The following is a 72089-nucleotide window of genomic DNA, read 5'->3' on the forward strand; positions in this document are numbered from 1 at the left end:
TCTAAAGCAGGGGGCCTTAATTAAACACCTCAACTGCCTCATTAGCAGACTTTAAAAACCCTGCAGGAGTAACTGTACAGAGCTCTCTCTGATCCAGGAAACCCCTGGACCACGCAAGACAGAGACCACCTGGATTGCTGGAGAGCGCCCTGCTGCTCTTAGACTGTTTTCCCCTCTCCTACCCAGCCTGGTCAAAGCCGGGGTGTTTCCCCCTCTCCTACCTCAGCCTGAACAAAGCCGTGGTGTTTCCCCCTCTCCTACCCCAGCCTGGACAAAGCTGGGGTGTTTCCCCCTCTCCTACCCCAGCCTGGTCAAAGCCAGGGTGTTTCCCCTTTTCCTACCCCAGCCTGGTCAAAGCCGGGGGTGTTCCCCCCTCTCCTACCCCAGCCTGGATGTTTCCCCTTCCCCTACCCCAGTTGGCTAATAAAAGCCTATTTGATTTTCCCCTATAGAGTATGCAGGTTTGATTATTGATTTCCCCCTAAATTTACGTCTCCTCTTTTAAATCCTCTGCACACATCTTCTACAGATGGTGTAAGCAGTGGGATGAGATGTGGCCCTCGGATTTAAAAAGGGCTCCCGGAGACCGTCAAGGAAAATGTTTTTTGTTTCAGTTCCTGCAATAGCTTGAGCAACATGAGTAAAAACAGAAGAAGCACGTGCAAACGTGACCAGAAACAGAGGTACAAATCCAGGCAGAAAACCAAAGTATAAGAACAAGCAGAGAATGAACTCCAAAGACCGATGCTCCAAACAGTGCAAACAAATTTTCTACAATGTCAACAATAAAGATGATAATAAAATAATATAAGCGCTGCTGATCAATATCCTGAATCTTGAAAACATGAACTGGGGAGTAAGACTGTGCACACGAGACTCAACATCAGGACGGGGCCACAATATGGTAAGGAGACAAGTTATCAGTGGCGCCGTGTTCCCGGCACGGAACCATGTAACCGGCCCACCACAGCTAATCTCCGCCACAACCCTCACACATCCCGGCGTCTCATACACAGCCACGCAACCCCGCAAAGAGTAAGTACTCACGATCTTGACTCGTCGAGTTCAATCCTCAAAAACTGCAAATTGGAAGTTAATCAGGTGCGCTATAGAGCGTGCTCCAGCCGGATAATAAGGTAAGAAAGAAAGTGTTGGTTTGGGCGGTTCACAGCTCACCATGGGGGTACAATCAAATGTGTCCAGGGAAAAAAAAGATTGTTTATTCAGTGCATGTAGAAGTGAATCTGCCACAGAGTAACTCTGACGCGTTTCGTCCACCAATAGGAAAAAACCAAAGTATACTGCGCTGGATAAAGCGATAAACGCCACAGTCAGACTGGGGGGACTGCTACAGACAGTGACTCTCACAAGGTACGGATCATGAGAAGAAAGTCTACTCTATGAGGTGTGCGAAAAAGAAAAACACATGGGCTTAAAATGGCCACTCAGCAAAAATAAATAATCTACAGAGATGCCTGCGAGAGTTACGAACTCTGTAAGTGAAGTCTGCCCCCACCTGTATGACTACCAGCTGTGGTTCTAGCATATACAGAGAATATTGATGCAGTAGCGCCTCCCGAGGTCAGTGTTAAGAATACACCTGAAAGCGCCAGAATGGGGGGAATTTGTGTTTTTCTGTAGTGATCCCAGCAAGTCCCTTCAGGCCTCATGACGATATCTCTTATATGCTCCCAGAAATAAGACACACCAGTAAAACACCCCTGGGATGTTGGGGGTGCCTGGACCATGGAGAACATGGAAGAGTTGTACCCCTAAGTCCTGGAATATGAACGTTGGCAGCAAAAGCAGGACCTGCTGAACGCTGAATATTTCTACCTGCTACTACAAATACAAGAAAAGCACGGGATGCAGTGAAACTGCAAAAGAAGGGGACCTCGATATCCCTGATGCGACAGTCTTCCAAAGTGACGAGAAAGAAAACGTGATTCTCAGTTTACCGTGGAACTTACAGACACGTCTGCAGATGACCCTGCAACATCAGAAGGCGGCCAAGATGTACCGAGATGTTCCAAGATGTAGGCAGCCTCGAGCGACTGGCGGATTTATCCCAGGAATGGCAGAATCTCCAGAGGGCCCAAAGCAGAAGTCGTGTCCCCCAAAGAAGTGTCTGTTCGGACAGTGAGAAACACTCAAACAATACCAAGGAAGCGGAGCCGGAACAAATAAGTGATGATCCCTTGACCACCCTGAAGATGCACAATGGCAGACATAACGTGATCTCCTCTGCGAATGGTTGGACCAGGAGATAGAAGATAATGCTGAGCTACAGAGGACTCTGCCCGCAGCGTACCCCGAGTTCGGGACTTTGGAGAAGACAGATCGTCTCTTATGGACTGAGCTGGAAGACCTGAGGACTGATCTAGAGACAACAAACGCTATTATTGCCACCATGGTCAAGAAACAGAACCAAATCTGACGAAGTTATTGCTGACTGTAATCAGAAATATGAGGAAGCTCAGGCAGAGCTGAAAGTATCTCGAAAGACGGCCCTCAGTCTTAGTGTGGAGCTTGAACTCTCTCAGAATTAGTCTCATTCTCTGCAGAGTTTAGGAATCTCTCAAAAAGAGTTTTAAAGTCTCAGTGCAGACCTGGGAATCTCTCAGAAAGCGGTTCACACTCAGCATAGACCTGAATGTCTCTCGTGAGTTGGTTAGCGGTCTCTGCACAGAACTGGAAATCTCTCAAAATAAATTTCACAGTCTCGATACACAACTGGGAGCCCATCTGAAAGAGATTCAGTCTTAGTACAGAGCTGGAAGTTTCTCACAAATAGGTTTTCAGTCTTCTTACAGATCTGGAAGACTGTCAGAAAGAGCTTCACACTCAACACACCGCTAGAAGTCTCGCGCCAGGAGATTAAAGTCTCAGCACAGAGGTATGTAAATGGAAGGATGACTGAGAGAAGGCCCCGAGTGTTTTAGAGACTGTAAAAAGAGAATGGAAACCTGACAGAGGAGGTTTCAAATCTTACTCATCAAGTCAGTGGAGGAAATGAGAAGCTTTACAAAGTAAGAAAGGTGAAGAATCAAATGGAACAAGAAAAGTTGGAAGTGCAGTTAGCACTGAAAGAAGCAGGGGCGCCTTGGGCAGGAAAGAGGCCAATTCCTTTGTTTCCAGTTAGAACTTTATCAGATCAGAGCAGACTCTGAAAGAAAGAAGAGAAGCGTTTTAACAATTCAGAAATACTCTTGAGGACTTGAGTTGGCTACCCCTGCTCTCTGTGTACACAAATCAACCCTCAATCCATTCTCATAGCGCTAAATTATTGCATGTTTATGATCATTCCCCCATTGCTGCATTCTGCCTCAGTGACAAGACGGGAAACAGAAACAAAAGCAGAATATGAAACATTTTACGCAGAGAATATGGTATCTAGTGACGGATCTTTATGGTGACCCCATTAACCTCTCTGGTGCTACTTTGCTTCGCTATATGTTGCTGACCCATCTGGCAGTGAAAAATAAAGAGGCTCAATATGGATTGCAACACCCCATCCCCATGATGTAGTTCATTAAATGATTTATTGTGAGATTGTTATGTTTACCTCCCTACTCTGGGGTCTCTGACTCATGTTGCAAATGTAGGTTGTGTTTCCAAGAATTCTGTCCCTGGAACGTTTTAGAGCTCTAAGGTGAACAAGCTGGAAAAGCTATCTGGATCTAATCAGCGTTCAATCGTTACATATGTACATTCCCCCAGCCTAGCTTTCAAATATGGCAGGCTATTCTGCTTTTTAACATCTATATTTTTAAATGGTATTTCTAGAGGGACCACTAATAAATATAACATACAGTAGTATGGTTTTATAATTGTACGATTTCTGTGGATCGGTCTGCAGCTGTAACGCATGCATTTGGTCACAATTATGACCTAATCACATCTTTTGGATTTAAATATCACCTCTACGATGACGACACACAAATTTACCTCTCGACCCCCGACCTTACAACTGCTATACAGACCAAAGTTTTTGAATGTCTTTGGAATATCATCCAGGATGGCCATTCGCCGACTGAAACTTAACATGGCAAAAACAGAGCTCCTTATACTCCCTCCCAAAACTGGCCCTAATACCTCCTTCCACATTACTGTTGGAACTACGATCATTCACCCAGTAGCACAAGCACTCTGCCTAGGGGTCACACTCGACTCCTCTCACATTCAAAACATATCTAAATCCTGTTGCTTTTTCCTCCGCAATATAACAAATGCAATATGACTTTGTAAGAGTATATAAGTAAACTCACAACAGCCATTGCTGCCTGTAGCCTTTGCTCCTAAGCAGAAATGCTTTTAAGTATAATCTTTAAAGTAGTGTGGAGGTTTAAAAAAGGAAGTTCAAAAAGAAGTGGAAAAAGTGGACTCCATCTACTGCTTCTGATTCCTGCATTTGAACTACGCTGGAAAGGAGGATATCATCCCAGACTGCACATCTCAACACTTAACTATTGCTGTGATGCCGCCTTTACTTTTTATATTTGCTGTAACCTCACTTATTTTCAAATTATGCACTTCCTTCCACCAGCCTCATCATGTCTCAAACTCTATTCATATTTCGCCATCTATAATTCCTTCACCACTTCTCAGTTCACATGAACTCCTCTCTTACCTGCGCCCTCTGTCACCACACAGCTATACCTCCTGCACTAAAACACACCCCTACAAATCATCCTCACACATTCTCTTTCTGTCCATGCTTCTCCTCCTCGCTTCTGGGGATATCTCTCCCAATCCTGGTCCCTGCCTTATTTCTACTTGCTCTCGTCCTCGCCTTCCACATGCAACTTCTACTCCTTCTGGTGTAAACCCCTCCAACCTCATACCCATCCCCTGCCACCCTCCCTCCTCTCCCTTTCTCCTGTGCCCTTTGGAATGCTCGCTCCCTTTCTAACAAGTTCCTCTCTGTGCATGACTTCTTTCTCTCTCACTCTCTGCTCCTATTTGCCATAACTGAGACCTGGCTCACTCAGACCGACTCTGCTCTGGAAGCTGCCCTCTCTTATGGTGGCCTTTCCTTCTCCCACACTCCGCGCCCTGATGGCAGGGGTGGAGGCGTGGGGCTCCTGCTCTCCTCTCTCTGCCGCTACCGAACCGTTCCTATTCCTCGCTCTCTTGCTTTTCCCTCCTTTGAGGTTCACACAGTCCAGATCTTCTCTCCTCTCCTGGTCCATGTGGCGGTCATCTATCGCCCACCTTCCTCTACTCATCCCCCTTCTGCCTTTCTCTCTCACTTTGAATCCTGGCTCTCTTTCTTTCTCTCCTCAGACTCCCCTGTTCTTCTCCTTGGGGACTTCAATTGCCACATTGATGACCCCTCTCTCCCTTGGGCTTCCCGCTTTCTTTCTCTCACCTCTTCTTTTGGCCTTCAACAGTGGACTGAAGCCAGCACCCACAAGGATGGACACTACCTAGACCTGGTTTTCACTAAAAACTTCTCTCCGATTTCTCCATTTCCCCTTTTCCTCTCTCTGACCATCACCTCATCTCATTTTCTCTCTCTCGCTTCTCTCCATCTCGCCCTCGTTTTTGCAGAATCCTGCGCTCTATTAACCTACCAGCTCTTGATTCCACTTTACGCTCCTCCCTCTCCTCTCTCAGTTCTGCTTCAGACCCTGACAACCTGGTCAGGAACTACAACTCTGCCTTATCTTCCTCTCTTGATCTTCATGCCCCGCTTTCTCTCTGCCGTCCTCGCCCTTCTAACCCCAGACCCTGGCTAAACTCCCAAACACGCATGCTGCGTTCCTCTGAACGCCTCTGGAGGAAATCTCATACGCTCGCAGACTTCATTCACTACAAATTTATGCTATCCTGTTTCAACTCTGCCCTCTCTCAGGCTAAACAAACCTACTTTTCATAACTAATCAACACACACAAATCTAACCCATGCCGACTCTTTTCTGTCTTTGACCCTCTACTCAGACCACCCTCAGCTGCCTCCTCTTCTTCCTCCATCTCACCTCAGGACTTTGCTGATTTTTTAAGGAAAAGGTGGAATCCATACGGCAGAACATACCATCTGTTGCCTCCTCCCATCCCACACTGCTTCCCAACTCTCCTCCTGCCTTTCTTGACTCTTTTTCCGCTATCTCGGAGGATGTGTCACTGCTGATCTCCTCTTCTCCCTCTACCACTTGCCCTCTTGATCCTATCCCTTCCCATCTCCTAAAACCTCTTGCTCCTTCTATAATCCCTATGCTCATACAGATCTCTAACGCTTTCCTCTACTCTGGTTCTTTTCCATCCTCCTTCAAGCATGCAACCGTTATACCATTACTCAAAAACAGCAAGCTTGACCCTACCTGTCCTAACTATCGACCTGTCTCCCTCCTGCCTTTTGCCTCCAAACTCCTTGAACGTCTTGTATTCTCTCGATTGCTACACTTTCTCAACACCTATTCTCTCCTAGACCCTCTACAATCTGGCTTCCGCACTGCTCTCTCTACTGAGACAGCCCTCACTAAAATAACTGACGACCTCCATGCTGCCAAAGACAGAGGTCATTACACTCTGCTCATATTACTCGACCTCTCTGCAGCATTCGACACCGTGGACCACCCTCTTCTCCTTCACATGCTCCATACTCTTGGTATTCGGAATAAAGCTTTATCCTGGATCTCCTCTTACCTCTCCCATCGTACTTTCAGTGTCTCTTCTGCTAACACCTCCTCCTCCTCTATTGATCTCTCTGTGGGGGTACCCCAGAGCTCTGTCCTGGGACCCCTTCTCTTCTCTCTTTACACACTCTCTCTAGGTGACCTAATCACATCTTTTGGGTTTAAATATCACCTCTATGCTGATGACACACAAATTTACCTTTCAACCCCTGACCTTACACCTGCTATACAGACCAAAGTTTCTGAATGCCTCTCTGGAATATCATCCTGGATGGCCATCCACCGACAAAATCAACATGGCTAAAACAGAGCTCCTCATACTTCCTCCCAAACCTGGCCCTACTACCTCCTTCCACATTGCTATTGGAAATATGATCATTCACAAAGTAGCCCAAGCACGCTGCCTAGGGGTTACACTTGATTCCTCTCTCTCATTCTCCTCGCATATTCAAAACGTTTCTAAAATTTGTCACTTTCTCCTCCGCAATATCACAAAGATACGCCCTTTCCTCTGTTACTCAACTGCTAAAACTCTGACTCAGGCCCTCATTCTCTCCCGTCTTGATTACTGTAACCTCCTGCTGTCCGGCCTTCCTGCCTCTCACCTGTCTCCCCTACAATCTATCCTAAACGCTGCTGCCAGAATCACTCTACTCTTTCCTAAATCTGTCTCCGCATCTCCCCTCCTGAAATCCCTCTCCTGGCTTCCGATCAAATCCCGTATCTCACACTCAATTCTCCTGCTCACTTTTAAAGCTTTACATTCTTCTGCCATTCCTTACATCTCAGCCCTAATTTCTCGCTATGCACCATCCCGACTCTTGCGTTCTTCTCAAGGATGTCTTCTTTCTATCCCCTTTGTATCTAAAGCCCTCTCCTGCCTTAAACCTTTTTCACTGACTGCCCCACACCTCTGGAATGCCCTTCCCCTCAGTACCCGACTAGCACCCTCTCTATCCACCTTTAAGACCCACCTTAAGACACATCTGCTTAAAGAAGCATATGAATAGCACTGGATAATCATGGACACATGATACATAAAGCTTGGCCCCCTGCAGACGCACTTACTAGAATTCCCTCCTACCGTCTGTACGTTCTCCCTACCTACCAATTAGATTGTAAGCTCCTCGGAGCAGGGACTCCTCTTCCTTAATGTTACTTTTATGTCTAAAGCACTTATTCCCATGATCTGTTATTTATATTATTTGTTATTTATATGTATTACTACTGTGAAGCGCTATGTACATTTATGGCGCTATATAAATAAAGACATACAATACAAGATACGCCCTTTCCTCTGTTACTCAACTGCTAAAACTTTGACTCGGGTCCTCATTCTCTCCCGTCTCGATTACTGCAACCTCCTGCTGTCCGGCCTTCCTGCCTCTCACTTTTCTCACCTACAATCTATCCTAAACGCTGCTGCCAGAATCACTCTACTCTTTCCTAAATCTGTCTCCGCATCTCCCCTCCTGAAATCCCTCTCCTGGCTTCCGATCAAATCCCGTATCTCACACTCAATTCTCCTGCTCACTTTTAAAGCTTTACATTCTTCTGCCCCTCCTTACATCTCAGCCCTAATTTCTCGTTATGCACCATCCCGACTCTTGCGTTCTGCTCAAGGATGTCTTCTCTCTACCCCCTTTGTATCTAAAAGCCCTCTCCCGCCTTAAACCTTTCTCACATTCTGTCCCGCACCTCTGGAATGCCCTTCCCCTCAGTACCCGAATAGCGCCCGCTCTATCCACCTTTAAGATCCACCTTAAGACACACTTGCTTAAAAAAGCATGAGTAAACACCATGGCTAATACTATACACGATACATAAAGCTTTCCCTCTGCAGACGCACTTACCTGAATGCCCTCTTACTGTCTCTGTACGTTCTCCCCACCAATAAGATTGTAAACTCCCCGGAGCAGGGACTCCTCTTCCGAAATGTTACTTTTTTGTCTGAAGCACTTATTCCCATGATCTGTTATTTGTATTTGTTATTTATATGATTGTCACGTGCATTACTAATGTGAAGCGCTATACACACTAATGGCGCAATATAAATAATGACATGCATACATACAATTATCCAAGGCACATTTTATGAGGCTGAGAGTGCAAAAGGTGACTGCCCTGTTGGGGAAACCCGTTGGCACGTGATTTGTATACGTGGCGAGGATTAATACACAGCTATCTAGTTGCCCTCCTTTTCACCTTCTGAAACGGTCCATCAAATGGCTAATCTCTCTCTCAATCCGTCTATATAAATAAACTACTCGTCACAAACGGCACACTGCTGAGCACATGACACTATGTGACAAGGGTTAATACACACGGCTTACTCACCTTTACCTGCGCACAGGTCCCTCAAATATCTCCCCTCACAGTCACAATAACAATCTTTAATCCTCTGCCACCACAGAAATATCAAAAAATATTAATTTGCAGTCTCTGGTCCCAATTTATTAAGAAAACTATACACAACACAAATGTGTTCAAAAATGTAAATTACTCTACAAAGTGTGCAAAAGCTCAGAGCCCAAAGTACTACAGTACTTATTAAAAAGTTTAGTTTTGATATACAGAAAGTACGGTGGTGAGGTTACAGAAAAAGATTATTACGTCTTCACATTCTTCATACTCTTGGTATCAATAATAAGAAAAGTTCTTTCACATCTAAGGCTGTCTCACACTTTAACCTGGTCTGTAACTGTTTCATACGCTCATAATATATATTATCTCTTACTGTGCATGCAATGTCTTGTATATAATGTATACCCTGCTCATTTATGTAACTGTACTTGTAACCATGTATTATTTGTCTTACTCTGTGCCCAGGACATACTTGAAAACGAGAGGTAACTCTCAATGTATTACTTCCTGGTAACACATTTTATAAATAAATAAATAATAATAGAGCTCTAGCCTGGATTTCCTCTGACCTCTTCCATCGTACTTTCAGTGCCAACGCCTCGTCCTGTAAATCGCTCTGAACGTACCGCAGGGGTTGGTCCTGGGACCTCTTCTCTTTTCTCACACTCTAGGTGACCTAATCACATCTCTTGGGTTCAAAGATCATCTCTATGTGGATGACACAGAAATTTACCTTCCAACCCCTGACCTTATACCAGCTGAACAGTCCGAAGTTTCTGAATGTCTCAGCGATATCATCCTGGATGGCCCTCCGCCAACTCAAACGTAACATTTGCAAGACGGAGCTCCTCATACTTCCTTCCAAGCCTGACCCTACCGCCCCCTTGTACATTACTGCTGGCCATACTATCAAACACCCAGTATCACAAGCACGCTGCCTAGGGGTCACATTTGACTCCTCCCTCACATTCTCCTCTCGCACTCACAATGTAACCAACATCTATTGTTTTTACCTCTGTAACATTGCAAAGATACGCCCTTTCCTCTGTCCCTCTACTGCTACAACTCTCGCAGGCCCCCATTCTCTCCCATCTCAATTACTGTAACCTCCTGCTGTCCGGCCTTCCTGCCTCTCACCTGTATCCCCCTACAACCTATACTAAACGCTGCTGCTAGAATCACTCTACTCTTTAGTAAATCTGTCTTTGTCTCCCCTGCTGAAATCCTTCTCCTGGCTTCCTATTAAACTCTGTATCAATTACAAAATTCTCCTGCTCACTTTTACGGCTGTACACTCCTCTGCCCCTCCATAGATCTCAGCATTCATTTCTCACTCTATACCTGCTACACACGTCTCTTGCGTTCCGCTCAGGGATGTCTTTGGTCTACCTTTTTGTATCTAAAAACCTCTCCCGCCTAAAACCGCTCACACTGTCCCACACCTCTGGAAAGCCCTTCCCCCTCAACATCTGTACCCTCTCTCTCCACCTTTAGGACCTTTCTTAAAACACACCTCTTTTGGGCGTTCTCAACCCACCAGTTTTCAACACCACGACAACTTTACAACCGAATTTCAACTTTGCCTTAATATACAAGACTTCATATTATATACTTAGACAAACGCCATCTTCACTGTTGTATCTGTGTACTTAATATTTAAAACTTCTATTTTGCATGAGACAGAGGTATCAGAGATTATACATTTATTTTATTTATTTATAAAATATTTTACCAGGAAGTAATACATTGAGAGTTACCTCTCGTTTTCACACATGTCCTGGGCACAGAGTTAAGCCAAATAATACATGGTTACAAATACAGTTACATAAATGAACAGGGTATACATATATACATTATATACATATATACATTACATACATAGAAAACCCTGGTCTTTGATATCTTATGATTTGAGTAATCGTAAAGGTTACAAATATCTTTTTGTTCTTCTTGTGAATTGCTGTCAGGCCCAGTATTTAATAACTTTACCCAAACCTTTGTGTCGTCATTTTGGCCTCACCCCTGATATTTCACAGATTATCTGAAGGATGCCTTTCAAGGTACATCTAATAAGCACGGTGGTGGAGGAGTGATGATTTGGGCTTGTTTTGCAGCCACAGGACCTGGGAACCTTGCAGTCATTGAGTCGACCATGAACTCCTCCGTATACCAAAGTATTCTAGAGTCAAATGTGAGGGCATCTGTCCGACAGCATGTGAATCCCTGGTCGTCCAGGACACTCCGGTTTTCCATCGCACAGCACGCATGCGCATCACAACCTCAGCACTGATCGGTGGTTGCATAGCAACAGAAGACGCGTTACGGACTGATACCAGTGAGACATTCTCTCGCGCCGCACATGCGCAAGACTTACGCAAGATGGCCGACTTGCGTCATTCAAAATGGCCGCGTGACGGCACTGCAGTGAGAAACTCGCGGGCTTTGTAACTTTTTGATTGCTTTTTTTGATTGGGTACACCTGGGATTGTGGGTATGTCTGTCACTGCCATTGTTCTTCTGCACTCCCCTGAAGATGGTCCCTCTATGGGACCGAAACATTGGATTTATGTGCCACATTCATCAATGCAATTTTTTTTTATCATCTCTGAGTGCTGCCTCTTGATTACCGATAGATAGGATAGATGCCACCCTTCCTCTTTTGAGAGCTTTGTAGCACAACTGGCAAAGGAAATGCTGCGATTGGCAAGTTGAATGACCAAACACAAGCAGTTTAAACATTTGAAACGGAAACACACAAGACGACCAAGTTTGTTTATACCCGAATATCAGATGTTTTCAATTATGTAAAAAGACGAAGACTGTAATGCGTGCAACTCGCATTATATGTGCCGGGTGTGTGGTGTCAGACCTCTGCAGCTCGCAGACCTTTTTGATGCACAGGTGCCACAGAACGAGACATTCATACGTGGGCTGTAATTACTGATCCTTTGTGAATTATGAACAAATATTTTCTTTCTTGGGAAACAAAAACCGTACGCCCAACTGCTCACCGAGATTGTTATAAGACGGGTCTGCAACGTCTCAAGGAAGAAGAGCCATTTTATAAGAAAATGTATTTCTCCACAATATTCCGAGGGAGAGGCAGCAGCTGGAGGTCGGCGACCTGTGGAGAGCCGCACGTAGGAGCTGGAAGAGCCGCATGCGTCTCTGGAGCTGCAGGTTGCCGACCCCCGTTATAAGACTTCTCTCCATACACAGCCAGTCACTCCCAGCTCCTGTTCTGTCTAGAAGTAAAATAGTTACACGAGTTTGGTTTCAAATCTTTACTTTGGAAAATGTTATTTGGATGGGATAACTGCATAACGTAACATTTCTTACCTTCTGTAATGTGTAAAATGTATGGCCCCATCTATTTAATTTGGAGACTATATTCTGTTGAAAAGGCTTTTTATGACTAAAGTCTGTACTCATTTTCCAGAATAATTACATTTCTCATAAATATACTTTTATTTAACAAAGAAATTGGATGTGGAGATCTGAGTCCACCCCTCCGAGATACAGCAGAATTAAAAACATACGCCCTATTCTTTTAAAAGCCATCGGCACTTTACTACGATACTAAAGCTACAAGGCAAAAATGCCGTGCAACACATTCAGTGCCCAATGCAGACGCCCGTTCAATGCCTTCCGTGCGGAAGTGGAGAAGAACAGAAACTTATTTGTATTCCGGACAGATCACAGAAATGTGTAAAAGTCTCATCTGTTTCTCTATTCTGGGCCTTTATACAATACGCAGTGATGCGGTTCCCCTGCACTGGAGAAGTCCCACTCATGGCAACAGAGCTGGACTTGTCTCCAGCACGTGGGAGCAGATGCAGCATATCGCATTGTGCTTTTCCATGATATTGCTCCAGGTCAATACACAAAGAAACAAAAACGAGGTTGTGTTCATGCTTACTAAGCAACAGAAGGGCAGCTTCCAGGCACTGTAGTCTCGGTAGAAGTCTGGAAGTAGACAACATGGATACAAGACAACAAAGCATCAATCTTCTTTAATATATTTATTTATCTTTATGTACAGATGGTTTCATGAGAATTCTCAAACCTTATTAATTAAGGGAGGGTTTGTTTTCAAACTCACACGTGCTTAGTCATTCTGCTATTTGTTAAAAGCTGACCGTCTTTGCTGATTTGGTGACATCAAGTTCCGCATCCAGCCAGCGGTATTTGCGATGACGACGCAGGACCTCGATGGCTTTTTGTTCCACAGCGATTGGAGTAATGCCAAGATCCTCCAACCCAGGAAGATCAGGGAACTTCAGGTCTGTAGTGTGGAACTATACAGAGGTTTTGCATCAGTTCCCTGGGTTAGGTATCAACTCTAGTTCTCAGAAAACTTGTTGGCTGCGTTAACTAGAAGTTTTATTAAATACTTTAAAAAAATGCACACGTAATTAAAATATGTATTCCTCTCCTAATTGTACAAGAATTATCCATCTGTGTTGGTTAACATCCCCTTGGAACTTGCACTTGTTTTCTATATTGCATAAGTGTACTAATATTATTAAAGCTGAAAAGGTGGCCAAGTTATACTAAGCGACAGCGGAGGCCGTGACTTTGTATTGAGCGATATGCACCGAGCCTTTGCTAATTTAAACAAAAATGATATTTAAAGAATACAAATTCTTTTTCTAATATAAAGCAACTGACACCTCACAAATTATGACTGGATACTTTAAAGAAGTAACATCATTATTTGAGTTGCCCTTGTAATGCAAATAACAAACTATAGCCCTGGTAACCTCACAATGTACAATGATTTGGGATTGCAAGAAATGTGAATAATGATGGGTCTTCTAGGTTTAATAACATTGTAGTGTTATTTTTTTAAAACACACACACACATATATATAAAATTATCTCCCTTCACAATATTTGAGGGATAGCAAAATGTTAAAATCAATTGGCACTTACTCGATCCACTTTGTCCCGCGTTATCCAAGGCTCAAAGGGATTCATCTCAAAGAACCGCACAGCTAAACTACAAATTGTGGAAAGACCGCATAAAAGAACATTAGGAAGTTCATGCCAAACAAGTCGTTACATAAGCAAGTAAATACGGAGTTGACACTATTGAAAATATGAACAGGTTGGAAATATAAAATGATCTAAAACAAAAATAATTCTAAAGCACAATTTCCCAAAAAGCACAAGAAATCTGCTTCTAAAATCATGTGTTCTCAAATAAATTGCAGCCATGTTTACATTTTGGCAAAAAGTTTGATGAATCAAAATTTTTTTGTGTATTTTAATATCCCTTACGGAGGATTTAATTTTTTTTTTTTTTTTACAGAACATGGACTAAATTTACTAAGCAGACCTAAGCACCATATCAAAAATGGTTCTCTTTACACCGGGAGAAACTTGAGAACTTTCACCGGTACGTGAGTTTGGAAATTTGGTTGCAACAACTTAAAGTGCCCCCCCCGGTGCAGCAGGAACGGCACCGTATTTACACCAATGCCCATTTGATCCACATAAATGGATTGTAGAGAAAACACCCCACACTTTGCATAATAATACACAGATATCTGCTTAGTCTCCAAAGTGTAAACTGCTAATGCAAACAAAAAAACGTGATATCCCCAAGCACCGCTCTAAAAAAACCAAGCGCAAACACTAGTGTTACACGCCGGTGCAAACCACAAGTAACTTACTGGTAAATGGGACGAGGCAGAGGATATGGAAAGAAAGGCCTATGAGCTACAGCATAGAGGTACTCCACCAAATCATGCAGAAGGTATCTATTCGGCCTAAAGAGAGGAATGAGAGGACAATCAGGCGCCATTTCCAGCACCCACAATCCCTTTTATAACGTCCGGACATGAAACGTGCACTTTTCATGCTGCTTTTCTTAATCTGACACATGTAAATGTTTCAGTAATATATTAATAAATCATTATGTATCAGCACACAGAGCACAATAACAGGCATGTATAGATGATGTAACACGAATAATAACAGGCATGTATAGATGATGTAACACGAATAATAACAGGCATGTATAGATGATGTAACACGAATAATAACAGGCATGTATAGATGATGTAACACGAATAATAACAGGCATGTATAGATGATGTAACACGAATAATAACAGGCATGTATAGATGATGTAACACGAATAATAACAGGCATGTATAGATGATGTAACACGAATAATAACAGGCATGTATAGATGATGTAACACGAATAATAACAGGCATGTATAGATGATGTAACACGAATAATAAAACACTGCAGAGTACTTCTAGCTGTATTGATCCTGGAGAATAGTAGATGCATTGTAAATTGTGATGCCTTCTAATAGACCAACTTCAGAAATGTAGCAACACGTACCGAACGTTTGCAAATGCACAGGTTATCAGGGTGTCAAAACCCCCAAAAATTAAAGGGTGATGCTAACCTTAATGACGAACAGCAAACAAGAAAGATACAAAAAGGTAAGGTATATACAGCACTCCCTCCTGTGCTTCAAACTGCCCACATTATATTATTAATGTAAAGATCATGCAGTTCTCTGAATAATCAGCGATTTATGATCATATTCACAAACCAGCCAAATGCACATACAGATAATAATATAACAGGCGTTACCAGCACAAATAGAAGTATTAAAAACATAATGAGGGATCCCTCAAAAATACAAAGGATGATAATTGATCTTAATTTAGGCAAAGATTCCGGACCAAAAAAATAACTACAAGAGAATCCCAAAGACATGATAGAAGTCTAATATCTACAATGAATCTCATAGCAAAATATGAATGTAACTGTTACCGTGTAATCTACATTAAAACTACTCAAAGATAAGCGACATTAAATAGGCAAAGGACGTTAAGGTTGTTAATTTTATTTTATAATATAAGTTTGACCATTTCCTTGCTGCATTTCTCCTGTTGTCCTCTTAAAGCAGTAATTCCCCCGCCCCCCCCCCCTCCCCGAAGTCCACCGACACCCGCAGTTTGACACAATGTTATTATCTAGCCCCCTGAGCAGGTCCTGTTCTATACATTATGCCCGGGTTGTTCGGACTCATGCACACTGTGGCTAGTGAGTAGAAGCAGAAAGTTTAACTCATTCCCTATTCCATACACAGGGAGACCTCTTACTCTCCGAAATGTTTTATTGGGGGAACAAAACAGAAATAAAAGGGAAAAGTAATGGGGAAATATAACACTAGCGGCTGGGAACATGTAATAGAGTTAGGGAGAGGTAAATAACAAAGCTTCTCACAGGGAAGCAGTGCGAGAACTGCGCAGCAGAGGCGCAAACTCTGGAAAGGAAGGAAATGCCCAAACAGAGCAGGAAATAGGGGGTACGACTGCACCAAGTGGCAAGGGGAGGAAGGGCTGCCCAAGTCAGAGAGGAGGGAAGGGGGGTTGCCAGGGCAACAGAATGAAACCAGGAAGTGAACAAACAGGAGACCGAACACTTACAATAAGGGCAAAACGGATAACACGTACACAACACTAAGCCAACATGTACATGATAGAAGAAAATGCTGCACGGCAACGTATGATCACAAAAGCAGATCTTTCAGTTTTAGATTCACTTACCCAACCAACGTGTATGTTTTGCCGTGTGCGTTTGGGTCCTTGATGGCGCTCAGTATCGCCCTGGCTACATCAACTACCTAAAAGTTTATAAATAATATTACAAAAGTAGACACATTGATTATAGAACTACTTTCCTATATTTAAGGTGGTACTGGTGGAGCTTACATAGATCTTCTTGCTAAATAACTGCTCTTCAAATCTGCAGACGACCAACTGTAAACATGAAAAACATGGCGGCCTCTCGGTTTTCTACCCTCTGATCGATTGTAAATGCTTCCTGTGAGGATAACCTCACGCTGCTATCGAGCAGTGTCTGCCTCTCTCCTCAAAACTCTGCTGATTGTGTTCATTTTTGCCTTGTCCGCACAATTCTACTTTTCTCCTTAAAGTCTCTCCACTCCTCTGCCCCCTCCTTAGATCTCAGCTTCATCTCTCCCTATAACTTCCCAAGACTCAACAAAGTATCCGGACGTTCCTCCTTCTCCTTCCGTGCACCCCAAAACTGGAACAACCTACCAGAGACTCTCATATCCACCACCAGCTTAAGTTCTTTCAAATCTAAGGCTGTCTCACACTTTAATCTGGTCTGTAACTGTTTCATACGCTCATAATATATATTTTCTTTAACTGTGCATGCAATGTCTTGTATATAATGTATACCTTGTTCATTTATGTAACTGTATTTGTAACCATGTATTATTTTGTTTTACTCTGTGCCCAGGACATACTTGAAAACGAGAGGTAACTCTCAATGTATTACTTTCTGGTAAAATATTTTATAAATAAATAAATAAACTTTACTGACCCTCCATAATCTCCTCAGACCAGCCATCTCTAACCTCCAAATCATTACAGCTCTACATCTACAACCCTTCTCATACACTGCACGCCAACTCTGGAACTAGCTCAATGTTCACCAAGCACATTCTCTCGCTAACGTCAAGACCCATGTGAGTTCTCAGCTGTTCAGCAAAGCGTTTAATTCATCCTGGATGACACAACTAACAAGAGTATGCTCTTATACACACTCCAATGCACCCCCAGCGGTCTCCCACAAAAGTTACATTTATGTCTTGATACAGGTCTCATCTGTATTATTATATTCCCTGTACTGTAATGTTTGCAACCATTTTAAAGCGCAGCATACCTGGAGGGCAACTAAAAAATATACACATTATAAATGATCAGAGCATGGGCCTGGCTCTGGCAACCCAAGGACCAAAGGGACATTATGTGTCCCTCAGACTCTGACCTGTTCATTTCATAGTAGTTGCTCAGGCAGCTAAATGCAGTTTTGAAACTGAAACTCACTTGCAAATTAAGCTAGTGGATGTTCGTTCGTCTGTACACCTGCATGCAAGTCCGTATGTATGTATGCATGTATGTATGCATGTATGCAAGTCCATATGTATGTATGTCACTGGTGCGACGAGACTCATTCAGTAAGTAGGTCCAAAAGATTCTAGGTATGTTGAATATTTAATGAAATAACAATTCTTGTATTGTATATAACAGATGACATGTAGAAGTAGATACTTACATACACAGGCTGTTTCACAGTCTTATTACCCCAGGAAATGAGAGGCACTCCTCCAAACCAACGCATGTCTGCAATGAATGCACAGAAATCAGGTTATCCCTAGTAACAATATATCAAAACAATGGAAATATAGGTTCTTTCCCTTGTGGTAATTGCAAAATTTGTGGTTATATGAATAAATCGAATAGGTGTGTATCCAGTCAAACTGGAAAATCTCATGCTACTAGATCATTTATAAACTGCAAATCCATATATATTGTCTACCTCATCACTTGTTGATCATCTATACCTATTAGTTCATTGCATGAAAAACTTATCTTAAGTCACGCATCTGATCAGTTACTGCAGAATATATGGTATTTTGACTTAGTGATAGCTATGTCTATCTACAGGTTTGTGATTGCTTTAATATCCTTTTCTCTTTATTTATCAATGGTTATTTTCTGTATTGTGTTTGTTTTTATGTTCTGACCTTAGTATGAGTAATTTGTGTGTATTCCTATGGATCCGTTTTGTTATATGTAAGTTTGTTCGTTTTTTTTTAGTACCAATAAAGTTGTTGTATAAAAAATGCATTTTTTAACTCCCCTCCGCCTCTACCCGATGGGAGTATCACCGGCGTGCGTTCCAGGTTGGAAGCGGACGCATTGAAGTGATGTCGCCTCAGGTTTGGAGGAGATTGGGTAGTGATGAGGCGATGTCACAGGGATGCGACGCGTCACTGGCACGCATGCGCAGTATGCTCAAACGGGCGATTTTGGCGCGAAATGGGGATAATAAAAGGTAAGGGGGTATGTTTATGTGATACACCTTGATAAAGTCCCCTGGGACGAAACGCGTTGGTGTGTGGGCTGTGTTTCTGTCCCTGTGCACTTATACATTAAACTACCCTCAGTTTTAGCCTGGAGTTGTGCCCTTCATTTTTTCTATAGGACTCTTCCTGTGGATCTCTATACTGGCTGTGCTCCTTTGCTTTCCTCAATATTGCTGTTCACTCTATCAGGATTGCACACGGTGGAACTTTTCTATGGATGGATTCTGAATCTCTATGCACCCCCCGGACAGGTAATGGGCAATAGCCCTCATTTGGTTACCTGTGTCCCTATGTGGGGAAGTGTATATGTTAAGTGGGGTGAGCGGTGGAACCACATTTGCGGTAGTCGTGCTGACTGACCACTAGGTCCCATGTTTATGCCCCCCTTTGACTTTTTATTTCACAAATGTTGGAAGGTTTTATGAAAGTTCCCATCTATCTTTATGCTAAAAAATACAGCTTGTGAGTCTAAACACGTATATGAGCGTCAATCTCTACATCTATACATATTCAGCAATTCTGTAAGCAAATTACAGATCAACGCAAGCCATAAATACATTTACATGTTATGTGCCAGGTCAGTGTTTTTAAACAGGGGCTCCTAGGATCCAGTGGGCATCACTAAAGGGTTCCCCCGGCATCCCTAAAGGGTTCCCCTGGCATCCCTAAAGGGTTCCCCTGGCATCCCTAAAGGGTTCCCTGTAATTTTCAGGTCATTTGCAAATTGTATCAAATACAGAAGAATTAACAATGCATCTGACCTCAGACCCGCTATTAGAGAGGGTTGGGGTTCCTTACAATGCATCTGCTCTCAGACACGGCTATTAGAGAGGGTTGGGGTTCCTTACAATGCATTTGATCTCAGACGCGCTATTAGAGAGGGTTGGGGTTCCTTACAATGCATCTGCTCTCAGACACGGGCTATTAGAGGGCTGGGGTTCCTTACAATACATCTGATCTCAGACACGGGCTATTAGAGAGGGTTGGGGTTCCTTACAATACAGCGCCAGTTGGCTAAAGCCTGAACAGACCCCGCATGGAGAACCAGATGAAACGGAAACAAAATACCATATATTCTGCAGTAACTGATCAGATGGGTGACTTAAGATTAGTTTTTCATGCAATGAACTAATAGGTATAGATGTATATATCCATGGTGGTGAAGAGGGGGTATTGAAGGAAACAGTTGTGTGTGTAGATGCAATGTGCCCCGCCTCCCCTGAACTCTGCTTGTTCATTTCTGAGAAGGTTCATACTTGCAAAATGATTGAAGAATCTGTCCTCTCTTCCATACATTTCCGAGGGCTTCATGATGATGGCCTCCGGGAACTCCTCTCTAACAACCTGCTCTCCAACAGCCTGACATTGAATCAACAGAACAATGAGCGAGTTTAATTAAATCATCCCGAAAAAGGGATCCTAACCAGAAGGATGAAAGACGATACAGAACCCCCCGTTCCGCAGCAAACAAAGTTAACGAAGAAATAAATAAAAGTGCGGTGTAGTGACGGAGATGGTCGGATTGTGCTGTATATGCAAAGCACAAAGCGAGACTAAAATCTGGAGATGTAAAAATAATGGAGGTACCGCTCCCCCCCACCACGGTTCCCGGCCCGCCGACTGCCACGGGCACCACGGCTGCCGCCCCGCCACCACGGCTCCCATGTGGTCCTTAGACTCGCTATTTATTTTAGACTAGTTTCTTGGGCAGCTACGCGCAGTTTTTCAAACTGAAACGCTGTTGTAAGTAACGTAAATCTATATACACAGTACAGAAATTCAGAACTACGAGATTTCACAATTATTTTTAAGTCTCTAAATGTATCTAAAATCACATTACAATAAGCCTGTGACCCTTCTCATCCCAAATGTTTTCCGATCTGGTCCCTTTGGAAAACTGGTAGAATAGGAGAAGATTCCGTGATCTCTCAAACAAATCAAGATTGTACTTAAAAACGTACTTAGCCCAGCGGCTTAAAATACTTCCAACTCTTAATTAAACAGAACTGATTGAGACATGTAAACTCCTGGTTAACCGAACACTAACGGGATGTGCATTTCAGGCACGCTTAATGAAACGTACAACAGAAGTATTTTCCGTGCGCTTTCCCTCTGACGTACACTACCTTTGTTCTCAGGTATTTGGAAGGGCTCTTCATGTTGGCATTTAGATGGGACACATGGATTAATTTCTCCACTCCTGCTTCTCGTGCCAAAGCAGCAATGTCTCTTGGGATATTCACATACACATCTTCAAAACGAGAGTTCCTTATACACAGGAGGAGGAAAAAGATAAGGGGACATTAACAGGATCCCCAAATACTACATCTAAACAAATATACAAGCACAAGAGGGTTTAATAGTATAAACCAAAATGTTCATATTGATTACCAATAATATCTTTTCCTCAGTTCATTTGTTAGTTTTCACCATTTTTATTAATCTTATAGGTTTATGACTAAGACAAGTTTAAATAAAACGATGTTTATTTGCGCAATCTTGGCCCTTGTGAAGTCAGAGCCGTGGGAAAGATGCCGCCGCCGCCGCCTGATAGAGAATTGAACTTTCATGCTGAAAATCAGATGGAAATGGTTGAGGGGAGCGCACGATCCGACGGGAGCAAGGAGAAGTCCCAGAATCAAAAATATAAACTTTGTGTCATAAGACCTAAAATCCAACGCGTTTCGAACGCTTGTGCGTTCTTTATCAAGTTCGAAACGCGTTGGATTTTAGGTCCGACACAATAAAGTTTATATTTTTGATTCTGGGTCCTCTCCTTGCTCCCGTCGTATTGGGCGCTCCTCTCCACCCCCCATGCTATACCACTGGAAGCTGCACATCCAGCCATCCACACCGAGGAATTGTGAGCACTTATTTTGCTACAGGGGAACTTCCTATGAGATCGATCGTGGGGGGGTCATTCCTACCCATTACCTGTCTTCGGGAGGTTCGTTAACCCATTATTGTTAGCTGCATTACTACAACTCGTCATTGTCTTTGGACTATCCCCGGATGTTGGCATTGGCTATTATTGGTTATTATACCTAGAATTTGAGCGCTTCTTCTTCTCTACCTATCCTGAAAATCAGATGGGAAGTACGACAGCGCTCGGGCAACATTTACACGCTCACTGGGCCTTTGTTGCCGATTGTTCAATATATGAGGAAAGGTAAAAGCCAGCAATCCATTGCTTTCTAAAAAAAATACAAAATCTATCCAATGCAGCGCGGGGGGGTGGGGAAGGAGGGGGGGCAGGAAAGCCGAGCAGAGCTGGCAAAAAAATGGGGCTACAATTCAAAAACTAAGTTTAAAAACAACTTTAATGAATCAGCTGACAACATGGGAAATGCAGGCGAGTCACTTCTTTTTTTTTTTTAATACTTAAAAAAAAAAATCAAGAACAGGGGTTGGATACCCCAAACAAAGCCGCACTAAATCTTCTGGATTGGAATATGTCAAAAAGAAGCAATAACGCTGCCGGGGTCAGGCTCGTGCTCTCACAATACTGCCGGGGTCAGGCTCGTGCTCTCACAATACTGCCGGGGTCAGGCTCGTGCTCTCACAATACTGCCGGGGTCAGGCTCGTGCTCTCACAATACGGCCGGGGTCAGGCTCGTGCTCTCACAATACTGCCGGGGTCAGTCTCGTGCTCTCACAATGCTGCCGGGGTCAGTCTCGTGCTCTCACAATACTGCCGGGGTCAGTCTCGTGCTCTCACAATACTGCCGGGGTCAGTCTCGTGCTCTCACAATACTGCCGGGGTCAGTCTCGTGCTCTCACAATACGGCCGGGGTCAGGCTCGTGCTCTCACAATACTGCCGGGGTCAGTCTCGTGCTCTCACAATACTGCCGGGGTCAGGCTCGTGCTCTCACAATACTGCCGGGGTCAGTCTCGTGCTCTCACAATACTGCCGGGGTCAGGCTCGTGCTCTCACAATACGGCCGGGGTCAGGCTCGTGCTCTCACAATACTGCCAGGGTCAGTCTCGTGCTCTTACAATGCTGCCGGGGTCAGTCTCGTGCTCTCACAATACTGCCGGGGTCAGTCTCGTGCTCTCACAATGCTGCCGGGGTCAGTCTCGTGCTCTCACAATACTGCCGGGGTCAGTCTCGTGCTCTCACAATACTGCCGGGGTCAGTCTCGTGCTCTCACAATACTGCCGGGGTCAGCCTCGTGCTCTCACAATACGGCCGGGGTCAGGCTCGTGCTCTCACAATACTGCCGGGGTCAGTCTCGTGCTCTCACAATACTGCCGGGGTCAGGCTCGTGCTCTCACAATACTGCCGGGGTCAGTCTCGTGCTCTCACAATACTGCCGGGGTCAGGCTCGTGCTCTCACAATACTGCCGGGGTCAGTCTCGTGCTCTCACAATACTGCCGGGGTCAGTCTCGTGCTCTCACAATGCTGCCGGGGTCAGTCTCGTGCTCTCACAATACTGCCGGGGTCAGTCTCGTGCTCTCACAATACTGCCGGGGTCAGTCTCGTGCTCTCACAATACTGCCGGGGTCAGTCTCGTGCTCTCACAATACTGCCGGGGTCAGTCTCGTGCTCTCACAATGCTGCCGGGGTCAGTCTCGTGCTCTCACAATACTGCCGGGGTCACGCCTGCACTACTGGATCAATTTTTGTGCCTCAAGAGTCTTCATTGTCAAACCTTATTCTGGATTTGTAAAAATAATAATAATAATTATTATTATTATTATTAATATGTAGGTTTGCTAAGCTTCCCAAGATATTGGGGAGAGGATCAGCCAATCCTTTGTTTGATATATCTTAATGGGGTACATTAGAATGTACAAATATACAGAGGATAACAAGGACATTTTAAAACGTAAGACTGGCGGTATCTCCTGTTTGTGAGGAATCAGACAGCGGTTGAGGAGATTGTTAAACCAGTCCTGGGTTTATATCTCACATGCTCAAGCAAATGAATAATACAAATAACAGTGGTATTGAAGGGGTTAAAATTATATGTCAGCTCTACAAGTCTCAGGGATTGAAAGGGTTAATATAATCTGCTAGCTTTATCCTTCTTATATGAGCTGTTCCAGTACTGAGAGAATTAACTCACTATGCTAGTTGCAATCTTTATTTACTTTTGTTGTTCTCAGTTTATCTTTCATACAATAGCAAGAGCTGTAAAATGTCCCAACAATACAGCTGCACGCTCTTGATAAACATTACCTGTATTTCTCTTTGTAATGTAGAAGTAGAAACTGCCGGCCAAACACAAGCAAGATGTAATGATTTACTAATGCTTTGTCCAAAGACACAGATACATAACCTCTACAGAAACTAGTTATTTCTCACATTGTTAAACATGATATGTTATGTATTAAAATGCCCTTGGTTTTCTGTATAAAAAGTCTGGGCACAACTGAATAAACTTTGAAGTGTGGAAGCAGCAGCCCTGTTGTCTGACTCCTATCTTCCTGAGCTCGTATTTGTCTGTGTTTCGGAGAGTGCTAAACCAGTGCTGTCCAAATCTCCCTAGGTTGAGTGAAGTGATTCCTACCAAAGTGAAAAAGTAACGCTTTCAGGTATGTTATTCTTATATAGCAGCAAGAACAAACCTCCATTCTCAGGACAAAGATAAGCAGGGTCATATTACCTTGGCTTGGTCATGATTCGCACACAAATGTACAGTACATTCTACATCAGACTGCTGCACATCTCTTAATGCGGTAATGTAACAGGATAATGCTAATAAAACAGTGTGACTGCTACACTACGTCTTCGGTTTTATGAAGGACGCCCTATACTTTTAGAACTACTGAAAAGCAAATAAATAATAAAAAAAACAAGCTCAGAAATACACTGTAAAACATTTTTTTAAAAGTTGGAAGATCATAGCATTTGTTTTTAATGAAAGATAAGACATCATGTAATATACGAGTATCCGAACACTTGCCTGGGAAAATCTGGGGCAATCTCCCGGTAATGCTGCAACATTTCTGTGACATTTCTGCAAACAGACTAATGGCCCATCGGATTAACACAGCGGGGGTCCCTGGCAGTCTCACTCAGTTTGAATGGGACTCCAAGGGACCCCCGCTCTGTTAAACCAATGGGCCATTAGTCTGTTTGCAGAAATGTCACAGAAATGTTGCAGCATTATTGGGATATTGCCCCAGGTTTTCCCAGGCAAGTGTTCGAATACTCGTGGCTGCATCAGTAGCTTGCTTGGGGGGAAAAAGTCATTCATTAGATATATGTTATTTAAAACCATTAGTAAATAAATATGCTTGGTTTATCAGCCAATCTACAGCCAGATTTTGAGAAGTGTAAAATAAAGTGTAATTTGTGTATTACTTTACTTATTCCTTGACACCTATGACCACAGTCACACCTATATAGATAGAAGTCATTTGTGTTATCTATATCTAAAAAAATTAAAACGTTGTTTGTTTGCTGAAAACGTTGTTTGTTTGCTGTGCTTATGGGCAATCTGATTGGTCCGTCGGTCTGTCACTCAGCCTCTGGCTAATCAGATTGGTCTGTGGCCTGGCCCCACCCCCGCACGCCTTTCATTGGCCTGCGTGGTTCTATGACCTCACATACCCAACTGCCACACTCTCAACCTGCCGCCGACACAGCCAACACCACCCCATCCCACCACAAAGCCAACACCACCCCTCCCCCCCTCACACCTAATATTGCGCCCGGTCCGTTAACCCTGGCCGTTACCTTCCCCCTAAACGCGCCCTCCCCTCTCGTGGCGCCCCTAACCCTACTTGGCCGCGCGCTGTGGGACATGGGCGCGGGGGTAGCACGGCAGTGGCGGCGCGTCTGACTGTCCCCTGGTGCGGCAGGTGGGGAGACACGGGGAGCCTCTAGCCTTCCCCCGCGTGTGCCTCCTGCCCCATGCCGCCATTCTCGCCCACTCTCCCCCCCCCCCCCCCCCTCACAACCTGAGACGGAGTGGAAGCCGCACTTCCCCCTCGCCGCACAATACCAAGAAAACTCTTGCGTGGCTCTCAAGTACTGTATATGTGTGTGTGTCCCCTTATTATTATTACCCGTGTTACACGTGTAGCAGAGCCCCTACCCGCCTCCGCTGCAGGGAACTACTCAGCTGCTTTGGTCTGTGTGCAGAGCTGATAGGGGAGAGTGGGGCATTCGGGACTACAATTCCCAGAAGCCTAGGTTGGGTCACATGGCCCCGTCTCAGCCAATCAGACGAGAGCAGCCATAACCACGCATGTGACCCAACCGGGGGGCGCGGCCTTGAGCGGTTTGCCCTCATTGGCTGAACCGCTCATGTGTCCGCTGACGTCACTGAAAAATCAATTTTTATTAATTTCCAGCGATAGGCAACCAAGCCGCTCCTACTATAGGCGCACGCGACGGATTTAATACAATTGTTTTGACGCGACGTTGTGTCGTCATCGGGACTATACGCGCGGCCTAAGAAAGTAGTTCATCTGAACTGAGAAGTGGCGAAGGAAGGAGAGACGGAGATATATGAATAGAGCTGGAGATATGAGGCTTGTAGAAAGAAGTGCATCATTTGAAATCATTTTTTTTATTACTATGTAGCAATGACATGTAATTCACATTGTAATTCTATAACTTAGTTTTGTATTACAATTCAATTAACCTATTAAAAGAGAAACCATTGGTGCCCAGTGCATGGAGACGCGCCGGAAATATACGCACCATTTTATATTACCTTCAACACAGTAGGTTTTTATTTTACACGTTTTTGAACACATCGGAATGGATTAACAAAAGAACTACAAAGATATTGAACGAGGAAGACGCCATGAAAGAACTTACTTTGTTTCCCATTCTCTCCCAAGAAGGTTAATAACCACATTCGAGTTCTCGAGTGCCCTTCTTGTGGCATCCTTGTCCTTTGAATTCCATTCCTAAAATCGTAAAAGAAAATACCAAAATAATAAGGAGAATATTGCAGAAATCCCAATGGGGAGATAGTGTTAATTCTTTCAAGGGGAATCACCAATGAATGGCAGATGTTTCATTTGTTAAAATTGTGAACATTTTTTTTTAAAACCACTACAAGCTTGGCTTGCTGCAATTTTGCAATTGCAACTGTATTCTTTGCCTCTAATAAAAGCAGTATGTAAATCTATATTTTGCCATGTTTGCGATTGTCCTTTTATTTATTTATCAAATGTTTTACCAAGAACTTAATACAGTGAGAGTTACCTCTCGTTTTCAAGTATTTCCTGGGCATAGAGTTATGACAAATAATACATGTTTAAGTGAACAGGGTATACAGTATATAAAAGACATAGCATGCACAGTTACAGATAATATGTTATAGGCGTATGTAACAGTTACAGACCAGATTAAAATGCAAGACAGCCTTCATTTGAAACAATTTAGACTGGTGGTGGATGTGAGAGTCTCCGGTAGACTGTTCCAGTTTGGGGATGCACGGTAAGAGGAGGACCGGCCGGATACTTTGCTGAACCTTGGGGCCATGAACAGTCTTTTGGAGTCAGATCTCAGATGATAAGTGCTGCAAGTGGTAGGGGTGAGGAGCCTGTTCAGATAGACTGGTAGCTTGTGATACAAAAAAAGTGATATAAAAAGGCGCTCCTCCAACTTAAATCAGTGATATAAAGTGCATGTGCAAAATATTTATTAAAGTGAATCATTTATGTGATTAAAACAAATAACTAAAGCTGTAACTCCCTGCTCAAACCCTCGGGTAGCTTGCCCAGAAAGTATTTGAAGGCAAGACAGGAAAGGTGAACTTTGCTCCTAGACTCTAGTGTTGACCAATCTAGTTCTTTGAACATTTCGCAGTGATGTGTGTTGTAGTTGCATTGGAGAACAAAACAGTATATTGAATTGTAGAGGGTGTCAAGTTTGCTAAGGTGGGTTTGGGCTGCCGTGCCATATACTATATCTCCATAGTCGCTAATTGGCATTAGCATCTGCTGTGCGTTGTGCTTTCTGACCAGCAGGCGTAGGGAGGATTTGTTCATGTAGAGTACACCTAGTTTGGCATAGGTTTTGGATGTCAGGGTATCAATGTGCTTCACGAATGTTAAGTGGGAGTCAAACCATATGCCCAAGTATTTAAAACTAGTAACAGGGGCTAGGGTGGTGTTAGCGTTGGTTCTGGAGTTGAACACAAACTGAAACGTGCTGAAACGGACACATGAACATTTTAGAGAAGATATTACATCACACAGTATTTGCACTTTATTGCCGAGATGAACTGCCCATTCTCAGCGACTTCTGCCATCAACGGTAACAGCACATTACATTTGTGGGTTTCCATTCTCCAGAGAAGGTACAGACAAAAGTGATTAGTGACATTCCAGAATTCTTCATGCTACTACTTCACAATAAGCGTGCTGTAACTACCAGGAACAAGACATACGAGATACGGGGTTATTCATTTCAGTCTGATAGTGCAGATTGGGGCATTAACTTGTGTGGGAGTTTCAATGTATTGCCCTTAATATCAATAACCCTCAGTATCCACCTAATTCTGCAAAGCAATACAAACATCTACTTTAGCGGGAAACATCTTTATAAAGCACTTACCATGAATATGATCTGCCCCAGATCCCCCATAGGCCGAAGGTACATGAGGTCATACTGATCACAACGGTAGGGCAAGATGACCTGTGACCCAATGCGTCCTAGGATGTTAACAATTGAATAGTTTAAGTACATTTGATCATTTGTTATATTTGCAGTTAACACGTAATTAATTCAATTCTCTCGTTATTTATGCAGCCAAAAAAAAAACACAGTGCCGGACTATCCCCTCTGTATAACACTGCAAGCCAAGAATAAGGACCCCCTGTAATAACAGTGCCAGGACTATCCCCTCTGTATAACACTGCAAGCCAAGAATAAGGACCCCCTGTAATAACAGTGCCAGGACTATCCCCTCTGTATAACACTGCAAGCTCAGAATAAGGACCCCCTGTAATAACAGTGCCAGGACTATCCCCTCTGTATAACACTGCAAGCTCAGAATAAGGACCCCCTGTAATAACAGTGCCAGGACTAACCCCTCTGTATAACACTGCAAGCTCAGAATAAGGACCCCCTGTAATAACAGTGCCGGACTATCCCCTCTGTATAACACTGCAAGCTCAGAATAAGGACTCCCTGTAATAACAGTGCAGGACTATCCCCTCTGTATAACACTGCAAGCTCAGAATAAGGACTCCCTGTAATAACAGTGCCAGGACTATCCCCTCTGTATAACACTGCAAGCTCAGAATAAGGACTCCCTGTAATAACAGTGCCAGGACTATCCCCTCTGTATAACGCTGCAAGCCCAGAATAAGGACTCCCTGTAATAACAGTGCCAGGACTATCCCCTCTGTATAACACTGCAAGCTCAGAATAAGGACCCCCTGTAATAACAGTGCCGGACTATCCCCTCTGTATAACACTGCAAGCTCAGAATAAGGACTCCCTGTAATAACAGTGCAGGACTATCCCCTCTGTATAACACTGCAAGCTCAGAATAAGGACTCCCTGTAATAACAGTGCCAGGACTATCCCCTCTGTATAACACTGCAAGCTCAGAATAAGGACCCCCTGTAATAACAGTGCCAGGACTATCCCCTCTGTATAACACTGCAAGCTCAGAATAAGGACGCCCTGTAATAACAGTGCCAGGACTATCCCCTCTGTATAACGCTGCAAGCTCAGAATAAGGACCCCCTGTAATAACAGTGCCAGGACTATCCCCTCTGTATAACGCTGCAAGCCCAGAATAAGGACTCCCTGTAATAACAGTGCCAGGACTATCCCCTCTGTATAACGCTGCAAGCTCAGAATAAGGACCCCCTGTAATAACAGTGCCAGGACTATCCCCTCTGTATAACGCTGCAAGCTCAGAATAAGGACCTCCTGTAATAACAGTGCCAGGACTATCCCCTCTGTATAACGCTGCAAGACCAGAATAAGGACTCTCTGTAATAACAGTGCCAGGACTATCCCCTCTGTATAACGCTGCAAGCTCAGAATAAGGACCCCCTGTAATAACAGTGCAGGACTATCCCCTCTGTATAACACTGCAAGCTCAGAATAAGGACCCCCTGTAATAACTGTGCCAGGACTATCCCCTCTGTATAACACTGCAAGCTCAGAATAAGGACCCCCTGTAATAACAGTGCAGGACTATCCCCTCTGTATAACGCTGCAAGCCCAGAATAAGGACCCCCTGTAATAACAGTGCCAGGACTATCCCCTCTGTATAACGCTGCAAGCCCAGAATAAGGACTCCCTGTAATAACAGTGCCAGGACTATCCCCTCTGTATAACACTGCAAGCCCAGAATAAGAACCCCCTGTAATAACAGTGCCAGGGGGGAGGCGGTGTGCGTGCGGAAGGGGTTGCGAGGGGGGGGGGGGGTGGTGTGTGTGCAAGGAACATGATTTGCGCCCTCCTCGGTGCGCTCTCTCCTTACCCAGACCGCGACTGGGTGCTCCACTCCCTGCAGCACGTCAGGTGCACCAGCCACCTCCAGCTGCCCTATTCGGTGCACGCGCCTGGGGATAAATGTAGAACCTTCCGGCCCCGCCTCCGTTTTGCGTCGGTGCGCACAGGGCCCGCCTCATCAGACCTCGTCAGGCATCCTCATCTCACCTGTTCCCTGCACTGGATTCTCCAATCGCATTTCCCTCGCTGCGGGTTACTCATTGGCTCCTGCTCTCCTATTTATGCTCAGCTGCCCCACTGGATAATCGGCTGAGCACAACCCTATGTTGCTTAGTATTCACTGCTTCCTTGCCTCGGCAGTCCTGTCTTCTGTTCCTGACCCAGCTTTGTATTGGACTCCACTCTTCTCAACTCCTGACCCCGGCTCCAACCCGACCTCGGCAACATACCATAACTACTCTTACCTCTCCAATCCCGACCTCGGCAACATACCATAACTACTCTTACCTCTCCAATCCCGACCTCGGCAACATACCATAACTACTCTTACCTCTCCAATCCCGACCTCGGCAACATACCATAACTACTCTTACCTCTCCAATCCCGACCTCAGCAACATACCATAACTACTCTTACCTCTCCAATCCCGACCTCGGCAACATACCATAACTACTCTTACCTCTCCAACCCCGACCTCGGCAACATACCATAACTACTCTTACCTCTCCAACCCCGACCTCGGCAACATACCATAACTACTCTTACCTCTCCAACCCCGACCTCGGCAACATACCATAACTACTCTTACCTCTCCAATCCCGACCTCGGCAACATACCATAACTACTCTTACCTCTCCAACCCCGACCTCGGCAACATACCATAACTACTCTTACCTCTCCAACCCCGACCTCGGCAACATACCATAACTACTCTTACCTCTCCAACCCCGACCTCGGCAACATACCATAACTACTCTTACCTCTCCAACCCCGACCTCGGCAACATACCATAACTACTCTTACCTCTCCAACCCCGACCTCGGCAACATACCATAACTACTCTTACCTCTCCAACCCCGACCTCGGCAACATACCATAACTACTCTTACCTCTCCAACCCCGACCTCGGCAACATACCATAACTACTCTTACCTCTCCAATCCCGACCTCGGCAACATACCATAACTACTCTTACCTCTCCAATCCCGACCTCGGCAACATACCATAACTACTCTTACCTCTCCAATCCCGACCTCTGCAACATACCATAACTACTCTTACCTCTCCAATCCAGACCACGGCTAATAGTACCCGCAACGATCCGCTACTCTCCAACCCCGACAAGTATCACTACTACTCAACTCGCCAACCCCGACCTGGCTACCTCCACTAATCTACACCCCAGACGCGTCCACGCGGGTGGTGTTTATATAAACCCCCACCTTGGCCTCGCGGTCACGCCTTGTTTGTAGTGAGCACTCCGTTACAGTATGCAGTGTGTGTGGGGGGGAGGTGGTGTGGCTGTGTGGGGGGAGGTAATGTGTGTGTGTGGGGGGGGGAGGTGGTGTGTGTAGGGGGAGGTAGTGTGTGTGTGTGTGTGGGGGGGTAGTGTGTGTGTGGGGGGGAGGTGGTGTGTGTGTGGGGGGGAGGTGGTGTGTGTGGGGGGGAGGTGGTGTGTGTGGGGGGGAGGTGGTGTGTGTGTGTGTGTGTGTGGGGGGGGGGAGGTAGTGTGTGTGTGTGTGGGGGGGGAGGTAGTGTGTGGGTGGGGGGAGGTGGTGTGTGTGTGTGGGGGAGGTGGCGTGTGTGGGGGGGAGGTAGTGTGTGTGTGGGTGGAGGTGGTGTGTGTGTGGGGGGGAGGTGGTGTGTGGGGGGAGAGGTGGTGTGTGGGGGGAAGGTGGTGTGTGGGGGGCAGGTGGTGTGTGGGGGGCAGGTGGTGTGTGGGGGGGAGGTGGTGTGTGGGGGGAGAGGTGGTGTGTGTGGTGAGGTAGTGTGTATGTGTGTGTGTGGGGAGAGGTAGTGTGTTTGTGTGTGGAGAGGTAGTGTGTATGTGTGTGTGTGGGGAGAGGTAGTGTGTATGTATGTGGAGAGGTAGTGTGTATGTGGAGAGGTTGTGTGTGTGTGTGTGGAGAGGTTGTGTGTGTGTGTGTGGAGAGGTTGTGTGTATGTGTGTGTGTGTGTAGTGTGTGCGGGGGGGGGGGGGGGGGTGGTGTGTATGCAATTTTGACTCCTCTTTCAAACTAAATTACCAAGATGTTCTGTTTGGAAAATTGGCAACTTCTTTGAAAGAAACGTCGCAAAAATCTTTGCGACCGAACGTGGAAACCCTCGCGTGGCTGCGCGTAGCTCTTTACCTAGTCTGTTGACAACATATCGACCCAGAAATCCTGTGGCTCCAAAGACGGTGGCAACGACCCCACTGACTGCAGAGCGCCCGCCTTTCCCATGAGGAATAACGGCATGGTGAGCGCTCCGCTGCTGCAGCACAACGGGGGCACAGGTCACCAGGGAAGTGATCCGAGGACCTACACAAAGCAAAACACAGGCCATGCTGGAGTTTACATTCCACAAGAGCAGATTCTAGGGATTACAAAGAAAAGAAAACTTAAACAATAAAAGTTAAGAGGGAGTCTACGTCAACCCCACCCACTGGAATGTTAACGAGCCATGAGGACACAGAGCTTTTGTTCACAGCTGCACTGCATCTCAGTCACCCACCCCACTGTGCATCTGCTTTGCCCCAAAGGCGCACAGACTTTGGCGCAGCTGAAGGGGAGCCAAAGGGTGTGAACTGTTTGCTGCCGTTCGTTGATGTTGGTTGATGTTAAAGTGATGTTAAAGCTGCTCTATTTCTATCTGAAACTCATAAGCCCTTTTTCCCCTGTACCCAATTTTTCAACTCTATCTGTCCTATGAAATATCTGTGAATTCACTGTATAACCTCTGTCCTTTTAATGTAACCATGTATTTTTTATAACTCTGTGCCCAGGACATACGTGAAAACGAGAGGTATCTCTCAATGTATTACTTCCTGGTAACACATTTTTATAAATAAATAAAAATATAAAGTTTAAAATTATTCTGTTCAAACATTCTGTTCTGAAGAGCCCAAAATATGACAATTTTTAAAACTCCCTTTTCTACCCTATTCACTGATCCAGCTCATAATATTTCCCTATCTCCTAATGTGTAATTTTATGTTTGAATCAAGGGAATTATAGCTATACTTGGATTGTGGTATAAGTTCTCTGCTCTGTAAAGCACTGCAGGCATGGTTGGTACCACACAATAAATATACACACAGACACACAATAAATATACACAGACATACAAGGTGCACAAAAAATATACACAGACATACAATAAATATACACACAGACATACAATAAATATACACACAGACATACAAGGTACACAATAAATATACACACAGACATACAAGGTGCACAATAAATATACACAGACATACAAGGTACACAATAAATATACACACAGACACACAATAAATATACAGACATACAATAAATATACACAGACATACAAGCTGCACAATAAATATACACAGACATACAATAAATATACACAGACATACAATAAATATACACAGACATACAAGCTGCACAATAAATACACACAGACATACAAGGTGCACAAAATCAGAGATAAACAGCTATCTCCTATCAACCAAGATCCATATGTAGATCAAAACGTTTAGGCATCCAAAGCCTCTCACTGAAAGGGTAAACAGTTAATAATTATATGTTTCCCACCTGAAAAGATATTTAGTTTATTTATTTCTATAAATAAAATGTTTTACCAGAAAGTAATAGATTAAGAGTTACCTCTCGTTTTCAAGTATGTCCTGGGCAGAGTTATGACGATACATCGTTACACATATTTACAAACATTTCATGGACAGTTAGGGACAATATATGTTATGGGCGTATTTAACAGACAACTAAGTTCGATAATATTAAAATGTGAGACAGCTGAATCCTTGAAAGAACTTAGACCTGTGGTGGCTGTGAGAGTTGGGAGTACGATAGGGGAGCGCAAAACATAGGGAGATAAGAAATGAGATACGCAAATCAATGTCAATACAAGATCCCTCCGATGTACATCATACAGCTGATGGAAAAGAGTGCACAAATGTATAGCACAGTGGGTGCAACTGAACATATACAGCAGCGGTGCGCAAACTGGGGGGCGCACAATTTTTTTTTACGGGCGGTTGCAGAGGTCCCGCGCTCTCCCCCCAGGCATTTAAATTAATTGCCTGGGGACCGCGCGAGGCCTCTGCAACCTGTACTTACCAAGGTTCAGCAGGCTCCAGGACGCATTACCATGGCAACGGTTGCCACGGTCACTTGAAGTCATACAACCCTGCAGCGTTATTTGACGCCACGCGAGGTAAGGAGGGGGGCGCACCGAGGAGAGCAGGCACGGGGGGCACAGCAAAAAAAGATATCCTTTTAATAGGCTCTCCCATCCCTCATGGTGTGTATACCCCCGAGATAGGGTGAGATGGGAACCCCGTGTGGACGACAAATTGCCAGATGATTTGGTTAAAAACAATATGTAATAAAATGTAAGCACAACAGAGAACTTGCATCTAAGATGGACTTCGTCGGTGTTACTGGCTACTCCGATCTCTGTGCAGCTGTGGCTTCCCTGTTCACCGCGTCCGGTGTGCAGGGCTGGAGGGCAACTGGTAACAGGAGACTATGGAAGCCGCAGAGGTTCAAAATGCTGCACACTATTCGAACTACGCATTTTGCATCTATGGATGCTTCGCCAGGTTTAATTTCTTATCCCCTATGTTTTGCGCTCCCCTATCCTATTCCTACTACGTGTGGATCGAAAATAGGGATATATTTCAACACGACACCTTTCAAATCCACACAACAGAAAAGAACATGGGGACCTTGAGCTCCCAGCAAATCAATTCTTAAGAATAGACACTCGGATACCTCCAGTTTTGAGTCTCGCACTTCGGAAGTTGATGACCACGAGTGCTCAGTGTCTTTTGATCACCCTGAAGGGAATTGGAGATACAGACACAGAATCTGGATATAGGGCTAGACGTTCATTTGGGACACACTGACAGATTTGAGAGATCATTCTCCCAGGCATTAACTTCCACGGAGTCAAAAAACGGAAGAGGAGAAAAGCCAGGAAAAGGTGGGGGGTCAAAGGGAGCCAACAAGAGGAAAACATATTGTATACAATATACAAACCAATGTCATCAATATTTCTCATGGCTCCCTTAATTCACAGCAATTATCCATCTTTAACAAGGGTTCGAACTTTGCCCCCCATAATGATGTTGACTTATTCTAAACAATCATTAATCTTCAGAAATTCACAAGGAAATTAGCATTAAAGAAACGTTTTTCTTCCATTAATGACAAGAAAATAACTGTTTCTAAACTGTATCCTACACCTAGACTGACAGTCAGCAGGAGATGTGGACAGCAACAATGAGCATTTTCCTTTTACAATTCATCAACATCGATTGGCGTTCCAAGATTTATGTGCCCTCTCAGATCTAGAGGCTCTTTTGGACGAACAGGGCAGAGAACAGGATGTCAGACAGAAATCCATCTTTAACCCCATTTCTTACTGTAGACTTAAAAAAGATCCAACCCCTGATTTTTGGACGGAACTTCACGATTCATTGGAGATGGGTAGAATCTTACATGTCTTAAAATCACATAGAATTTGAATTTCTTAGCTGCCCGCATCTCATCATACCTGTGTTTCACCATCTCCCAAAGATCCACAAATTGCTCACTTTCCCACCTGGTCGGCCCATCGTGTCGAGCATTGGATCTTTGTGAGATGGTCTATCATGGTAAGTGGACAATTTTCTTCGGCCCTTAGTGCCATCTTACATTCAAGACACCACGGATCTCCTTGTCTCCATACACGATATCCAATGGAGTAAAGACTATAGGAGGGTCACCATGGACGTCACCTCCTCTATATACTATTATTCTGCACACCCGCGGTTTGACCGCAATACAGCACTTTGTACAATCTTCTACATTTTCTATTTCACTTCACACTTTTATTTTAGACTAGCTGAGAGACCCGGCGTTGCCCGGGATGTAATTTTGGGGGGGCGTACGACAGGGTTAGGCTCCCCCCCCCCCCCTTGACAGCTAGGTGGGTGACTGAGTTGACTGAGTGTGTGGGTGACTGGGTGGGTGTGTGACACTTGACTGAGTGGGTGGGTGGGTGACTTTGGGTCGGTTTGACTTTGGGTCGGTGGGTGTGTGACTTTGGGTCGGTGGGTATGTGACTTTGGGTCGGTGGGTGGGTGACTTTGGGTCGGTTTGACTTTGGGTCGGTGGGTGGGTGACTTTGGGTCGGTGGGTGACTTTGGGTCGGTGGTTGGGTGGGTGAGTTGGGTCGGTGGGTGGGTGAGTGGGAGACTGACTGGGTGGGTGAGTGGGAGACTGACTGGGTGGGTGAGTGGGTGACTGACTGACTGGGTGGGTGGGTGACTGACTGGGTGGGTGAGTGACTGACTGGGTGGGTGAATGGGAGACTGACTGGGTGGGTGGGTGGGTGACTGACTGACTGGGTGGGTGGGTGACTGACTGGGTGGGTGAGTGACTGACTGGGTGGGTGAGTGGGTGACTGACTGGGTGACTGACTGGGTGGGTGACTGACTGGGTGACTGACTGGGTGGGTGACTGACTGGGTGGGTGAGTGGGTGACTGACTGGGTGGGTGAGTGGGTGACTGACTGGGTGGGTGAGTGGGTGACTGACTGGGTGGGTGAGTGGGTGACTGACTGGGTGGGTGAGTGGGTGACTGACTGGGTGGGTGAGTGTGTGACTGACTGGGTGGGTGAGTGGGTGACTGACTGGGTGAGTGGGTGACTGACTGACTGAATGGGTGGGTGACTGGGTGACTGACTGAATGGGTGACTGGGTGGGTGACTGAGTGGGTGGGTGACTGAGTGAGTGGGTGGGTGAGTGGGTGACTGACTTACTGAATGGGTGGGTGACTGGGTGACTGACTGAATGGGTGACTGAGTGGGTGGGTGACTGAGTGGGTGGGTGGGTGACTGGGTGAAAGTGGGTGACTGGGTGGGTGACTGGGTGGGTGTGTGACTGAGTGAGTGGGTGGGTAACTGAGTGAGTGGGTGGGTGACTGAGTGAGTGGGTGGGTGACTGAGTGAGTGGGTGGGTGACTGAGTGGGTGACTAAGTGAGTGGGTGGGTGGGTGACTGAGTGGGTGGGTGACTGAGTGGGTGACTGGGTGGGTGAAAGTGACTGGGTGGGTGTGTGGGTGACTGGGTGACAGTGCGTGGGTGGGAGACGGTGTGTGACTTACCTTGACCCCGTGGCATCTGGCTGGGGCAGGAGGTGAGTTCGGGAAGCTGGGGGGGGGGGGCAAGAGTGGCAGGAGTCCCGCGCCGCGCTTCCCCTCTCCGGTAGCGGCGCACGTGATGGGGAGTCCCGCGCCGCGCTTCCCCTCTCCGGTAGCGTCACACGTGATGGGGAGTCCCGGTGCACCGCGCTTCCCCTCTCCGGTAGCGGCGCACGTGATGGAGAGTCCCGCGCCGCTTCCCCTCTCCGGTAGCAGCGCACGTGAGGGGGAGAGCAGGAGGCCCGGGCCGCTCCGCGAGGGGGAAGGAGCCTGGAGTTTGCTGCTGAGCAGCAGGGCCGCGCTTCCTCCGCGGCGCACGGTGAGGGTGATGGTGCGGCTGGGGATGTTGCGGAGCGTGGGGATTTGGGTGAGGTGGGGAGGGGGGAGAGAGTGAGGGGCACCGGGAGAGGAGGGGCACCGGGAGAGGAGGGGCACCGGGAGAGGAGGGGGGTGTGTGGAAGGTGAGCTGCGGTCCAACTGACGGGGGAGAGTGTGTGTCCCTGTGTGTGTGTGTGTGTGTGTCCCTGTGTGTATGTGTCCCTGTGTGTGTGTGTGTGTGTGTCCCTGTGTGTGTGTCCTTTGGCCGTCACTCCGCCTCAGGCCAATGAGAGGTGTGCGGGGGCGGCCCAAGGGACCAATGAGATTTCCCCTAGGGACACCGGACATCCAGGCAGGCAGGCAGGCAGGCATACAGTGCTTTCACTAATATAGTATAAGATTCTATTAAGTTCTTACTCACAATTATTTTCTTTTTGATTGCCAATACGATCAACAAAACACTGGCCCGGCGATGGGGACATCCTTTGCCCTGTCCTACACCAATTTATTTATGGGTTTCTGGGAACTGACACTAATCAGTTTAGGGAACACATTGTTTTTTTTATAAGCGTTATATTGACGATCTATTTATTTGGAAGGGTGATGGCACCTCACTGCCCATGTTTGACACACAACACAAATGGATTTTAATTTAAAATTAACTTTTGAGCACCATGCCCATCACATGAACTATTTAGATGTCACACTGTATGTAGATATGGAGGCCCATATACAAACAGACATTTATATTAAAATCAAGGAACTCATTCCTCAGTGCACGCAATGGTCATCCAAGATCTCCCACCAAGGGCATCCCCAAGGGAAAGGTCTCCATTTACAGAGATTGTGTTCAGAGGATGACTCCTATTTTGAGCAATCCAAAGATTTAACAGATAGATTTTTATGAAGAGGTTATAAATAAAACTCAAGACATTAAAGAGGCTTATGACCGTGTGAGCCTCACTGATAGGTTCGATCTGTTACCTTACAGGGCACATAGCAGATCAAAATCCATGCGGAGAAATAGGTTGGGAGCAGATACTTTTCAAACCCTTTGTTTATTACACATTTCAATAGACAAACCCAACACATTAATAAACATTGGGATACACTTAAATTGGATAGGGACCTTGGACCACAAATTAACATGGGTCCTACATTCGTCTTCAAAAAGGCCAAGTCGTTCTCCTCCTATCTCCCGGTCTTTTTAATTCTAATATAGATTTTAGGTAGTAATATCATGGCATTATATTTTAGTATTTGTTTAGATATAGTATTAACTATATTGTAGTTATACAATCATCAATTTACTTAGATTGCCTCATCAGCAATTTATAGTTCCTATTTAATTCATTACATGTTTATATATAATTATGTATATTTTTAATCGCTTGTTTATCATTATTGTTATTTTTACGAGATATATTTTTCTTATTGTCACATTATGGATAGGTTTGTCACAATAGTATTCTTTCATGAACAAAATGTCTACTTTCCATGCACATTCAAATCCACATGGTTTTATTACATTGTCACTTTATTGCAAATTGTTTTAATTGTGATGTTACAATACGTTTGTGTTTTATGTATCTATTTCCCCTAAGGCTCCGTCCATGGTATGGACGACCGCGATCAGACTGCCTAAAGGCAGTGACAGCATCTATACGGCGTGTGAGCGCGTGCAAGCGGGAGGGGGCGCGCGTTGCGCAAGAAATCAGTTAAACTGATTTCTTGGCGCGACAGGCCGGTCACGTGAGCGGTTCACCCAATGGGGGCGAACCAGCTCCGTGACGTCACTGGCACGCCCCTGGAGAGCGCGCGTACCATGGCCGGGGAAAGCACCTGCTTTCCCTCAGCCTCCGTCCGCACGGTCGCACTGTCTATGGACGCAGCCTTAGTGGGGTGTTCGGGTTTAGACTTCATTCTTTTCATTGGATACTTTGAATCGCTGAATGAGGCGGACTTCTCGTCTCTGCATTCACCTGTCCACGTGACCGCCGGGAACAGCTACTTAAGGGCTGATTTTACCATTTGTAGGTACTCTTTGATAAAGCACCTACCGGTGCAAAACACAACAGAAGACTTTTTGCCTGGTTTGGCCTGATTATTGCTCATTAAATTTTTCCCGTCCTACATTGTCTCATTTGGGTAGTGCCCCCCCACTTTTTCTTTTCGGCTTGCTAACCTATCTGACAGAAGCACACACACCGAGAAGACAGACTGCAGGAGACTCCAGTATTGCGAGTTCGAAGAACTTTACATTTCTTCTCTTATTAGGAGTTAAAGGGGACAGTGCGGCTTAACCGGTGTTGTTACTTGGGGGATCCACAGGTAGAGGTGGCAGCCGGCGGACTCGCCAGAATAACAGGCTCTCCGACTATCTTCCCCCTCCCTACTCCATACAACGTGGGATATTATCCTCCATTTACCAACACACACAGGCTCGACTCCTAAAGTCTCTACGGATTATACCTTATACTGTACTTCCCAGGGACATCAAGATTAATTTACAGCAGTCACCTGCTCATACATCTAGCTATTTGTACCCTTGAGGGAGTTTTCGTAGCACCAGTTTTCGGGACATTGTCCTATCTACATACTCTATCAAGCGGTCAACTCTTCAGCGGTCTCAAATTTTAATCTTGTCTGTAACCGTTATATACGCACATACCATATTATCTTTAACTGTTCATGCAATGTCTTTAAATAAAATGTATAACCTCTGTTCATTTAATGTAAAGGCATATTGTCATCTTAATTCTGTGCCCAGGACATACTTTAAAACAAGAGGTATCTCAATGTACTACTTCCTGGTAAACCAACAATGGACAGCAGAGCACCCATACCTAACCCCTGTCCCTGTAACAGGTGCCCATATCTAACAGATGTGCCCATATCTAACTCCTTTAGATGATTGCTATACATCACATACATATATTCCCTGAATATAGATAGGGCTGTCTCCCACCAACCTGCCTCTGCCTCTGGATGTATCTCCCCCCGTACCTCTAGCCGTGTCTCTCCACCCCCATGTAAGGCCGTGTCCTCCTCCCACTCCCCATATCTGGCCGTGTCCGCCTCCTCCCCCCCATATCTGGCCGTGTCCACCTCCTCCTCACCCCCATATCTGGCCGTGTCCTCCTTCTCCTCCCCCCCCCATATTTGGCCGTGTCCTCCTCCTCCTCCCCCCATATCTGGCCGTGTCCTCCTCCTCCTCACCCCCATATCTGGCCGTGTCCTCCTCCTCACCCCCATATCTGGCCGTGTCCTCCTCCTCCCCATATCTGGCCGTGTCCTCCTCCTCCCCATATCTGGCCGTGTCCTCCTCCTCCCCATATCTGGCCGTGTCCTCCTCCTCCCCATATCTGGCCGTGTCCTCCTCCTCCCCATATCTGGCCGTGTCCTCCTCCTCCCCATATCTGGCCGTGTCCTCCTCCTCCCCATATCTGGCCGTGTCCTCCGACTCCCCATATCTGGCCGTGTCCTCCGACTCCCCATATCTGGCCGTGTCCTCCGACTCCCCATATCTGGCCGTGTCCTCCTCCTCCCCCCCATATCTGGCCGTGTCCTCCTCCTCCTCCCCATATCTGGCCGTGTCCTCCTCCCCATATCTGGCCGTGTCCTCCTCCTTCTCCTCCCCCCCATATCTGGCCGTGTCCTCCTCCTCCTCCTCCCCATATCTGGCCGTGTCCTCCTCCTCCTCCCCCCCATATCTGACCGTGTCCTCCTCCTCCCCCCCATATCTGGCCGTGTCCTCCCCCCCATATCTGGCCGTGTCCTCCTCCTCCTCCCCATATCTGGCCGTGGCCTCCTCTTCCTCCCCATATCTGGCCGTGTCCTCCCCCCCATATCTGGCCGTGTCCTCCTCCTCCTCCCCATATCTGGCCGTGGCCTCCTCTTCCTCCCCATATCTGTCCGTGTCCTCCTCCTCCCCATATCTGGCCGTGTCCTCCTCCGCCACCCATATCTGGCCGTGTCCTCCTCCGCCCCCCATATCTGGCCGTGTCCTCCTCCTCCCCATATCTGGCCGTGTCCTTCTCCACCCCCCATATCTGGCCGTGTCCTCCTCCGCCCCCCATATCTGGCCGTGTCCTCCTCCGCCCCCCATATCTGGCCGTGTCCTCCTCCGCCCCCCATATCTGGCCGTGTCCTCCTCCTCCCCCCATATCTGGTCGTGTTCTTCTCCTCCCCCCATATCTGGTCGTGTCCTCCTCCCCCCCCACCATATCTGGCCGTGTCCTCCTCCCCCCCCCATATCTGGCCGTGTCCTCCTCCCCCCCCCATATCTGGCCGTGTCCTCCTCCTCCCCCCCCCCATATCTGGCCGTATCCTCCTCCTCCCCCCCATCTCTAGCCATGTCCTCCTCCTCCCCCCATGTCTCTAGCCGTGTCCTCCTCCCCCCCCCCCCCCATGTCTCTAGCCGTGTTCTCCTCCTCCCCATGTCTGGCCGTGTCCTGCCCCCCCATCCTGTCTGGCCGTGTCCTGCCCCCCCCCCCCCCCATCCTGTCTGGCCGTGTTCTGCCTCCCCATCCTGCCTACACCTTGAGAAAGGCAGTATTACTGCCGAAACGTTGGATTCCTTGGCACAATAAATCCCCCTTTTCATTGATGATTAAGGCCGTGTGCCTGATTCTTCTTCTTCACTGGATCTATTTGGGACATCAGGAGCTCCCCAGAACCAGCGCACCGGCGGTTAAGTACCCCACTATCACCTGTTTGTTTGAGTGTGTGCACTACCATCATTCCTTCCCCCCCATGTCTCTAGCCGTGTCCTCCCCCCCCCCCCATGTCTCTAGCCGTGTCCTCCTCCTCCTCCCCCCATGTCTCTAGCCGTTTCCTCCACCCCCCATGTTTCTAGCCGTGTCCTCCTCCCCCCCATGTCTCTAGCCGTGTCCTCCTCCCCCCCGTCTCTAGCCGTGTCCTCCCCCACCCAATGTCTCTAGCCGTGTCCTCCCCCACCCAATGTCTCTAGCCGTGTCCTCCTTCCCCCCCCCATGTTTCGAGCCGTGTCCTCCTCCCCCCCCCATGTTTCGAGCCGTGTCCTCCTCCCCCCCCCATGTCTCTGGCCGTGTCCTCCTCCCCCTCATGTCTCGAGCCGTGTCCTCCTCCTCCTCCTCCTCCCCCCATGTCTATAGCCGTGTCCTCCTCCTCCCCCCCCATGTCTCTGGCCATGTCCTCCTCCCCCCCCCATGTCTCTGGCCGTGTCCTCCTCCCCCCCCCATGTCTCTAGCCGTGTCCTCCTCCCCCCCCCATGTCTCTAGCCGTGTCCTCCTCCCCCCCCCCATGTCTCTGGCCGTGTCCTCTCCCCCCCTCATGTCTCTGGCCGTGTCCTCCTCCTCCCCCCCCATGTCTCTGGCCGTGTCCTCCTCCCCCTCATGTCTCGAGCCGTGTCCTCCTCCTCCTCCTCCTCCCCCCATGTCTATAGCCGTGTCCTCCTCCTCCCCCCCCATGTCTCTGGCCATGTCCTCCTCCCCCCCCCATGTCTCTGGCCGTGTCCTCCTCCCCCCCCATGTCTCTGGCCGTGTCCTCATCCCCCCCCATGTCTCTAGCCGTGTCCTCCTCCCCCCACATGTCTCAAACCGTGTCCCCTCCCCCCAATGTCTCTAGCCGTGTCCTCCTCCCCCCCATGTCTCAAACCGTGTCCTCCCCCCCCATGTCTCTAGCCGTGTCCCCCCCCCATGTTTCTAGCCGTGTCCTCCTCCCCCCATGTCTCTAGCCGTGTCCCCCCCCCCCCCATGTCTCTAGCCGTGTCCTCCTCCCCCCCATGTCTCTAGCCGTGTCCTCCTCCCCCCATGTCTCTAGCCATGCCCTCTTCCCCCCCCCATGTCTCTGGCCGTGTCCTCCCCCCCCCATGTCTCTGGCCGTGTCCTCCTGCCCCCCCCATGTCTTGAGCCGTGTCCTCCCCCCCCCATGTCTCTAGCCGTGTCCTCCTCCCCCCCCATGTCTCTAGCCGTGTCCTCCTCCCCCCCCATGTCTCTAGCCGTGTCCTCCTCCCCCCCCATGTCTCTAGCCGTGTCCTCCTCCCCCCCATGTCTCTAGCCGTGTCCTCCTCCCCCCCATGTCTCTAGCCGTGTCCTCCTCCCCCCCATGTCTCTAGCCGTGTCCTCCTCCCCTCCCATGTCTCTGGCTGTGTCCTCCCCCCCCCCATGTCTCTAGCCGTGTCCTCCTCCCCCCCCCCATGTCTCTAGCCGTGTCCTCCTCCCCCCCCCATGTCTCTAGCCGTGTCCTCCTCCCCCCCCCCCATGTCTCTAGCCGTGTCCTCCTCCCCCCCCCATGTCTGTAGCCGTGTCCTCCTCCCCCCCATGTCTCTAGCCGTGTCCTCCTCCCCCCCCCCATGTCTCTGGCCGTGTCCTCCTCCTCCCCCCCATGTCTCTAGCCATGTCCTCCTTCCCCCCCCATGTCTCTAGCCGTGTCCTCCTCCTCCCCCCCCCCATGTCTCTAGCCTTGTCCTCCTCCTCCCCCCCATGTCTCTAGCCTTTTCCTCCTCCTCCCCCCCCCCCATGTCTCTGGCCGTGTCCTCCTCCTCCCCCCCTCCCCCCCCATGTCTCTGGCCGTGTCCTCCTCCCCCCCCCCCCCCATGTCTCTGGCCGTGTCCTCCTCCTCCCCCCCTCCCCCCCCATGTCTCTGGCCGTGTCCTCCTCCCCCCCCCCCCCCCATGTCTCTGGCCGTGTCCTCCCCCCCCCCCCCCCATGTCTCTAGCCTTGTCCTCCTCCTCCCCCCCCCCCCCCATATCTCAAGCCATGTCCTCCTCCTCCCCCCCTCCCATGTCTCTAGCCATGTCCTCCCCCCCTATGTCGCTAGCCGTGTCCTGTCGCCCCATATCTCTCCCCGGGTGACGGCTCCTTGCAGCCGGCGCTGCAGCAGCTCCCGGCCCTTCAGTCGCCCCTATAACTCACGTGACATTGCTCGGGTCGCCCGGCAGCAGAGGATAACGGCCGCCATCTTTTTCAGGCCGGGCTCCCACAATCCTCTGCGAGCTACGGGTAAGCACACAGCCCAAATATTTGTACACTAAGAACTTTACAGCAACGCGCTGATCTCGCAGGTGCCCTCTGGTGGCCAGAGCGGAGATTACCCAGCAGCGCTTCTCCTGCACCATGTTATCCAAGGAAAGACCCCACAGGATCCAACAGGGAAACAGGGGGCTCTCAGGAGACTGACACGGGATCCCCAGGAGTTTAAAACAGATCAAATAGAACTACATAATGTATATATGTATATAATGTATACCCTGCTCATTTATGTAACAGTATTTGTAACCATGTATTATTTGTCATAGTAACTGTGCCCAGGACATACTTGGAAACGAGCGGTAACTCTCAATGTATTACTCCCTGGTAAAATATTTTATAAATACATATATATACATCTCCCAGGGGGTGGGGGGAGGGGTGTGTGTGTGTGTGTGTTGCACTTTCCCCCACCCCCTGGGAGATGTATATATATATATTTATAAAATGTTTTACCAGGAAGTAATACATTGAGAGTAGCGCACTTTCCCCCACCCCCCGGGCGATGTGTGGCTACGTGTGTGTAGAGTGCAATACCTGCTGGCTCACAGGAGGCCTGAGCCTCCGCTGCTGGGAACCTGGGGTGTATCCTGGATCGATGCTCGGTAGCGCCTCCACCTGTACGGGACTCTATCGTGTAGAATAACCCCGTTACAGGACCCACATACAATAAAACACACACTTAGTGAAAAGATAACAGTTTTACTGCATGAACTTCTATGAACTGTATATATACACACCACCAGGTCAAGCATGACCATATATATATATATATATATATATATATATATATATACACCACCGTCAATGATACAGTCCCACACATAAGGGCCCTCAGGCACCTGACCACCCTGGTGTCCCTGAGTAAGTAGTCCGATCCAAAAGTGTGTAGGTCAGCGCTGCCCACTAGAACTGTTTGTTGGTGCCCGTGAGGAGTTGAGTACCTGCCGGGTGATGTAGAAGATAGGATCCATTGATCCACCGATGTCAGCGATGAGTCCGCCTCCGCGGTGGGTGGTATCCAGCTGGAGGGTCTCACACTGATGATAGTCTCTGATTGTCTGGTTCTGGACCACAGGCACCTTGCGGCATCTCACTGTATCCCTGACCCTGATAGTGCTAAACTGGGCAATGTCCCTGTCTAAAGGCAAGTCCCTATAGCAGCCACAAGCTATGTGGGAGTCGGAGTCTAGCTGGGGCCTAATAGGGGTATCTGGCCTAGTGCAGGTGCCACAGACACATGCACACATAACCTACCCCTTCCTTGTCCCAGCTCCGACTGACGTGGTCTCAGACGCGCCAAGTGTATCAATCTGAGAATGCCGGGAATCCTGGAGCCCTATTGGCTGTCGTAGCTCACATGTCCCGCTGCCCCTGGGCATTCTGGGTCTTGTAGTTCCCTTGCCGATCTAAGTATTGACTGCCGCTGTTGCATTCCTGTGCGCATGAGCGACTGCAGTGCGCATGCGTGGCCGTATCCAACATGGCGGTGCCCTGCAACGGGAGCCGACGACGATCCGATCGCCTCACCTAGCTACCGCTGGCACCTCGCTCCCCTGCAACTCTCCCGGCACCCGCGGGACACATCCGCCACCGCACCGGAGGTAAAAGGGGCTTATGGGGGAACCGGGTTACATATATATAAGTGAAAAGAACAAAGAGTGCAGATTCCTGTGTTATATAAATGCGGACAGTTTAATTAAAAAAACAGGGAGAACCAGTTCCCTATAGAATGAAACAGATGGTGGATACAATAAAAATACAGTGTACATAAATGTATAAGAAGCAATACAATGTGCCAATCAGGAGTTAATACTCCGTGTGCAGGAAAACATGTTAGGCCTCAGGTTGAGGCTAGCAATGCAAGCAGATTGCCAAGGGTGTGCAGTAGGCTAAAAGATTATAGCTATTTAGCATATAAAATATACGACATCCATATATAAACTGTAGAAAGTCTGTATATTGAACAATGGAGATATCCTGAGGAGAGAGGGAAAAAGAACGATCTCACCAATGATGATGGAATGTATTTGATCCAGGATTCACTGTCCCGCCAGCCAGGCCTCTCAGGTGAACAGCAGGACGGCCAAGATGTGCTGAGCCGGGAACAGTGTGATGGTGTGGATTTCTTGATAACACTCAAATACCGAATCGGGATACAAATGGGTAACCGCTAGCACCGCTGGTAAGGATATGAGCCCGATGTAATGAACAGGCAGATAGCCCATGAGCACTGAGCCAAACTCCATGGTTCCCTTCCTCACAAAGTGCACGTCTAAAACGCCACCAGGAAAAACAGCCTGCACGCTCCTCCCAACCTCCAAACAGCCCCAGTGTGACAGAGCGGCCTGTAGGCGAGGGCAGATAGACGCACAGACAGAGGGTTCCGCTTAAGTATAGAGGTTTATTTGCCACCAAACAGCAACAAAAACATTGGGGCTATTGCCCCTATAAGGCAAAACACAAAATAATAAAATCAAGTCCTATTCCCATTAGGAAAACTAACTACACCAGCAGGTCCCAAGCTAACGGCGCTGGCCAACTAACCTGGTTCCCAGGCCAGTAATATAGAAAGTCTTATCTGAATTGCAGCGATTCCTTCACAGGGTCTCAGTGTCACTCCTTCACTCCTTTAGGAACGCCGGTTCTGGGGAGCAATCTTTATCCTGGGTGTGATTCCCAGCTGGACTCCACAGGCCTACTTCCTTTAGTCCTAGGGTCCATAACAGCCAGACTATCTCCCGGCAGGGAGAACTTTCACTTCCAGTCTCTCTGTCTCTGACAGCTTCCTGTCTTTTTACTCCATCAGGAGTTGATTGTCCACACCTCCCTTTTCAGGTGTGCAATCCGACACCCGTGCAGTCTTTAATGCTTGGGAAGGGAGTTAACCTCTTCACTCCCTTACACCCAACCTAAGGGATTCCTCACACAGCTGATCAGTAATCAAAGTAGTGACGTAGCCCTACGTCAGCTGATGCGGTGACTTCATCAGGGGCGTTCAAAAAGAGGTTGCCTTGAATATTTATAGCCCATATGGAAAGTCCTGATAAATGGATCCCAATATACTGTAGCATTGACTGAACTTCAATTATAAATGCAGTATAATATGGCCTATTGAATTAATGATACAACTGACTAATGACCATAATCATCATAAATGATATAAAAATGATAAAGACAAGAAAAACAATGATTAAGACAAGAAAACATATAAATATATAAAAAAGTGTCAATAATGGATAAACATGCCTGCTGATATTCAAACTACTGTATGCCTGCGACCATGGACCAGCATACTAACACATAAAAAATATACTCAATATTAAATTAACCACTTAACCAAATGGAAATATCAACATGGGGTATATTAGATAAAATAATTAGATAAAAATTACCCAATTGTGTATAAAAATATACATATAAATATTAATCTAAATGATACCCTATCCAATCAAAGAAAAATAAGGAATATATAATATTAAAAATGTGTATATATGTGTGTGTGTGTGTGTGTGTGTGTGTGTGTGTGTGTGTGTGTGTGTGTGTGTGTGTATATACAACTCAAGGGGAATGAAAATTGATACAAAGCATACAAAAATGAGAAGCTGGACACTAGACAATGGTACTAGTGTCCAGATTCTCATTGATGCCTCCTGCTATCCATCTATTCAGCTTGAATATCCAAAAGATCGCCCTACGAGAAAGCACTCTAATCCTATCTCCCGACAAAATGGAGGGAGGGATGTGTTCCAAACCCATGACTCTAAGACCAACAGTGGTCTTATTATAGCACAGGAGATGATGTTTAGACAAATAATGATTAGTAACACAGTTTAAAACATTCCTCCTGTGCTCTAAAAATCTAGTGCAAAGGGGTTGTGTTGTGTGACCTACATATTGTAGGCCGCATCCACAAGCAAATAAACCACAAAAGCCATTTGACAGTTGATGAAGCCTTTGACTACAAATGTCTCTCCATTAGAATGGGACACATTTTTTTTGTTTGTATCTAAGAAGGTACAAGTGAGACATCTCCCGCAATAGGGGGCTATTGCACCTGATGGCCTAGAACCAAGGGTTCCTGCAGGTGAAGAACTTTGTCGGAGTCAACATAGTTTTATGGCACTCCACCTTCCTGTAAATAATAGAAGGTTGTTGATCTAAATGATCTCTCAAAACAGGGTCATGTTTCAAAATGCCCCGATGCCTGTTGAATATGGCCTTAACAGATCTATAAGACGGACTAAACTTGGTAGAAAAAGACATTCTATCTTACACAAAGGACTGCCTTTTCTTTAGACCCTTAGCCAAATGTTTCTCTTTGGTGGCACTGAGCAATACCTGTCTATCAAAACATGCAGCTCTCAAAAAAGATTCTTCAATATGAGAACTGTCATAACCTCTCTCAATGAATTTAGCCTTCATAATGTTAGACTGAACAACGAAATCGAGATCAGTGGAGCAGTTGCGCTTCAATCTGCCAAATTGACTAAAAGGAATATTCCTTAGCCAACCTTGGTGATATGAAAACACAAAAAGTGGCGCAAAAAGAGAAAAAACTAAATTAGTAACAAAATATAATTTATATGTCACTTTGGAAAACATATAACACTTACATTAAAAGAGGTAAATCAGATTGATCTAATCATCTGCACACCCACAGAGGGTCGGGCGCTGTACCCAGAGACCCCGCGATCCAAAAAAGTCCTCAGATGTTTAAAGGAAATAGTCCCGCTACAAGGATGGTATTCAGCAACCAGATACAACTTTCAGTAGGCGTTCCTCGTGGTCTACTCTGATGGCAGCTTCCGGATGTCTGTCGTCACGAGCGTCACGTCGCTGCGTGGGTCATAACGATCCTCGGTTTTATCGTCCACCAAAAACTGACGGGAGAGGGCACCGGCATAGACATTTTTTGAACCCGGTAGGAAAGAAATAATATCATTGAAACGGGAAAAGAAACGCGACCACCGGGCTTGTCGAGCCCCTAGGCGACGAGCACCCTTGATGTAGAGTAAGTTCTTGTGGTCGGTCAAGATGGCGATAGGATTCTCTGTGCCTTCTAAAAGATGAATACATTCTTCTAGAACTAACTTGATAGCTAGAAGTTCCCGGTTATCTACGTCATAATTTTGTTCGGCTGGAGAACATTTTTTCGAGAAAAAGGCACACGGATGAAGTTTAGCTTGAGGAGTCCTTCTCTGAGACAGGATAGCTCCGGCCCGACGTCTGATGCATCCACTCGAAGGTGAACGGTAGTTTGGGATCCGGATGTATGAGGATGGGTGCAGAAACGAAGGCGGTTTTCAGATGATCAAAGGCTTGGCTAGCCGCTGAGGACCATGAAGTAGGATCCGCACCTTTCTTCATTAAGGCTGTAATGGGAGCTACCGCAGAAGAGAAATTTTGAATGAACCTGCGGTAGTAACTCGCGAAGCCCAGAAGGCGCTGTACAGCCTTGAGAGTAGTGAGGCGAGGCCAATCCAGGACCGCCTTCACCTTAGCTGGATCCATGGTGAGACAGTGTCAGAAATTATGTATCCGAGAAATGCTGTGGAGGTTTGGTGGAACTGACACTTTTCCAGCTTGGTGAACAAATGGTTTTCACGTAGGCGTAACAGTACCTGTTTGATATGGCCGACATGTTCCAGAGAAGACTTAGAAAAAATCATTATGTCATCCAAATAGACGATAACAAACTGATTGAGCAGGTCCCTGAAGATTTCATTAACGATGTCTTGGAAGATGGCCGGGACATTACAGAGGCCGAAGGGCATGACAAGGTAATCATAATGGCCATCTTGAGTATTGAAAGTCGTTTTCCATTCGTCACCCTGGCGAATTCTTACCAAATTGTAGGCCCCATGCAGGTCCATGTATGGGGTGGAGAGAACTCCAAAAACTGGTGCTGCAAGAAATGACAAGCAGTTTCACTGCAATAATGGAAGTATATCAGCCCTGGACCCGGAGCTGAATCCACTTGATAATAAACATATAAAAGGAGTACACAGTGTGCGAAATGGTCTCAGTACCTCAGGAAGTGGGCCAAAGCATGGTAAGGAGCAAGGATCCAAGCAGAGAACCCCGTCAATGAGCAAAGCTCCGCCACTACCCTCACCACTCCTGGCATCCTACACACAACTGGTAAGCCCCTTAAGGGCGCGGTACACACGGACTTGACACGTCGCTGTCGCCCATCAGATACCATTGATCCCAAGACTCGATCCGGGTGCAGTGTCGGCGTGCTCCAGCCTCAGGAAGTCAGACAGAAAATAGGTAGGTATGGCGGTTCACAGCCGTCCGTAGGGTAAGGATGAAGCGCAAACCATAAATAAAAGAAAAAACTTTTAATGTGCACTAGACATTACAGGATGCCACAAGAACACTCTAACCCTAACTCTCTAGAGAGTGTTCTTGTGGCATCCTGTAATGTCTAGTGCACATTAAAAGTTTTTTTTTATTTATGGTTTGCGCTTCATCCTTACCCTACCTTACTCTGGCTGTGAACCGCCATACTACCTTTTTTCTGCCCATGCAGGTCCAGTTTGGTGAAGGTCATGGCCCCTTGGAGGCGATAGAAGAGTTCCAAAATCAATGGCAAGGGGTAATGTTTTTTGATGGTGATCTTGTTAAGAGCTCTATAATCGATACAGGGCCGTAGAGATGTGTCCTTCTTCTTCACGAAGAAGAAGCCTGCTCCAGCTGGAGAAGAAGATTTCCGAATAAACCCCTTTAGTCCATTTTCTTGAATGTACTCCTTCATGGCTTTAGTCTCTGGAAGGGAAAGTGGATATGAGCTTCCCCAACTGGGTAGCAGGTCCATAGGATAATCGAAGGCACGATGAGGTGGCATAAGCTCCGATCTTGCTTTATCAGAAACATCACGAAAATCAATGTAAACCTCGGGCAAAGTTACCTTCTCTTCTTTAGCAGCAGCAACCCCGTATATACTTTTGACAGGCACCGCACAATTCTTAGAACATGAAGCGCTCCACAGAACAGGTTCCTTGTCAGTCCAATCAATAGATGGGTTGTGAAGTTGAAGGCCACGGGAGGCCAAGAATCATGTCGACCGATGGAGTATGGATGGCATCCAGCTGGATCTCTTCCGTATGGTTGTCACGGAAGAGGTCAGGTTTATCAACACCTTTTTATACTGGTATCATTGATTGAGCAAAGCAAGGAAGTAAAATAAATTGTAATTTATTTCAGTAAAAGGCATACACGCAATGTAACACAATTTACAGGGTTAACACACTTACTGGGAACGGGGCTAACGAATAAACTTGTCCTTTAAACGAAATTCACAACAATGACCTCTGTAAGGGCCCTTTCCAATGACTGGGAGGTACTCACGAAAGTCCTGGAACTGGGGGCTACTCCGACGTAACATTATGACGAGCCCACAAGACGCAGACCAGGCCGAACTGAGGCAAGCAATCTCTACGCTGATACAGCAAAACCAGGCCATGGCCGATCAGATTGTGGCCCTAACACGCCAAATGGCTAAACTTTCGGCTCTGGTACCGGAAGCACCTGTTCCTCTTTCTCCTCCACAGGGTGCAGAACCAGTCAGACCCAGCAGTCAGGACGTGAAGATACCGCCTCCCAAGCCGTACGCCGTCAACCCGCAGGAGTGCAGAGGTTTCCTTAACCAGTGCGAGGTTCAATTTGAAATGGCACCCCTTCAGTACGACACCGGCTGGAAGAAGGTAGCCTACGTGTACAACCTACTGACGGGAAGCGTGCTGGCATGGGCCTCGCCAGTCTGGGAGTTGCGCCCGGACCTGATACAAGACTACCTAGTCTTCAAGGGTGAGTTCCGACAAGTCTTTGATTCCCCTGCACGCCGGGAGATGGCGCCTATTTCCCTCCTCCAGATAGCTCAGGGGCGAAGATCGGTGACACAGTATGCGGTGGAATTTCGCATGCTCACCGCCGAGACGAATTAGGGACAAGAGCCGCTCGTCTCCGTCTTCTGGCAAGGTCTCTTGGAGTTCATCAAGGACGAGCTTGCTCGGCAACCCAGGCCAGACCAATTGAAGGCGCTCATCGACTTGGCCGTACGCATTGATCAACTCATCCAGGTACGACACTCGGAGCGTCAGCATGCCCGGCCACTAACCTTCCAAGCACCCTTCCCCAACTCTCCTCTGGTTCCTAGACCGCCTCCTTCCCAGCAGCTGGCACTGGAGCCTCCCGAGCCAATGCAATTAGGGGTGCAACAGATCCGGAATCCACTACGACAACACCGCTATGCCGGCGGACTCTGTTTCTGTTCAGGATCCCCTGAACATCTGGTCCATGCATGCCCTTTGCGTCCGGGAAATGGGAACACTCAGTGAGTATGGAGGGGCTCTCACTGGGTGTTATCTCTTCTAGTCCCCTCCCCAAGGAGGCACTGCCTAAGAAACTTACGATTCCTATTTCTCTCGCAGGCGCTGAGTTTCGCACATCTACTGCTGCCTTTATCGACTCCGGTGCTGGAGGAAACTTTGTAGACCTCGATTTCGCCAAACAGCACCGGATACCTTTGGTGAAGAAGGCCCAACCTATTGCCTTGGTTGGGATTGACGGACGTTCGCTGTCTCCAGCCTTTATCTCGCTACAGACCGTACCTCTCCTCCTATCTACCTACTCCCACAGCGAGACCCTGGTACTTGACGCCATCCAGGCCCCAGGTATGCCGGTAACCCTCAGCCTACCTTGGTTGCAGAAGAACAACCCTCCAATTGACTGAGTCTCACCTACCTCCATCACCTGGAAACCGAGGTCAGGGAAGTCTCCCAAACTCTTGGCTAACACAATGACTCAGGACTCCATTCTTCCCCCTGTGTACCACCCTTTCCGCAAGGTCTTTAACAAGGTCCGCTCAGAACAATTGCCTCCTCATCGGTCCTACGATTGCCCCATCGATTTGGTCCCAGGATACACCTTGCCCAAGTCCAAGACTTACCCATTGTCGATACCGGAGTCTCAAGCCATGGAAGACTACATAAAGGAGAATCTTGAGAAAGGATTCATACGGCCCTCCAGTTCCCCGGCGGGAGCAGGGTTCTTCTTCGTGAAGAAAAAGGATGGTACTCTGAGGCCATGTATTGATTACCGGGGCTTGAATGGTATCACCATCAAGAACCGCTATCCTCTCCCCTTGATCACGGAACTCTTCGATACTCTGCGTGGGGCTAAGATCTTTTCCAAATTGGATCTCCGTGGGGCTTACAACTAGGTCCGCATCAGGCAGGGCGACGAGTGGAAGACGGCCTTCAACACCCGCTGTGGGCATTATGAGTACCTCGTCACGCCTTTTGTTTTATGTAACGCCACGGCCGTCTTCCAGGACTTTATTAATGACGTATTTCGGGAGGTGCTCAATATCTTTGTTATTGTCTATTTAGATGACATTTTGATCTTCTCCAAAAATCTCCAGGATCACATTCGTCACACCTCGTACGTCCTCTCACGTCTACTCAAACATCACCTGTACGCCAAACTAGAGAAGTGTACCTTCCATCTATGCTCTACTCAATTTCTGGGCTACATTATTTCGGACGAAGGCTTTTTGATGGATCCAGGTAAACTCCAGGCAGTTACAGAATGGCCCAGACCAGAAACTCTCAAGGCTATCCAGCGCTTTTTAGGATTTGTGAACTACTATCGGAAGTTCATTCGCAATTTCTCAACTCTAGTGGCCCCCATCACGGCGTTGACTAGGAAAGGGGCTGACCCTTCTGCCTGGTCCGCCGAAGCTATCTCCACCTTCCAGGTCCATAAAGAGGCATTCGTCACGGCACCGATCCTGCGCCACCCCAACACGGATCTTCGCTTTGTAATAGAAGTTGACGCATCGGACTGCGGTGCAGGGGCTGTACTATCACAGAGGTACTCGCCCCAGGATAAACTTCACCCTTGTGCGTATTTCTCCAAGAAATTCTCCTCCGCCGAGAGGAATTACGACGTCGGCAACAGAGAGTTATTGGCCGTTAAAATGGCACTACAAGAGTGGAGACATCTGTTGGAAGGGTCAAGGGAGCCATTTTCTATCTTAACGGACCACAAAAATTTACTTTATATCGAAGGAGCACGTCGCCTCGGTCCTCGACAAGCTCGCTGGGCACTCTTCTTCTCTCGCTTCAACTATCACCTATCCTAAATCCCGGGAACGAAGAACGTGAAGGCAGATGTGTTGTCTAGACAATACTCCTCGGAAGACAGGCCTGAGGCAACTTTGGAACCTATCCTACCTCCCGAAATAATTTTGCCTACTTCCACCTTCAAATTGCTAGACAAGATCAAGAGGGACCAGCAACAGATCCCTTCAAACACGGCGATCCCCTCTAACAGGCTCTTCGTCTCGCCCAGATTCATTCCAGAGGTCCTAGATTCAGGACACTCTTCTAAACCCGAAGGTCACCCGGGCTTCAGAAGGACGTTAGACTTAATTCGTCGGAACTTTTGGTGGCCCAGTATGTCTAAAGACATTGCGGAATACACTTGCGCTTGTCCTGTATGCGCCCAGAACAAGACACTTCCACAGACCTCAGGGACTTCTCCTCCCATTGCCAGTGCCTGCTCGTCCATGGTCCCATATCTCCATGGATTTCATAGTCGACCTCCCTAGGTCTAGGGGCTTCAACACCATTTTAGTTGTCGTAGACAGGTTTTCGAAGATGGCCCACTTCATCCCCCTCAAGGGACTGCCCTCCTCTCCCGCCCTAGCAGACATTTTCTCCGAGCATATCTTTAGGATCCATGGCATTCTGTCTTCCATTGTCTCTGACAGAGGATCCCAGTTCGTCTCCAAGTTCTGGAGGACCTTCACTAAAAGAATGGGAATTGTCTCTTCCTTCTCCTCTGCATACCACCCCCAGTCCAATGGACAGACGGAGAGAACTAACCAGTCGCTGGAGAAATACCTCAGATGTTTCATCTCCGATTCCCAGGACGATTGGTCCCAACTCCTCCCGTGGGCAGAGTATGCGGTCAATTCGGCCCGAAGTGAATCCACCCGAGAATCTCCATTGTTTTGTGAATTATGGGTTTCATCCTCCCTGCCTACCTATTTCCAATGTTGCTTCTGGGGTACCGGCGGTAGACGAACGGATTTCCACTCTCCAAGACATTTGGTCCAAGGTACAAAAGTCTCTCTACAAGGCCGCCGATACTGCTAGACTTCAGGCCAATCGCCACCGTCGGCCGGCCCCCAACTACAAGCCAGGGGATTTAGTATGGCTCTCGTCAAGAAACATCCGCTTGAGAGTCCCTTCCCCTAAACTGGCTCCTAGGTTTTTGGGACCCTTTCCCGTCGTGGAGCAGATTAACCCAGTGGGGTTTCGCCTTAAACTACCACCCTCCATGAGGATCCCAGACGTTTTTCATGGCTCGCTATTAAAACCCCACATTGCCAATCGTTTCTTTTCTAAACAGACCAGCAAGCCAGATCCAGTCACGGTACTCAATAACAAGGAATACGAGGTACAAGCCTTACTGGACTCTCGCATCTCTAGGAGGCAGCTTCAGTTTTTGGTCCACTGGAGGGGTTTCGGACCTGAGGAGAGGTCTTGGGTTCCGCTCAAAGGCATCCATGCGCCCAGCCTCCTGAAGACTTTTAGGAGGAAATTTCCGGAAAAGCCGTTCTTGGATCGTCCTGAGGCCGATCCTGAAGAGGGGGGTACTGTTAGGAATGTGAGCACACAGCGCCTCAGGCGGAGCTCACGGCTCTCGCCTTACACTGCTCAGACCCTTCCACTACAAGCACGCAAGCCCCCTTCAGCTTCAGCACTTACCCCTCGGCATGGTGGGACGCTCCACGAGGTTCTTCCTCCTCGCTCTGCGCCGCAGCCGTCGGCGCGGAATCGCCGCCCCGCACACACGTGCGCACCCCACGTTGCTTCCTTTCATGCACATGTTGGACTTACAGTGCACACACAAAAGCCCTTGAACTTATCCCCACTCAGGCTCCGCAACACCGCACGGTTACAATCTGGCTCTTGCTGAGTGTCACCTGAGCTCTAAGAACAGCAGCCAATGCAGTGAAGCTCCCTGGGCTCCTCCAGGCACGCCCCCTCTCCTGGTTGGCTGTTCCAGCTTTATATACCCTCTCTGTTCTGTGCTTCCTCGCTCGTCATAGTTTTTGTATGGGTGATTCACAGTGCTTGTTCTTTGATTCCCTCGGTTTTGATGCGGCTTGGCAGACTACCCCTTTTGGCTCTCGACTTCGGATTGTTCCTGTTTACGTACCTTCTGGCTCCCTTCGACCACAGCACTCAGCTCGATCCCTCTATACGTCTCCTACCCCTGATCTCGGCAACGGCAACGACCATTCTTCTGGGAAAACGGTATCGGCAAGTATTCACGCAAAACACCCCATCTGGCCTGGCACCATCTAATACCACAACCCAGAAACGTCCCTCGCTCTGTCGGTGTGTTTATTCATACCTGCCACCTCAGTTCTAGGGACAGGTCTGGTCTGCGGGCTACTCCGGCGTAACACCTCTATACCAGGTTCAGGGTACATGGGCATGTCGCTGGGCACCCCTCCTTATACTAGGGATCCCCTGTATGGTGTAGGTACACCTTAACCCTTTCATACCCTGTTTACCTTGTCTGGATTATGCTGCAGCAGGAATCCTGGCGGTGAGGCGCAAGAACATTTTCAGGGTCAGAGTTTGCCCAGAGTAATGTGCTTGGCTGTATCCGAGAATTTCACTCAATTCCCGGATCCAACTTTTGGGGAATCCTATAACTCCGGAACCCCGATACATAGACACATTCTGTAAAGACTCTCCGGCAAACCCACCCTGAAACTTACAGCCTAGAAATCTCCTGGTCCCAGCACCCCGAGAAAGGCAAAACACACAAAAATCTTTAATGTCGCATAATTTGCACACAGTCACAGTAATGCATTTCTGACATCTAGGTCCAAGAGCTGGCACTCTAGGACCTCAACACACGGATCAGGGGTAACCCAGTGGGCTTAACCTTTATTAGTGAGCCTGGGTACCCCTTCACCGTCACACCTCCCTCCTTAAGATGCAGGCTCTGTTACGACCGCCTCGCCTGGCTGTTTAACTGACCTGACACATCTTGAGGCTGTTGGCTCACTTGGACTGTCCTGGTTTGAAAGTCCGTCGGCATCGCCGTGTTCACTGCCTTTCTTATGCTGAATGGAAAAGTCAAATTCTTGCAAGGCAAGACTCCAGCGAAGGAGCTTGCCATTTTCCCCAGACACCCTTTGTAGCCAACTCAAGGAGTTGTGATCTGTGATCACGGTGAAGGTCCAGCCATACAGATAGAGCTGCAGCTTGCGTAAAGCCCACACAATGGCCATTCTTTTTCAATGCTGGCATAAGCAACTTCCCTGGGCAGTAACTTTCTGCTCAGGTACACCAATGGATGCTCTCCCTCCTCCTCCCACACTTGACTGAGTACAGCACCGATACCGTAATCGGAGGCATCTGTCTGCACCAAAAATGTCTTTGAATAGTCAGGGGCAGCCAGGATAGGTGCGCTGGCCAACGCTGTCCTGAGTGTCTGAAACACTGTTTCACAGGCAGGAGACTAGGCTACCAGGACTGGGAGTCGCTTCTTTGTCAGATCTGTCAAGGGTTTAGCCAAAGCGCTGTACTGTGGGAAAAACTTCCTATAGTACCCAGAGGTGCTTAAAAATGCCATAACCTGCTTCTTAGTCTCAGGGACGGGCCACTGCACTATAGCCTCAACCTTAGCTGGTTCAGGCTTGAGGTGCCCTCAGTCCACCCTGTGCCCTAGGTACAAGACCTCTGCCATACCTACTAAACACTTGGCGGGTTTCAAGGTGAGCCCTGCTTCCCTAATTCTGCCTAGCACCGCTACTACATGTACTGACCCACGACCCGCTAAACACTGCAGTGTCGTCCAGGTATGCCCTTGCGAAACTCTGCATCACTTCCAGTAACCTATTGACCAGACGTTGGAAGGTAGCCGGGGCATTCTTCATCCCTGTAAGGAATCGGGGAACGCGTCCCCCGCGGCGCGCTCCCTCCTTACCTTCCACTGCCCAGCCTCTTGCTGCAAGGACTCTAAGGGCACGCCCCCCGCGGCGTGCATCCTCTGTGCCCCCCTGCTGTGCAACCTCACGCGCACCTTACAGAGCGCGCGTCCACGGAGAGCTATCAGGAATTCCACGGAGCTTGGCTCCGCCCCTCCGCTTGGCTCCACCCCTCTGCTTGTGATGGGCGGCCGCCTCGTGAGGCATGCACACGTGACGCGCGTGCACCACTTCATGTGAGCGTCAACTCTGATCACCCTCACCTGTCTCCTGCCCCGTTTACAGCCTATCCCTGCTTGCGTTGTGCACACACCTCTGCTCCTCCCCTCTGTCCCCTTATGCCATATATGCTCAGCTGGTGCATTCACACGTTGGCTGAGCATAGTTATAGATGACCTTGTGTTCCCACTTCCCTGTGCCCGCCGTGTTCCTGCTTTATTCTGTTGCTGCTTGTCTCCCTGTGTACCGACCTGGCTAGACTTTGGACCATTCTCTGGATTACTGACCCCGGCTTGCCTCTGACCTTCCGTTACTCTCCATCCCTGACCACGGCTAACGGACACCTGACTACTCTTCTGGCTCCGACCCTAGACCACAGCACTCCAGACTTCGACTACCCACCTAGCATCTACCTACGACCTTGGCAAGTGCTATGACTAATCCACTCTCTCCAACTCAGACCCGGCTGCGCTGACTATCCACCCTCCAGGCGTGCGTCCGCTGCTGTGGGTACGCAGTTCTATACTTTCCCACCACAGTACCGGAGTCCCGCCTTGTTCAAGGTGAGCGCAAGCGTTACATTTCCAAATAGCATCACTAGAAATTCATAGAGGCCACTTGGAGTAATGAATGCTGACTTCTCCCTAGCCTCCTGGGTCAGCGGGACCTGCCAATACCCTTCGCTCAGATCCATGGTCGTCAGATACTTTGCCCCGCAAGCTCATCTAACAGCTCATCCATGCAGGCATGGGATAGGCATCTGACACCGTTCCCGCATTGAGCTGCCGGTAGTCCACACAGAACCGCGTGGTCCCGTCCTTCTTAGGCCTTGGCCATGTTTAGCGCTTGCTGGCGGAAGCGTGCTGATGCGCGCTCCCGCTCAGCACTGAGCCCCTACAGTCGCAATTAGAGCGGCTTTAGTAGGGGCTCACCTGCTCTTCCGCGCTCTTGCGGTAGCGCGGGTCTTAGGGGAATTTAAAATTCCCCCGCTTGCCGGCGCGACAGGCCGGTCACGTGAGTGGTTCGCCCAATGAGGGCTTACCAGCTCCGTGACGTCACTGGCCCGCCCCCGGCCAGTGACGCGCCCGCCCCCTGACGGCGTGTGCGGTAAGCAACCGCAAGGCCAGGGAAAGCACCCGCTTTCCCTGCGCCTCAGCGCGCCAGCAGGGAGCATGGCCGAGGCCTTAGGTACTAGGACGACCGGACAAGCCCAAGGTCTCTGGGACGGTAGTTACCCCTAGGGCCAGCATCTCCTCTACTTCCCTCTCTATACTGCCCTTTACCTCTGCTGATACCAGATAGGCATGCTTATGCAGAGGTCTCAGCTCACCAATGAGCACTGGGTGATATGTGTTCTGCCCAGCGTGTCTGTGAACAGAATCCTATACTGTTCTAGCAAAGCCCTCACCTGTACCTTCTGCTGTGCGCGGAGCTGGGACCCTATCTCTACCTGCGCTACAGTGCCCCCCTTCCTAGATTCCCCTAGGAGGTCAGGCAGAGCATTGCTCGCCGGGTCCCCCATCGGTGGGCTACAAATAGCCAGCACTGATGCCACACTCGGTGCAAAATACTCCTTAAGCATATTGATGTGATAGGTTCTATTTCTTCCTGTCTGTCCATCTAACTGTACAACATAGTTGAACTCATTCATCTTTCTGAGAACCGTGTACCGTCCAGACCAGGCAGCCATTAATTTGTTCTGCCGAGTGGGCTTCAGAACAAGCACTTGCTGTCCTGGGATGAATCATCTGCTACTGGCATTCTGGTTATACCAAGCTCTCTGCTTGGTCTGAGCCTCCCTGAGATTAGCCTGTGCCAACCCCATAAGCATTTCTAGCCGGTCTCTGAGATCTACTACATACTGAAGCATCAGTATTAGTAGTCTCCCCTTCCCATCCCTGACGGAATAAGAGGTCCCCGTACCCTGCAACCATATACAGTTGTGTGAAAAAGAAAGTACACCCTCGTTTAATTCCATGGCTTTACATATCAGGACTTAATAACAATCATCTGGTCCTCAGCAGGTCTTAAAATTAGGTAAATACAACCTCAGATGAACAACAACACATGACATATTACACCGTGTCCTGATTTATTTAACAAAAATAAAGCCAAAATGGAGAAGCCATGTGGGAAAAACTTGACAAAGCACCATAGTGGGCGTGAAACATATGGGAGGAGTTAACCTTCAAATCTGGTGAGTTCCCCGACTTCTTTTCATAGCAAGCGGTAGTCTCCACTCGATTATTTTTTGTTTCTGTTGCTGCCTGGATCGGAGGACACCCCCGGTTTCACCATTGTTGCGGGGGGAATGGATTAGTGGTGACACCTTGTGAGTGTGCGGCTCTACACCACTTCATTTGGAAGGGGACGGGGGCAAGGTGAAGCTTCTCAGGGGTCACACAGCCTGGTGGGAATCCAACCTCTCTGTAAGTACCCAGCTTCTTATACCTTGCTTAACCCCTTGGGTTTTCTCCCCTCTCCCCGCATCTATACTTATATTTACCGGACATTGATATTATCAATATAAAAGACTGTTATTTGATTTCACCTCCCTCTTTGCTTCTGGAGCTGATATTCGTTTTTTTGCTCTGTATATAAGAGAAGGCGCAGGTAGAGGTCAGGGCAGTGCTCTTGGGTGCCAAGTAGTGGCCCGCCAACAGTTGGTTTTATATTTTTTGGCTTACTTGTTCTGTAGTGAGTGCTGGATTCCCTGGAGGTTTGAGGAGCCAATCGCTATCACAGACTGGCAGAGTCTTCGTAAAGACGCAGTTTACCGGTGACATGGAGTTTGTTTAATGGGGGTCACACTGTTCCATGATTACACGGTTAAGACAAAATAGTTTGGCTGGCTTAGTTCCTTAGTCCAGGACGTCTGCTAGAGAAGCATGAAACATTCCCAAGCCACAGAGGATATACCCTAGGCTGAACCAAATGAGTACAAATTTACAAAAAGTGCACGTCATAGTAACGCCAGACGCGTTTCACACCCATCTGGGTGCTTCATCAGGATTGTTCTAGAATCAGGGAACCTCCCAAATCATTACGGAAGTTACAGGAAGAAGCTGCTGCTGCTGCTGCTATAAGTGAGTTCATGGCACAGAGCGGTGGCACATTATGTATTCACGTATAGGTAAACACAGGTGTCGGCGCACATCTAGTAATATATACTAAAAAAAACATTTTGTAAGTCTTTATTTTTCAGAGTCAATATTTTTTGTGCAAATTAAATTTAATATAGATCTTACAATTAAACATTCGATACAATGCAAAAATGCTGCACATTCAGAAAATGAGACGGCGTCTCTTCTATTGCAAACATAAGCACTATTTCTGTTATATGACACTGTGTTCCATATTAACCTCAGGTGTATCATGCATTGTAATACACAGACGCACGCACGCACAGACGCACGCACAGACAGACGCACGCACAGACAGACGCACGCACAGACAGACGCACGCACAGACAGACGCACGCACAGACAGACGCACGCACAGACAGACGCACGCACAGACAGACGCACGCACAGACAGACGCACGCACAGACAGACGCACGCACAGACAGACGCACGCACAGACAGACGCACGCACAGACACACGCACACAGACACACGCACACAGACACACACAGACAGACACAGACACACACAGACACACACAGACACACACAGACACACACAGACACACACAGACACACACACACACACACAGACACACACACACAGACACACACAGACACACACACACACACAGACACAGACACACACAGACACAGACACACTATACAGATGCAGCAGCCATTATTCGAACAAATCTTGAAATGGATTTCGAGATCTCACATCACGTGATCGGGACATATCCATGCATAGGAGATACCGGCACCCCATAACGAGGCCTGTATCTCAGGAAGTAGGGCGTCCCCGGACCTGAAATCAACGCGGTTCAGCTCCGGAGACCACCTGCTACATTATTGTAATGTTTAAAATGAAATAAACCCCCCGCGATCACCTGTGAGAGGCGCGCAGTTAGAGTGACTGATTCAGCCCCTTACTGCGCGCTATTACAGAGAGGCATACTGCAGTGTGGGACCCCTGCTGTGTTACTCCGGCGGGCCATTAGTCTGCAGCGGCAAAACTAGTGACTATACCTCAACCTACACGCGGCACAGCGCACAATGTACCCAGGTAAATGTTCAAATAACGGCCGCTGCATCTGTATACACCATCTACAGCGGCAACCAGCATTACTGCTCCCCCTGGTGGAGATATTCTGCAGGAACAATGGAAACGCTGTGATATTATTCAGCGAGATAGAGAGGTAATAAAGAGCTACATCAGGTAATGAAGGTGTTGCCATAAAGTGCCGAATTGTGACGCGGTGATCAGGGATACAAAACAAAACGTGTGCCAACGAATGTGTGTGTGTGTATATTTATTGTACAGCAGTGGGTTAGAAGAACACACACACACACCCCCCTTTGATGGCACAGATTATTTTTAAAAGAGAGAGGAGAGAGCGAAGAGAGAGAGAGAGAGAGAGAGAGAGAGAGAGAGGGTGGGAGAGAGAGAGGGAGGGTGGGAGAGAAAGAGAGGGTGGGAGAGAGAGAGAGAGAGGGTGGGAGAGAGAGAGGGTGTGAGAGAGAGAGGGTGGGAGAGAGAGAGGGTGGGAGAGAGCGAGAGTATGGGATAGAGAGCGAGAGTATGGGATAGAGAGCGAGAGCGGGCGGGAGAGAGAGAGGGTGGGAGAGAGAGAGAGGGTGGGAGAGAGAGACAGAAGGTGGGAGAGAGAGAGAGGGTGGGAGAGAGAGAGAGGGTGGGAGAGAGAGAGGGTGAGAGAGAGAGGGTGGGAGAGAGAGTGAGAGTATGGGAGCGAGAGAGGGAGCGAGAGTATGGGATCGAGAGAGAGAGAGAGGGTGGGAGGGAGAGAGAGGGTGGGAGGGAGAGAGAGGGTGGGAGAGAGAGCGAGAGTATGGGAGCGAGAGGGTGGGATCGAGAGCGAGAGAGGGTGGGAGAGAGAGCGAGAGTATGGGAGCGAGAGTGTGGGATCGAGAGCGAGAGTATGGGAGCGAGAGTATGGGATCGAGAGAGCGAGAGTATGGGAGCGAGAGTATGGGATAGAGAGAGAGAGGGTGGGAGAGAGAGAGATAGAGAGAGTGGGAGAGAGAGGGTGGGAGAGAGAGAGAGGGTGGAAGAGAGAGAGAGGGTGGGAGAGAGAGAGAGGGTGGGAGAGAGAGAGGGTGGGGGAGAGAGAGAGAGGGTGGGAGAGAGAGAGAGAGGGTGGGAGAGAGAGAGAGAGGATGGGAGAGAGAGGATGGGAGAGAGAGGATGGGAGAGAGAGGATGGGAGAGAGAGAGGATGGGAGAGAGAGAGAGAGTGTGGGAGAGAGAGAGTGTGGGAGAGAGAGAGAATAAAGAACTACATCAGGTAATGGTGAATGGTGAGAGGGAGAGTGGGTGGGTGATTGGGAGAGGGTGGGTGATTGGGAGAGGGTGGGTGAATGAAAATAGTTAATTACAAAACAAAAAATATTAAAATAAATTGTTTTGTAATAAATTATTTTCATTGTACTTTAATCCTGGTGAGCGCGCTCCCTATCTTTTCCTGTATTCCAGTATTTTGTGGTTAGCACCCAGACAGGACGCTGTGTGTGTGTGTGTGTGTGTGTGAGTGACAAACTGCAGCATGTATGTCACCCAGGCAAGACAGTGTGTGTGTGTGTGTGTGTGTGTGTGTGTGTGTCATACATGCTGCAGTATGTCTAAATGAAAGCGCTCTATATGGAACTGGTGTTTAACCCATTCTTATTTGAGTCACAATGAAGCGCTAAACTGAACTACTCCATATTTCCCACTGGTCATCCAGTCAGGCTCGGAAGCTGTGAGGTTCTCACCTACACCTGGTTTTAAACCCACCTGTACATCAGCTTTCAGGGTTCTTAAACTACAGAGCGGTGCCGGCTGAAATGTTGTGAGAGCTTGAGAAAAAGGTACAGTGAAGTCCCATTTCCTATCTCCTGTAAGTTTTCTATAGTTTAGATCACCTTTAAATATAACCAAGTCCGATTTCTGCATCTCTGAGTACAAATCAGGAGCAGCCTGAGCCATGTGACAAAACTCGTGTGGTAAAGTCCAAAACAGGTGCTCATGATACACCCAGGATTCCTGCTGGAGATACTCTTGCCAGGTACTTCCGCACTTTGACATGCACTTGTGGTTGGCTCCTCGAAGCTGCCCGATTGTCCAGTTAAAATCTTGTTTTGTTGTGTCGGAAACAAACCAAGGTAAGCACTTCCCATGGAAATGCACTTCCGTGGCCAGCTTTGAGGATAGCAAGGCGTCAGCTAAGACAAAGTCAGTTACAAGTTCAAATCCAGCATTATCCAGGACAATGTCAACTCTGCTCCTTGAATCTTTGCCAGTTCTTCGCAGCGTGCTCGTTGAAAGGACTGTCCAGACAGAGTCCATGTTATCAACTAAGATGAAAGGTTTGAGAGCCTCCAGGGAGCTCAGAATACTGAACCTCTGAGCGTTGTCCTGGCCGGCAGAGATGGAAAGGTCACATTTGTTTGCCCATAAAGAAACCTTTTAGAGAAGAAAAGTGTTATATCCTCTTTTCTGTGCATTGTTAGTGTATTAACCGCACACAGAGTTTTACATCACCTACATTAGTCCTGCGCTACTATTACAGATGTAACCAAAACAAGAAGGACTTGCTCTGCTATCACTAAATTAATTTGGCACCCACACAAACAAATATTGGGGTGTTCGCCTATCTTGGTAGACAAGCAGGAAAAAAACCCCACCTGTAACTAATACTAACCCCAGGCAGCACATATCACCACACAAATACAAACATGGAAATATTATCTATGAATGCTTGGAGATTAATGCTTTCTAATAATGAGCAGCAAAGCGACGCTTCATCCAAACACAAGCTACGCTTTCTTTCCATCCATGCAAATGCTGGATCTTCACGCTACAGAGCCCTGTAACTGGAGGACTTTATAATGCTTGTTAAGAGGTTTCTGCTTTGGACACTATTCAGGTAACATCTTTAGATGCCTCATTCATCTTACGGGACTTACACGGTGTTTGGGAACCGCTGGGTGGTGTTAACCAGGTTCATAAATATGTGTTTTTATATTGACTAAATATATGTTTTTTTTTAATGTACTCATTGGTCTGCAATGTGTGCAGGCCCTACTAAATCCCACACCAAAGACATATGTACTCACAGCCTCCACCTGGCTGTATAGTGCAGTCAGGTGGGATATTGTACATTCTCAAACACCAAAAGAAAAGCATGGAAACTGTAACACGTGTGTGTGTCATCTCCTTACACGTGTGTGTGTCATCTCCTTACACGTGTGTGTGTCATCTCCTTACACGTGTGTGTGTAATCTCCTTACACGTGTGCGTGTCATCTCCTTACACGTGTGCATGTCTGTCATCTCCTTACACGTGTGTGTAATCTCCTTACATGTGTGTGTGTGTCATCTCCTTACACGTTTGTGTCATCTCCTTACACGTGTGTGTCATCTCCTTACACGCGTGTGTGTCATCTCCTTAGGAAACAAGACCTAAAATATGCTAAAAACTTCAATGTGTTTAACTATAGGTTGGATTTTACCCCTCCCTGTGTAAAAGGAAAGGGCAGGTTGTCTTTTTACCCCCTCCCTGTGTAAAAGGAAAGGGCAGGTTGTCTTTTTACCCCCTCCCTGTGTAAAAGGAAAGGGCAGGTTGTCTATTTACCCCTCCCTGTGTAAAAGGAAAGGGCAGGTTGTCTTTTTACCCCTCCCTGTGTAAAAGGAAAGGGCAGGTTGTCTTTTTACCCCTCCCTGTGTAAAAGGAAAGGGCAGGTTGTCTTTTTACCCCTCCTTGTGTAAAAGGAAAGGGCAGGTTGTCTTTTTACCCCTCCCTGTGTAAAAGGAAAGGGCAGGTTGTCTTTTTACCCCTCCCTGTGTAAAAGGAAAGGGCAGGTTGTCTTTTTACCCCTCCCTGTGTAAAAGGAAAGGGCAGGTTGTCTTTTTAACCCTCCCTGTGTAAAAGGAAAGGGCAGGTTGTCTTTTTACCCCTCCCTGTGTAAAAGGAAAGGGCAGGTTGTCTATTTACCCCTCCCTGTGTAAAAGGAAAGGGCAGGTTGTCTTTTTACCCCTCCCTGTGTAAAAGTAAAGGGCAGGTTGTCTTTTTACCCCCCCCCCCCCCGTGTAAAAGGAAAGGGCAGGTTGTCTTTTTACCCCTCCATGTGTAAAAGGAAAGCGCAGGTTGTCTTTTTACCCCTCCCTGTGTAAAAGGAAAGGGCAGGTTGTCTTTTTACCCCCTCCCTGTGTAAAAGGAAAGGGCAGGTTGTCTTTTTACCCCTCCCTGTGTAAAAGGAAAGGGCAGGTTGTCTTTTTACCCCTCCCTGTGTAAAAGGAAAGGGCAGGTTGTCTTTTTACCCCCCCCCCCTGTGTAAAAGGAAAGGGCAGGTTGTCTTTTTACCCCTCCCGGTGTAAAAGGAAAGGGCAGGTTGTCTTTTTACCCCTCCCTGTGTAAAAGGAAAGGGCAGGTTGTCTTTTTACCCCCTCCCTGTGTAAAAGGAAAGGGCAGGTTGTCATTTTACCCCTCCCTGTGTAAAAGGAAAGGGCAGGTTGTCTTTTTACCCCTCCCTGTGTAAAAGGAAAGGGCAGGTTGTCTTTTTACCCCCCCCCCCCCCCCCCCTGTGTAAAAGGAAAGGGCAGGTTGTCTTTTTACCCCTCCATGTGTAAAAGGAAAGGGCAGGTTATCTTTTTACCCCCTCCCTGTGTAAAAGGAAAGGGCAGGTTGTCTTTTTACCCCTCCCCGTGTAAAAGGAAAGGGCAGGTTGTCTTTTTACCCCTCCCTGTGTAAAAGGAAAGGGCAGGTTGTCTTTTTACCCCTCCCTGTGTAAAAGGAAAGGGCAGGTTGTCTTTTTACCCCTCCCTGTGTAAAAGGAAAGGGCAGGTTGTCTTTTTACCCCTCCCTGTGTAAAAGGAAAGGGCAGGTTGTCTTTTTACCCCTCCCTGTGTAAAAGGAAAGGGCAGGTTGTCTTTTTACCCCCTCCCTGTGTAAAAGGAAAGGGCAGGTTGTCTTTTTACCCCTCCCTGTGTAAAAGGAAAGGGCAGGTTGTCTTTTTACCCCTCCCTGTGTAAAAGGAAAGGGCAGGTTGTCTTTTTACCCCTCCCTGTGTATAAGGAAAGGGCAGGTTGTTTTTTTACCCCTCCCTGTGTAAAAGGAAAGGGCAGGTTGTCTTTTTACCCCTCCCTGTGTAAAAGGAAAGGGCAGGTTGTCTTTTTACTCCCTCCCTGTGTAAAAGGAAAGGGCAGGTTGTCTTTTTACTCCCTCCCTGTGTAAAAGGAAAGGGCAGGTTGTCTTTTTACCCCTCCCTGTGTAAAAGGAAAGGGCAGGTTATCTTTTTACCCCCTCCCTGTGTAAAAGGAAAGGGCAGGTTGTCTTTTTACCCCTCCCTGTGTAAAAGGAAAGGGCAGGTTGTCTTTTTACCCCTCCCTGTGTAAAAGGAAAGGCAGGTTATCTTTTTACCCCCTCCCTGTGTAAAAGGAAAGGGCAGGTTGTCTTTTTACCCCTCCCTGTGTAAAAGGAAAGGGCAGGTTGTCTTTTTACCCCTCCCTGTGTAAAAGGAAAGGGCAGGTTGTCTTTTTACCCCCTCCCTGTGTAAAAGGAAAGGGCAGGTTGTCTTTTTACCCCTCCCTGTGTAAAAGGAAAGGGCAGGTTGTCTTTTTACCCCTCCCTGTGTAAAAGGAAAGGGCAGGTTGTCTTTTTACTCCCTCCCTGTGTAAAAGGAAAGGGCAGGTTGTCTTTTTACTCCCTCCCTGTGTAAAAGGAAAGGGCAGGTTGTCTTTTTACCCCTCCCTGTGTAAAAGGAAAGGGCAGGTTATCTTTTTACCCCCTCCCTGTGTAAAAGGAAAGGGCAGGTTGTCTTTTTACTCCCTCCCTGTGTAAAAGGAAAGGGCAGGTTGTCTTTTTACCCCTCCCTGTGTAAAAGGAAAGGGCAGGTTATCTTTTTACCCCCTCCCTGTGTAAAAGGAAAGGGCAGGTTGTCTTTTTACCCCTCCCTGTGTAAAAGGAAAGGGCAGGTTATCTTTTTACCCCCTCCCTGTGTAAAAGGAAAGAGCAGGTTGTCTTTTTACCCCTCCCTGTGTAAAAGGAAAGGGCAGGTTGTCTTTTTACCCCTCCCTGTGTAAAAGGAAAGGGCAGGTTGTCTTTTTACCCCTCCCTGTGTAAAAGGAAAGGGCAGGTTGTCTTTTTACCCCTCCCTGTGTAAAAGGAAAGGGCAGGTTGTCTTTTTACCCCCTCCCTGTGTAAAAGGAAAGGGCAGGTTATCTTTTTACCCCCTCCCTGTGTAAAAGGAAAGGGCAGGTTGTCTTTTACATGATTGCAAATTTCACAAAAACTTGATCATGAAAATGTGGGTTTTGGAAGCAAAGCCTTTTCCTTCACGGTTTTCCCTGATTATTTTCTACGTACAGATTTGTGTTCTCGTTTCTTCCCGTCTGTGTTTTGTCGCACAGATGTGTGTATAAAGTACTTACCTGCAACAGCTTAAAGAGCTCTTCCCGCAGCTGATTGGCACTGAGGCCTGCAATGCTCTTGTTAAGCTCCTGAAGATGTGCACACAGGGCTAGAATGGCTTGCTGGGATTCAAAGAAACTTGCATTCTTGGCTTCCTCGAACACATCAAACTCACAGATAGGAGGGCTAAATAAAAACAAACAGAAGCAAATGCAAACATCAACTTTACATTCATAGAAAACAAAACTCACACTGGTGTCAAGATTTTGTTTTCAATCAGACTTAGTTTATTGCTTCTTTGGGTCTTAAATACAAGCAGTAGTCCCTAGGCAGTAAGCAGCTAAGGCGCCGCTGGGGTGGCAGATCTCAGGGGGCAGTAAGCAGGTAAGGGGCCGCTATGGGGCGGCAGGTCTCAGGGGGCAGTAAGCAGCTAAGGCGCCGCTATGGGGTGGCAGATCTCAGGGGGCAGTAAGCAGCTAAGGCGCCGCTGGGGTGGCAGATCTCAGGGGGCAGTAAGCAGGTAAGGCGCCGCTATGGGGTGGCAGATCTCAGGGGGCAGTAAGCAGGTAAGGCGCCGCTATGGGGCGGCAGGTCTCAGGGGGCAGTAAGCAGGTAAGGCACCGCTATGGGGCGGCAGGTCTCAGGGGGCAGTAAGCAGGTAAGGCGCCGCTATGGGGCGGCAGGTCTCAGGGGGCAGTAAGCAGGTAAGGTGTGGCTATGGGGCGGCAGGTCTCAGGGGGCAGTAAGCAGGTAAGGCGCCGCTATAGGGCGGCAGATCTCAGGGGGCAGTAAGCAGGTAAGGCGCCGCTATGGGGCGGCAGGTCTCAGGGGGCAGTAAGCAGGTAAGGTGTGGCTATGGGGCGGCAGGTCTCAGGGGGCAGTAAGCAGGTAAGGCGCCGCTATGGGGCGGCAGATCTCAGGGGGCAGTAAGCAGGTAAGGCGCCGGTATGGGGCGGCAGGTCTCAGGGGGCAGTAAGCAGGTAAGGTGTGGCTATGGGGCGGCAGGTCTCAGGGGGCAGTAAGCAGGTAAGGTGTGGCTATGGGGCGGCAGATCTCAGGGGGCAGTAAGCAGGTAAGGTGTGGCTATGGGGCGGCAGATCTCAGGGGGCAGTAAGCAGGTAAGGTGTGGCTATGGGGCGGCAGATCTCAGGGGGCAGTAAGCAGGTAAGGTGTGGCTATGGGGCGGCAGGTCTCAGGGGGCAGTAAGCAGGTAAGGTGTGGCTATGGGGCGGCAGGTCTCAGGGGGCAGTAAGCAGATAAGGTGTGGCTATGGGGCGGCAGATCTCAGGGGGCAGTAAGCAGGTAAGGCGCCGCTATGGGGCGGCAGGTCTCAGGGGGCAGTAAGCAGGTAAGGTGTGGCTATGGGGCGGCAGATCTCAGGGGGCAGTAAGCAGGTAAGGTGTGGCTATGGGGCGGCAGATCTCAGGGGGCAGTAAGCAGGTAAGGTGTGGCTATGGGGCGGCAGATCTCAGGGGGCAGTAAGCAGGTAAGGTGTGGCTATGGGGCGGCAGATCTCAGGGGGCAGTAAACAGGTAAGGTGTGGCTATGGGGCGGCAGGTCTCAGGGGGCAGTAAGCAGGTAAGGTGTGGCTATGGGGCGGCAGGTCTCAGGGGGCAGTAAGCAGGTAAGGTGTGGCTATGGGGCGGCAGATCTCAGGGGGCAGTAAGCAGGTAAGGTGTGGCTATGGGGCGGCAGGTCTCAGGAGGCAGTAAGCAGGTAAGGGGCCGCTATGGGGCGGCAGGTCTCAGGGGGTGGAAAGGGTTGCCAGTATCTCTTGCTCAGGTTTAAAGCTCCCGGTCACATGGGCCAATAGGAAGCCACCTATGATGTCACGGCTTCCTATTGGCCCATGTGATGGGACAGGTAAACCTGAGCAGGAGATACCGGCGCCCCCCTAAGGAGGTAAGTATCTCAGGAAGCAGCGCAACCCCAGAGCCGAACTTAATGTGGTTCAGCTCCGAAGACCCCCTGCTTCCTACCTACGGGGGAGATTGGGGGCAGGGGTCCTTAATGGTGCTTGCATACGGGCGGCACATACCCTAGGGACAGGCCTGCATAGATATAACTAAGCAAAGACTTAGAGCCCCAATAACAGGTAATGATTACATTTTTTTATAGCGCATGTCTTGATTTATGTAAGTGTATAACAATCATGTTAATCATTTTTTTTCTGGAGTTGTGGTGATTGTCTTTCTCGTCCAATGTGTGGGCCGAGGGTCTGGTTCTTGGACCTTCCCTGCGTCAGAATGGAGATCAGAAGATGGTAGACCCAGCGTCGTAA

At 47.8% G+C, this 72089-nt stretch overlaps 2 protein-coding genes across 5 annotated transcripts in view; both read right to left on the minus strand.

The window, feature by feature from the left end:
• Nucleotides 1-13009: 13009 nt before the first annotated feature.
• Nucleotides 13010-45075, minus strand: NDUFA9 (NADH:ubiquinone oxidoreductase subunit A9). Its single transcript, XM_075603066.1, has 11 exons — nucleotides 44918-45075; nucleotides 32676-32846; nucleotides 28465-28562; nucleotides 26716-26807; nucleotides 21063-21204; nucleotides 20193-20295; nucleotides 18123-18190; nucleotides 16583-16659; nucleotides 14681-14776; nucleotides 13938-14004; nucleotides 13010-13300 (listed from the first exon to the last, which is right to left on the minus strand). Exons 1-11 carry the CDS (start codon nucleotides 44961-44963, stop codon nucleotides 13130-13132), a joined length of 1131 nt encoding a protein of 376 aa, XP_075459181.1. The 5' UTR covers nucleotides 44964-45075; the 3' UTR covers nucleotides 13010-13129.
• A 19471-nt stretch (nucleotides 45076-64546) lies between these two features.
• DCPH1 (damage control phosphatase 1) overlaps nucleotides 64547-72089 on the minus strand; it is a 29156-nt gene continuing 21613 nt past the window's right edge. For all 4 annotated transcript variants that reach the window (XM_075603068.1, XM_075603071.1, XM_075603067.1 and 1 more), the window contains 2 exons: nucleotides 69829-69994; nucleotides 64547-65863 (listed from right to left, as the gene is read on the minus strand). In XM_075603068.1, the coding sequence (XP_075459183.1) occupies nucleotides 65093-65863; nucleotides 69829-69994 (937 nt within the window). In that variant the 3' untranslated portion in view covers nucleotides 64547-65092. The remainder of the gene's footprint in view (nucleotides 65864-69828; nucleotides 69995-72089) is intronic.

This window comes from Ascaphus truei, chromosome 5, assembly GCF_040206685.1.
Source record: "Ascaphus truei isolate aAscTru1 chromosome 5, aAscTru1.hap1, whole genome shotgun sequence".
In the NCBI taxonomy this organism is placed as follows: Eukaryota; Metazoa; Chordata; class Amphibia; order Anura; family Ascaphidae; genus Ascaphus; species Ascaphus truei.

Excerpts from the sequence above, each read along its gene's own strand:
- NDUFA9 (XM_075603066.1), bottom strand. The coding sequence starts at position 44,963 with ATGGCGGCCGTTATCCTCTGCTGCCGGGCGACCCGAGCAATGTCAC. Across the intron at positions 18,191-20,192 it reads ATTCTTCAATCATTTTGCAA|ACATGCGTTGGTTTGGAGGA; the intron begins GTATGAACCTTC and ends CATTCATTGCAG. Across the intron at positions 14,777-16,582 it reads AAAACATACACGTTGGTTGG|GCCGAATAGATACCTTCTGC; the intron begins GTAAGTGAATCT and ends TCCTCTCTTTAG.